General features: G+C 44.0%; 1 protein-coding gene across 1 annotated transcript; it reads right to left on the minus strand.

Moving 5' to 3' along the window:
- Window positions 1-42,940: 42,940 nt before the first annotated feature.
- On the minus strand, window positions 42,941-44,023 carry LOC127332481 (uncharacterized). The gene has a single exon (XM_051358785.2). The coding sequence runs from the start codon at window positions 43,662-43,664 to the stop codon at window positions 43,140-43,142; it is 525 nt and encodes a 174-aa protein (XP_051214745.1). The 5' UTR covers window positions 43,665-44,023; the 3' UTR covers window positions 42,941-43,139.
- Between the last annotated feature and the right edge of the window lie 28,066 nt (window positions 44,024-72,089).

A 72,089-nucleotide genomic window follows, 5' to 3' on the forward strand; every position in this document is an offset into this window, starting at 1 on the left:
CAAACTTCAGCGTTCAATCTATGGACTGAAGCAAGCATCAAGAAGTTGGAACCGACGCTTTGATAAGGTGATCAAAGACTTCGGGTTTATACAAAGGTCATGGAGAGGCCTGTATTTACAAGAAAGTGAGTGGGAGCTCTGTAGCATTCCTGATATTATATGTAGATGCCATATTATTTCTCGGGAATGTTATAGAACTAATAAGCACTGTTAAAGGTTATTTGAATAATAGTTTTTCAATGAAAGACCTTGGTGAAGCATCGTATATATTAGGCATCAAGATTTATAGAGATAGATCAAGACGCCTAATAGGGCTATCACAGAGTACATATCTGGACAAGATTCTAAAGAAGTTTAGAATGGACGAAAGTAAGAAAGGGTTCTTACCTATGTTACCAGGCAAGGTATTGAGTAAAACTCAAGGACCGGCTACGGCAGAAGAAAGAGAAAGGATGAGTAACATCCCCTATGCCTCGGCAGTAGGATCTATCATGTATGCCATGCTATGTACTAGACCGGATATAGCACATGCTGTTAGTTTGACTAGCAGATATCAAAGTGATCCAGGAATGGAACACTGGACAGCGGTCAAGAATATCCTGAAGTACTTAAAAAGAACTAAGGATATGTTTCTTTGTTATGGAGGTGACCAAGAGCTCGTTGTAAACGGTTACACCGATGCAAGTTGGAACACTGATCCTGATGACTCTAAGTCACAATCTGGGTACGTGTTTATATTGAATGGTGCTGCAGTAAGCTGGGCAAGCTCGAAGCAGTGCACGGTGGCGAAGTCTTCAACAGAATCTGAGTACATAGCGGCTTCGGAGGCTTCATCGAAGCGGTATGGATGAAGAGGTTCATTGTAGAGCTCGGTGTGGTTCCTAGTGCATTGGACCCATTAATCATTTCTTGTGATAACATGGGTGCCATCGCCAATGCACAAGAGCCAAGGTCACACAAGAGGCTGAAGCATATCAAGCTGCGTTACCACTCGATTCGCGAATACATCGAAGATGGAGAAGTAAAGATTTGCAAAGTACACACTGATCTGAATGTAGCAGATCCGTTGACTAAAGCTCTCCCTAGGGCAAAACATGACCAACACCAGAATGCCATGGGTGTTAGGTATATTACAATATAATCTAGATTATTGACTCTAGTGCAAGTGGGAGACTGAAGGAGATATGCCCTAGAGGCAATAATAAAGTTGTTATTATTTATATCTTTATGTTTATGATAAATGTTTATATATCATGCTAGAATTGTATTAACCGAAACATTAGTACATGTGTGATATGTAGACAAACAAGAAGTCCCTAGTATGCCTCTTAAACTAGCTTGTTGATTAATGGATGATTAGTTTCATAATCATGAACATTGGATGTTATTAATAACAAGGTTATGTCATTGTGTGAATGATATAATTGACACACCCAATTAAGCGTAGCATAAGATCTCGTCATTAAGTTATTTGCTATAAGCTTTCGATACATAGTTACCTAGTCCTTATGACCATGAGATCATGTAAATCACTTATACCGGAAAGGTACTTTGATTACACCAAACACCACTGCGTAAATGGGTGGCTATAAAGGTGGGATTAAGTATCCGGAAAGTATGAGTTGAGGCATATGGATCAACAAAGGATTTGTCCATCCCGATGACGGAGAGATAGACTCTGGGCCCTCTCGGTGGAATGTCGTCTAATGTCTTGCAAGCATATGAATGAGTTCATAAGAGACCACATACCACGGTACGAGTAAAGAGTACTTGTCAGGAGACGAGGTTGAACAAGGTATAGAGTGATACCGAAGATCAAACCTCGGACAAGTAAAATATCGTGAGACAAAGGGAATTGGTAATGTATGTGAATGGTTCATTCGATCACTAAAGTCATCGTTGAATATGTGGGAGCCATTATGGATCTCCAGATCCCGCTATTGGTTATTGGTCGGAGTGAGTACTCAACCATGTCCACATAGTTCTCGAACCGTAGGGTGACACACTTAAAGTTGGATGTTGAAATGGTAGTACTTGAATTATGGAATGGAGTTCGAATATTTGTTCGGAGTCCCGGATGAGATCCCGGACATCACGAGGAGTTCCGGAATGGTCCGGAGAATAAGATTCATATATAGGATGTCATTTTATGTGAAATAAAATGTCGCGGAAGGTTCTATGGAAGGTTCTAGAAGGTTCTAGAAAAGTCCGGAAGAAACCACCAAGGAAGGTGGAGTCCACAAGGGACTCCACCTCCATGGCCGGCCAGCCCTAGTGGGGGTGGAGTCCCAAGTGGACTCCACCATAGGGGGCCGGCCACCCCCACATGGGAGGTGGGAATCCCACCTTTGGGTGGGAGTCCTAGTTGGGCTAGGTTTGCCCCCTCCTATGGAAGGTTTTGGTTTCGGGTCTTATTCGAAGACTTGGACACCAACACTTGGGATCCACCTATATAATGAGGGGCCAAGGAGGGGGCCGGCCACCCTAAGACCATAGCTTGGCCGCCCCCCTTGAGTGGCCGGCCACCCCCTCCCAAACCCTAGCTTTGCTCCTCCACTTCATATTGCCCGCGTAGCTTAAGCGAAGCTCCGCCGGACTTCTACACCGCCACCGACACCACGCCGTCGTGCTGTCGGATTCAAGAGGAGCTACTACTTCCGCTGCCCGCTGGAACGGGGAGGTGGACGTCGTCTTCATCAACAACCGAACGTGTGACCGAGTACGGAGGTGCTGCCCGTTCGTGGCGCCGGAACCGATCGTGATCAAGATCTTCTACGCGCTTTTGCAAGCGGCAAGTGATCGTCTACCGCAGCAACAAGAGCCTCCTCTTGTAGGCTTTGGAATCTCTTCAAGGGTGAGACTCGATACCCCCTCGTTGCTACCGTCTTCTAGATTGCATCTTGGCTTGGATTGCGTGTTCGCGGTAGGAAAATTTTTGTTTTCTATGCAACGTTATCCTACACTTTGATCGCGGCTAATTCGATCGCAGCGGCTTCGGCGGGAACGATCTCTTTTGAATGTGACTATTTGAATTTATGTTTGGGGCCGCGTTTGCGGGATGCGGCTGGGGAGCGATGTCCCCGAAACGCGGCACGCAGAAAACGCGTCCCCAGAATACTCGATCCGGCGCCGTTTGGGGGACACGACTGGAGATGCTCTTAGGGCATCTCCAACGGGATTCAAGCGCCTAAATTGTCTACATGCAATCGTTTACGCCGTCTCGCAGACGCGAAAATGGTCATCCGTCTGTTTGCGTCGCGGGTGTCTCCAGTGGGCCGACAAATTTTAGTCGTGGGCCATTTTTTCTGAAATATCAGAAAACTACATCAACAAGCAAATTGCATGAACATATGGTCATCATATTGGTTTAAATTGAGGTCTGATATAAGTCCACCACATTGTGCACATGATATGGCACAAAATGTAGTCCAAAAGAGGCACAAACATGGCCAGAACATCAAATATGGTGCAAAAAGGCCATGGTGCTTGACAATGGCAACGCAGAGCAGGCGTCTCATGCGCAGATTTCGGCGCGCTTCTTCAAGAACTAGGCCCTGGTTTTGTCGTCCATGCTGGCCAAGTCGTCCAACATGATCCTTGTGTCCTATGTGAAAGGACATGGAGCCCCCATGTGTGGTTTTGGTAATTGATGACAATCCCTATGGACTAATAGTTGTATTGAGGTTGTCTCTTAGGTCGTGTCCATAGGCAATGCTTGATCCATATGTTGGTCTCAAGGTTGCAAGATGAAGATGATCGAGTGCAATGAAGAAGAGGGATGAGGACGGTGTCGAAGAGGGATGAAGACGGTGTAGGATATGAAGAGGGATGAAGACAGCGTAGAAGATGGATTAAGATGGTGGCATGTACATTGTTGAAAAGGGATGAAGACGGAACTTACCGGCTCGAGAGGAATGCGCAAGGACAAGGTTTGTGCTCGATAGGATAGTTGGTCACATTATCGGAGAGAGCTCAAACCTTGCATGCATTGCATCATGTTTCCTGGTTGTTGTTGGTTCTTATCCATGAGATATCTTAGAGCTTGTGTTCATTCTCATGACAAGCTCTAGCTCATCGGAAATGGATTCCGGATGCATATCTCATGTTGCGTGTTCGAGTTGGATGATTTTCCCAGTTTACCGTATTGAGAGGTTGCACCAATAAATTCATAAGAAAATTATCCTCCACTCTTTTACATGTTTTCACCTTGTGTCGAGGTACCTCCCGTGTTCCTATTTCTAGCCGGTACTACCACCTACAGCACTGGCCCACTACCGGCAGTTGTACTGTCAGACTGGGAGCAATCCCGGTACCAGGCCGGTAGTTGGGCCGGAACTACCGGTCGGCCCATCTTCCACCTCCCAACCAGTCCGCCTCCCCATTTCGAGCTGGGCCGTACCCATGCTCCCGCCGGCCCACGCTGCGCTGTTGCCCCTCGCCCGCACATGGTCCGCCTGCACATGGGCCACGCCCGCTCGCTGCGCGCTGATACGTCTCAAACGTATCTATAATTTCTTATGTTCCATGCTCCTTTTATGATGATACTCACATGTTTTATACACACTTTATGTCATTATTATGCATTTTCCGGCACTAAACTATTGACGAGATGCCGAAGAGCCAGTTGCTGTTTTCTGCTGTTTTTGGTTTCAGAAATCCTACAAGGGAAATATTCTCGGAATTGGACGAAATCAACGCCCAGGGTCTTATTTTTCCACGGAGCTTCCAGAATACCGAAGGGGATACGAAGTGGGGCGACGAGGCACCCAGACCACAGGGCCGCGTGGCCTGGGTGGGGCCCTGTAACATCCCAAATTTCAATAAAAAGAAAGTTAGAAGAATTCCAGAAAGCAAAATTTCAAACCAACAAAAACTTTTTAAATTGCATATAGTGCCCTGCATAGGACTTGTGCATTTGATTGATATGCCATGATGATTGTTACTATGTGTATGTGCTATACTCTCAAACCCTAATGTGATCATGAGAAGATCACCAACCAAATAAATCAAAAAGAGAAAGAAAATCAAATAAAAGAAAAACCCTAAAACCCTCACATATGGCTTATGCCATTTTTATAAATTTTGACCCTAGACCAATTTGGTCTTCACCCTTAGTTGAACAATGTTACTAAACACTTTTTACAACTTTTGGAATCAAAGAAACACAAATCAAATGGATTTCAAATTCAAATTTGGGTCACATATGATAATGGTCAAATCTGCCAATTATAGTTTGATCACTACTTTGAGCCCCTGCAATTCAAAATTTTCAAACTAAACCTTGATAAATCTTTGCAGCTCATCGAAGACAACATCAAGGTGAACACTTTTTGTAAAGATCACCATGCCAAATTCTTTCTAGATCAAATGCTATGCTCATCCAAAGTTGCAACATTTTATCAAGTGGAACATTCTCACACTTATCAATTTTTGCAATTCTTTGAATTTAACAATTCCACCACCACCTCTCATCATCTCTGGTCATTTAGAACTCAATCAAACCCACACAATTCAAAACTTGCCACCTTTTGAATTCACTCAAAAGTTGGATAAATTCACAATTTCCAAATATGGAACTATTACACACTATTTCAAATAGTGATCTACCTCAACCCTAATCTACCCCAACCTACTCTAAATGGTTCCCCTGCCCCCTCTCACCCTTAATGACAACTAGTAAACCTAAGGGGAGAGTATGGCAAGGTAGGTCATGGCCATGCCGGCCATGTCGCCACCCCGTCACACCTCCCCTCTCTCCCTTCTCCCTCAGCCCTGGCCACTGATACGCGTACAGCACGCGTCCGTTGGGAACCCCAAGAGGAAGGTGTGATGCGTACAGCAGCAAGTTTTCCCTCAGTATGAAACCAAGGTTTATCGAACCAGTAGGAGCCAAGAAGCACGTTGAAGGTTGATGGCGGCGAGATGTAGTGCGGCACAACACCAGGGATTCCGGCGCCAACGTGGAACCTGCACAACACAAACCAAGTACTTTGCCCCAACGAAACAGTGAGGTTGTTGATGACCCACAAGTATAGGGGGTGTATCGTAGTATTTTCGATAAGTAAGAATGTCGATCCCAACGAGGAGCAGAAGGTGTTGACAAGCAGTTTCGATGAAGGATTCACTGTAAATGCTCACAGACAAGTATTCAGGGGGTTTTGATGTAACAGTTGAATAAAGTACGAGTAAGTAAAGTGCGAGAGTAACAATTGCAGCGAGTGGCCCAATCCTTTTTAGCACAAAGGACAAGCCGGTTTGTTTACTTATAATGACCAAACGTTCTCGAGGACACACGGGATTTTAGTCTAGTGCTTTCGCTACATACGGCTAAATAATCTTCATTGTTATGATAAGTGTTGTGTGGGTGAACCTATGCTAATGTACCACCCTTCCTAGGACTAATACATACTTGTGATTATACCCCTTGCAAGCATCCGCAACTACAAGAAAGTAATTAAGAATAAATCTAACCACAGCCTTAAACTCTGAGATCCTGCTATCCCTCCTGCATCGATATACCAACGGGGGTTTAGGTTTCTGTCACTCCGGCAACCCCGCAATTGGCAAACGAATACAAGATGCATTCCCCTAGGCCCATAAATGGTGAAGTGTCATGTAGTCGACGTTCACATGACACCACTAGAAGAATAACACCACAACTTAAATATCATACCATTGAATATTACTCAACCATAGTTCACTACTAACATTTAGACTTCACCCATGTCCTCAAGAACTAAACGAACTACTCACGAGACATCATATGGAACATGATCAGAGGTGATATGATGATGAATAACAATCTGAACATAAACTTGGTTCAATGGTTTCACTCAATAGCATCAACAACAAGTAGAGATCGATACCGGGAGAGTTTCCCCTATCAAACAATCAAGATCAAACCCAAATTGCTACGGCGGTGACGGTGTCCAGCGGTGGAGACGGCGGTGATGATGGTGGAGATGATGATGATGGTGATGGAGATGATGTCCAGCTCGATGACGGTGACGATGGCGTCGATTTCCCCCTCCCGGAGGGAATTTCCCCGGCGGATTCCTGCCCGCCGGAGAGCTCTTTTCTCTCTGGTGTTCTCCGCCCCGCAGAGGCGGCTGTAACTCTTCGCGAGGTACCCTCTGTGGCTTAGGTTTTCGGGACGAAGGATTTCGCGAAGAAAAGGAGGCGAAAGGGGCTGTGGGGCCCCCACACCACATGGTGGCGCGGCCAGGCCATGGGCCGCGCCGCCCTATGGTGTGGGCCCACCCTGGGTCCACCTGGCTCCTCCTTCTGGCTTCCTTCGTCATCTTGAAAAATAGGATTTTTGGTATAATTTCCTTCCACAGTTGATCTTCCGAAATATTGCGTTCTGACGGTGCTTTTTCCAGCAGAATCCTGGCTCCGGTGCTTGATCCTCCAATAATAATGAAACATGCAAAATAGATGAAATAACATAAGTATTGTATCCAAATATGAAATATATCAATGAATAACAGCAAATTATGATACAAAATAGTGATGCAAATTGGGCGTATCAACTCCCCCCAAGCTTAGACTTCGCTTGTCCCCAAGCGAAACTGAACTCGGTAAACAGGACCACATGTTTATGGAGTGAAGAGTCGATAAATAAAATACGGACAAGAAGCATCATATTCATTCACACAAGACATTATAGTAAACAACTTCCTCATATAACTCAATCTTGAAACAAGTATAAGGTAATCACAAATAAAGGTGCATAAGAAATCATAGTTGGTGATGGCAAACTTCGTTCTTGGTCAGAGAACAATTAACAGATTATACTTATCTCATTGAGCAGCGCTCCCATGTTAAAATTTATAAGGCACAACTTGCATACTCAATCATAATGGTCTCTTCATGATCATTGATAACTTGCAAAGCTATATTCATTCAGATAAAACTTGTACTAAACTAGGAAGAATAAAAGACATGATGAAGCAAATCACAATATAATGGTTTGATCACAACTACTCAAATGCTTGCTTGAGATGGAGGGAAATAGGTTTACTGACTCAGCATAAAGTAAAAGACAGGCCCTTCGCAGAGGGAAGCAGGGATTAAATCATGTGCTAGAGCTTTTTCATTTTTGCAATCATATAAAGAGAATAAAAGTAACATTTTGAGAGGTGTTTGTTGTTGTCAACGACTGGTAGCGGGTACTCTAACCCCTTGCCGCACAAACCTTCAAAGAGCGGCTCCCATATTATTTTCATTTTGTGTGGCACTCCTTCCAACCTTTCTTTCACAAACCATGGCTAACCGAATCCTCGGGTGCCTGCCAACAATCTCATACCATGAAGGAGTGCCTTTTTATTTAGTTTTATTATGATGATGACACTCCCCCCAACCTTTGCTTACACAAGCCATGGCTAACCGAATCCTTCGGGTGCCGTCCATCAATCACATACCATGGAGGAGTGTCTATTCAATTTAATTCATTTGGGACTGGGAATCCCATTGCCAGCTTTTTTTGCAAAATTATTGGATAAGCGGATGAAGCCACTAGTCCATTGGTGAAAGTTGCCCAACAAGATTGAAAGATAAAACACCACATACTTCCTCATGAGCTATAAAACATTGACACAAATAAGAGATACTAAGTTTTGAATTGTTTAAAGGTAGCACATGAAGTATTTACTTGGAATGGCGGAAAATACCATGTAGTAGGTAGGTATGGTGGACACAAATGACATAGGTTTGGGCTAAGGTTTGGATGCACGAGAAGTATTCCCTCTCAGTACAGGTCTTTGGCTAGCAAGGTTAATTAGCAAGCATAAGAGTCGAGGGAAACAAACAAATATACATGTGATAGAAACAATCATGCATCTTCCTTGTAAGCACAAACAGTTTTAACTTCAGAATAAAAAGCTATGAGCTAACAAGAAAGAAAGACAATGAAACATCTACATGTATTTCTCTTTTCTACTTAAACCTCAAAGTGTTGTTGCTATTGACCAATGCTAAGTTTGCCAAAACCAAATAGATTTATTCAATGCTCCCAAAGTGATACCAATACTAACAACAAGGTAAATCATATGATAGAGATTGCAAACTAGAATAAGATGTGCAATATGTAAATGATAAGACTTCTCATTAATATTCCATAACGATAACTCACACCAAGGGATACATAGACAACCAACTAAAGGAGAGATACTTCCAAACTGCAACCCAATCTTATATGATAATTTCCCTACTCATGATATGACACTACTTGACAATAAAAAGTAAAAGGTAGTGATAATGTGATACCGCGGCACTCCCCCAAGCTTGGAACAAACCAAGGGGATGCCAATACCGATGATGAATTACTCCTGCGGAGATGGTGGTGATGAACTCCCGTCATCAAGCTTCCAAGGAAGAGGCTCTCCATCAAGAAACGACATCTTGGCCGGTCTCGGGAATCCTGAAACTAGCAGCACGGCTTATGTATTTAAACCTATTTTCATACTCACAGTTCTGATTCTGAACGTCATAGAGTTGTGCTTGGAGCTTGTTGGTGGTGTCGTGAAGTGAGAGGATGTCGCCCCAAAGCTTTGCAGTTTCCTTCTCATGTTCAGCAATGAGTTCAGACACAATCTTGTGGAAGATATCCACCTCACGCTCAGCCATCTTCTTGTATTTGAAAACCTCTTGTTCTAGCTTCTCCATCCTGTCTTCCAAGCTTCCTTCTCCTTTAGGACCCTGGACATTCTTGATCTGCAGTTCTCCTTCAACGAGCAGCAACTCCTTGGGGTGCATCCTCAGCTCCTCCATGTACAAGTTGCCAACATCCTTGCAGGAGCTGTCCTTCGGAGTTTCCGACGAAGACATGATGGCTCTAGATCCGAAGCAAATCCTGGCAGAAACGGCTCGAAACAAAATACGTCGAGAAAACGATATACGGACCTCTAGGGGTCCGGGGGATTATATAGCAAATATTTTCACGACAAACGGAAAGTACCAGATCGAACCAGAGTCGGAAAGGGGCGACGGGGCGGCCAGACCATAGGTCGGCGCGGGCCCAGGTCAGGCCGCGCCGCCCTATGGTGGCACCCCCTCGTGCGTCCTTTCCACTCCGTTTCGAACTCGTAATTTTTCATATTTTCCAAAAACAGCAAAAATATTGTTCGGAAAGTAAATTGCGTACTTTTCATTACCGCATCAATTACCTATTCAAAGTCGAGTTACGGCGGATCGTCAATTTGCCCTTTGATGAAAGCCTCCGGTGTTTCCACTTGAATAATATCAACATCAACATTATAAGAATCACCTGAGATATAATGCTTGAGTCTTTGTCCATTCACCACTTGCGTAGCATTGCCTTGGAGAGAGCTAATTTTGATTGCTCCTGAACGATACACCTCCTCGACAACATATGGTCCTTCCCATTTCGAGAGTAATTTCCCTGCAAAGAATCTGAGACGAGACCGATACAATAGGACTTTATCCCCAATATTAAATTCTCTTTTGATAATCCTTCTATCATGCCATTTTTTAACTTTCTCTTTAAAGAGTTTAGCATTTTCATAAGCTTCACTTCTCCATTCATCTAGAGAACTTAATTGCAACAACCTCTTATCACCGGCAAGTTTAGGATCTTTATTTAATTCTCTAACAGCCCAATAAGCTTTGTGCTCTAGTTCTAAAGGTAAATGACAAGCTTTCCCATAAACCATTTATAAGGTGACATTCCCATGGGATTTTTATAAGCAGTTCTATAAGCCCATAGTGCATCCTTCAATTTACTAGCCCAATTCTTTCTAGTTTTATTAACGGTCTTTCCCAGAATAGATTTAATCTCTCTATTTGATAATTCTACTTGACCACTAGTTTGAGGATGATAAGCGGAAGCAATTCTATGATTAATACCATACTTAGCAAGAGTTTTTCTAAAACCTCCATGAATAAAATGAGAACCTCCATCAGTCATAATATATCTAGGCACTCCAAATCTAGGAAAAATAATGTCTAAAAGCATTCTTAAAGAGGTCTCACCATCAGCACTTTTTGTAGGTATTGCTTCCACCCATTTAGTAACATAATCAACAGCAACAAGTATGTGAGTGTTACCTTCTGAAGACGGAAAAGGTCCCATGAAGTCAAATCCCCAACAATCAAACGGTTCAATAACAAGAGTATAATTCATAGGCATTTCATTACGTCTGGAGATATTACCAACCCTTTGGCATTCATCACAAGATAAAATAAACTTTCTCGCATCCTTGAAGAGAGTTGGCCAATAAAAACCTGATTGTAGAACCTTTTGCGCGGTTCTTTCTCCGGCGTGATGTCCTCCATAAGCACTACCATGACATTTACTCAATATCTCTTGTTGTTCATATTCGGGAACACACCTTCGCATAATACCATCCACTCCTTCTTTATATAAGTGTGGATCATCCCAGAAATAATGCCTCAAGTCATAAAAGAATTTCCTCCTTTGCTGAGCTGAAAAGGTTGGAGGCAAATACTTGGAAACAATAAAGTTAGCATAATCAGCATACCAAGGACTGTCTCGCGAGCTCACCTTTATTACAGCCAATTGTTCATTTGGAAAACTATCATTAACGAGGCAGGATCATAAGCAATATTTTCCAATCTAGACAAATTATCAAAGAACAGGATTATCAGCACCTTTCCTATCTACAATATGTAAATCAAATTCTTGCAAAAGAAGTACCCATCTAATAAGCCTCGGCTTAACATCTTTCTTTGTCATAAGGTATCTAATTGCAGCATGATCAGTATGAATAGTAACTTTTGAATCAACAATATAAGATCTAAATTTATCGCAATCAAAGACTACAGCTAATAATTCTTTTTCAGTTGTGGCATAATTTCTTTGAGCAGCATCAAGAGTTTTACTAGCATAATGAATAACATTCAGTTTTTTATCTACTCGCTGTCCAAGAACAGCGCCTACAAAGAAAATCACTAGCATCACACATAATCTCAAAGGGTAAATTCCAATCAGGAGGTTCAACTATAGGAGCAGTTGTTAAGGCTTTCTTTAGAGTTTCAAAAGCTTCCTTACAATCATCATCAAAAACAAATGGTACGTCTTTTTGAAGAAGATTAGTAAGAGGTTTTGAAATCTTGGAGAAATCTTTAATAAATCTCCTATAAAACCCAGCATGACCAAGAACACTACGAATACCTTTAACATCCCTTGGATAGGGCATCTTCTCAATTGCTTCAACTTTAGCTCTATCAACTTCAATGCCTCTCTCAGAAATTTTATGTCCCAATACAATTCCTTCATTAACCATAAAGTGGCATTTCTCCCAATTAAGAACAAGGTTAGTTTCTTCACATCTCTGCAAAACTTTATCAAGGTTTCGCAAGCAACTATCAAAAGAATTCCCATATACGGAAAAATCATCCATGAATACCTCTACAATACTCTCACAAAAACCATGAAAAATAGCAGACATGCATCTTTGAAAAGTAGCAGGAGCATTACATAAACCAAAAGGCATACGTCTATAAGCATAAGTTCCATAGGGACAAGTGAAAGTGGTTTTCTCTTGATCTTTAGCTTTAACAGCAATTTGTGAAAACCCAGAATAACCATCAAGAAAACAAAAATGAGTATTTTTAGACAATCTTTCTAGCATTTGATCAATAAATGGTAAAGGGTAATGATCTTTCTTAGTAACTTTATTAACTTTTTGAAAATCAATGCACATTCTATACCCTACAACTACTCTTTGAGGGATGAGCTCATCATTATCATTAGGCACAATAGTCATTCCTCCTTTCTTGGGAACGCAATGCACAGGACTAACCCATCTACTATCAGCAATAGGATATATAATACCAGCTTCAAGAAGTCTTAATACCTCATTCCTTACCACTTCCTTCATTTTCGGAATTAGACGACGCTGATGTTCAACAACAGGCTTTGCATCATCTTCCATATTAATAGCATGTTGGCAAATAGAAGGAGAAATCCCTTTCAAATCGTCAAGAGTATAGCCAATAACTCCTCGGTGTTTCTTCAATATTTCCAATAACCTTTCTTCCTCAATCTCTGAAAGCTTAGAACTAATAATAACAGGATATATTTTCTTATCATCAATATGAGCATATTTAAGATTATCAGGCAAAGGCTTTAATTCAAAAACAGGATCTTCCTTTGGTGGCGGTGTTGTACCCAAATCTTCCACCGGTAAATCATGCTTGAGAATAGGTTGGCGAAGAAAAATTTCCTCAAGCTCATCTCTTTCTTTCCTAAAAACTTCACTCTCGCTATCCTCCAAATGTTGCTGCAAAGGATTGTTAGGAACAAGAACAATAGATGCACATTGCTCCATTTTAAAATCATCACTAGGCAAATCAGCTTTATAAGGAGTTTTGGTAAATTTAGAGAAGTTAAACTCATAAGATTCACCAGCAAATTTAGTCAAAATTTTCTCTTTCTTGCAATCTATAATAGCTCCACAAGTATTTAGAAAAGGTCTACCAAAAATGATAGGACAATAATCACTAGCAATGAGAACCAAGTACCAAAAAGTCAGCAGGATATTTAATCTTACCGCATAAAACTTCCACATCTCGAACAATACCAATTGGAGAAATAGTTTCTCTATTAGCCAGCTGAATAACCACATCAATATCTTCAAGTTCACAAGAATCAATTTCGTGCATAATCTCCGTGTAAAGCTCATAAGGAATAGCACTAACACTTGCACCAATATCACATAATCCATAATAGCAATGATCACCAATTCTAACAGATAGCATAGGAACACTAGCTTGTTTGGGTTTATTAGGATGTGAAACAATATTAGAAGCATCTTCACAGAAAATAATATGACCATCCTCCACATTTTCAGTCACAAGATCTTTAACTATTGCAACAGCAGGTTCAACTTTTATTTATTCTTCAGGTTCTACAGGTTTCTTTTCACTTTTATGAACCGCACTATTTATAACAGAGTACTCCTTCATTTTAGCAGGGAAAGGAGTTTTTTCAATATAAGCTTCAGGAATAACATGATCAGCAGTTTCAACTACAACACATTTATTAATAGATGAATCAATTTTATCTTTATACGGTTCATGATACTTATCAAAATTCTTCTTTGGCAATTCATAATGAGAGGCAAAAGCTTTATAAAGATTTGCAGCAACTTGAGAATCAAGACCACATGTAGCACTCATATTACGAAATTTATCAGTATCCATAAAAGCTTCAATGCATTTATAATCATAAATTATACCTGATTCTCTATCCTTGTCGTTCTCCCAACCTTCAGTATTTTCTTGGATCCGATCAAGAAGGTCCCTTTTAAACTCTTCTTTGTTGCGTGTAAATGATCCGAACCAGAAGTATCCAGCAAGGTCTTGTCTTGAAAAGAAAGTCTTGCATAGAAATTATCAATAATAACATTACCAGGAAGCTCATGAATGGGGCATTTGAGCATTAAAGACTTCAATCTCCCCCAAGCTTGGGCAATACTCTCTCCATCATGAGGCCAAAAGTTATATATGCGATTCCGATCCGTGTGAATTTCACTTGGAGGATAGAACTTAGAATAAAACCGGGGCACAATATCATTCCATTCAAGAGAATCCCCATTATCCAGTAATTTATACCAATGCGCCGCCTTACCGGACAGCGATAAAGAGAATAGTTTCTTCCTCACTTCATCCATAGCAATACCTGCACACTTGAATAAACCGCATAATTCATGTAAGAACAATAAATGATCTCCAGGGTGGACAGTTCCATCCCCTTCATAGCGGTTATCCATAACACGTTCAATAATTTTCATAGGTATTTTATATGGTATCACTTCCTCACCTGGCGCCTCATCCACTACCGTTGCAGTAGTAGTAGATTTCCCAAATAAAAATTGAAGAGAAGATCTCTCCATAATGACTTATAGCAGCGAGCAGAAATAAAATCAGCACAAACAAGTAAGGTTTTCCTTACCAATTCCACTTACCAATAGCGCTTCACTCCCCGGCAACGGCGCCGAGAAAATAGTCTTGATGACCCACAAGTATAGGGGGTGTATCGTAGTATTTTCGATAAGTAAGAATGTCGATCCCAACGAGGAGCAGAAGGTGTTGACAAGCGGTTTCGATGAAGGATTCACTGTAAATGCTCACAGACAAGTATTCAGGGGGTTTTGATGTAACAGTTGAATAAAGTACGAGTAAGTAAAGTGCGAGAGTAACAATTGCAGCGAGTGGCCCAATCCTTTTAGCACAAAGGACAAGCCGGTTTGTTTACTTATAATGACCAAACGTTCTCGAGGACACACGGGATTTTAGTCTAGTGCTTTCGCTACATACGGCTAAATAATCTTCATTGTTATGATAAGTGTTGTGTGGGTGAACCTATGCTAATGTACCGCCCTTCCTAGGACTAATACATACTTGTGATTATACCCCTTGCAAGCATCCGCAACTACAAGAAAGTAATTAAGAATAAATCTAACCACAGCCTTAAACTCTGAGATCCTGCGATCCCTCCTGCATCGATATACCAACGGGGGTTTAGGTTTCTGTCACTCCGGCAACCCCGCAATTGGCAAACGAATACAAGATGCATTCCCCTAGGCCCATAAATGGTGAAGTGTCATGTAGTCGACGTTCACATGACACCACTAGAAGAATAACACCACAACTTAAATATCATACCATTGAATATTACTCAACCATAGTTCACTACTAACATTTAGACTTCACCCATGTCCTCAAGAACTAAACGAACTACTCACAAGACATCATATGGAACATGATCAGAGGTGATATGATGATGAATAACAATCTGAACATAAACTTGGTTCAATGGTTTCACTCAATAGCATCAACAACAAGTAGAGATCGATACCGGGAGAGTTTCCCCTATCAAACAATCAAGATCAAACCCAAATTGCTACGGCGGTGACGGTGTCCAGCGGTGGAGACGGCGGTGATGATGGTGGAGATGATGATGATGGTGATGGAGATGATGTCCAGCTCGATGACGGTGACGATGGCGTCGATTTCCCCCTCCCGGATGGAATTTCCCCGGCGGATTCCTGCCCGCCGGAGAGCTCTTTTCTCTCTGGTGTTCTCCGCCCCGCGGAGGCGGCTGTAACTCTTCGCGAGGTACCCTCTGTGGCTTAGGTTTTCGGGACGAAGGATTTCGCGAAGAAAAGGAGGCGAAAGGGGTCGTGGGCCCCCCAAACCACATGGCGGCGCGGCCAGGGCATGGGCCGCGCTGCCCTAGGGTGTGGGCCCACCCTGGGTCCTCCTGGCCCCTCCTTCTGGCTTCCTTCGTCATCTTGAAAAATAGGATTTTTGGTATAATTTCCTTCCACAGTTGATCTTCCGAAATATTGCGTTCTGACGGTGCTTTTTCCAGCAGAATCCTGGCTCCGGTGCTTGATCCTCCAATAATGATGAAACATGCAAAATAGATGAAATAACATAAGTATTGTGTCCCAATATGAAATATATCAATGAATAATAGCAAATTATGATATAAAATAGTGATGCAAATTGGACGTATCAGCGACCGTCGCCGGAATCCGCGCGCCCAGATCCTCCCAGGATGCCGTTGGCGTCGCACGTGCGCACGCCGCGGGCATCACTGGACACGAGCCGCCTAGCCACCTCGAGCATCCCCTGGCCCCTCCCTCGACAGATTGAGCATCGCCGCGTCGCCACGAAGCCACCAGACAAGCTTTCGACCGCGACTCGTGACCGCCGCCGCCGAAGACGGAGAAGAAAAGCCGCCGCGGACGCCGCCAGACACTGAAGCAATGTGGCCGCGTTAGGCACCGCCTACCCTACCTGTCGCCACCCAGAGGACCACCGTGACGTCATGAACACCGCCGCGCCCTCGCCTAGCTCGCTAGACCGCCGGAGACGCCGCGCCCTTGTCGACCTCGCCGCAGTGCCACGGCCATTCTCGCGCCTATAAAAGGAGGCCTCGCCTCGACGATTTCTTCACACCGCCGAACTCCCCTCTCCTCCCTCGACCTCCTAGCCACCTCGCCGCTTGACATTGCCCAGTAGCGCCGCCCAATTGCAACACCACCGCCCGTGATCGTCTTCGAAGCTCGCCGTCGATTGGAGCCGCCCCCGGAGCTGCCGCCGGTACCAGGAGCTTCACCGTCGTCGACATTGTCATCGAGCATACTGCCCACCCTTGCTAGAGCCTCGGTGAGTGCTCTGACCCCTAGTGCCGCCGCGCCAGTGAGCTTCTCTCGCCGGTGACGACGACGAACGAGCACCGTCCGATCCTGTTCTAATCCAACGCACCGCTTTGATCCATACCGTTTCGGGTTTTAAGAGCCACTGACATGCGGGACCCACGCTGTCAGGCGGCCCACTCGCACTGGATGCGCTGTTGGGCTGAGCAGGCCGTTAATTTGAAAACCTGGCCCGTTAGAGTTTCCCGCCGGCCCTTTTATTTAAATCTCGTTTAAATAATTTCAAACCAATTTCAATACTGCATCCAACTTTGAAAATCCATAGAATCTGTTTGGCTTGGCCAAATTTAACAAACTTTATATTGTTAGAAAGCTACGAAAAAGATCTACAATATGCCACTGGTCCCATGTCCAGATTAGTTGTAGAATTAATCTGATAAAAAGAAGAAGGAAGGGACTTTTCCCTATTCAAATAATTATTAAAAATCAACCAAAATAGATATTAAGTTAATTCCAACTCCAATAGCTCACATTTGACTTACACTAATTGTTTCTGCAAGAAAATGGTGTGGTCACTTTGCATGATCATTCCCTAGTTTAATTAATGGACAATAGGGCTAGTTTATGTAATTGATATTGTCCAAAACTATTATGCAAATCATATGAAGTGTTTTACTTCATTTAAATCTTGTCTCAAATGAATTCATGTGATGTTTGGACCCCTGGCCAAATTCTCTTATATGAATTACTTGGAGATTTAAATCATTTGTAGCATTATTAAATGGTATGAGGTGGTCTACCTCATTTAAATCATTTTCTCAAATGATGATAATGAATGTTTGACTAAGGTCAATATAAGTTCATGTATGATGGTTTGAGAAATTAAATCTTAAGAAGATTTCAATGAGAGGAATTATTTCTCAAGAACCCTATGGAAACTATCATTTACATATTAAATAAAAGGAAATTATTTCTCCTCAAGCAACACAACCAATGCACCATAATTAGATTAATTGTGTGCTTAGAATAGTTTGTGTGAATATATGTGATGTATGGAATAGCCATTGAATTAGTTGAGTGATTATACTCGTATTTAAATTTAGACGCTAGCACCGGAGAATACCCGGAGAAGGTTGCTACCAAGAGGAGGAGGAGGAGAACTTTGAGAACTACCAAGGCAAGCTAATATTCTTGCAAAGTGCAAAGCCCCTTGGGGCAAGGCACCATAGTCTTACCTTTCTTACCATAAGCCTATCCCAAGTTTCTACCTTACAAGTTTTCCTTGTTTATTCAAAGAGTTACTTTTATAGTTAACTTTGGTCAAAGTGAAAGAAGTTTACTAGAGTAGTAAAGTTAGTCTCAATCAAGCAAACCAAGATAGCACCCCTCATGATTTAGAGCTAGTGCTAATGATTTAAAACTTGACTACTCTAGATGGGAACAATGTAACTTGAACTGAATTTTGAAACCTTGGAATGATGAAGCATTCCATTGAATGAGTTTTGAAGGTGAATCTGAACAAGAGAAGATGGAGATTTTTGATAAAAATGTATTGGTTTGAGTGTGATACCTTTCCAATATTGAGTACCCCCACAATACCTGATTATGGGTAGGGCTTAACTGGAAGTTTATGCATCTTAGTATGGGTTCCCTCTGAACACACATCATAGGGGTTACGCTTGAGGCTGCCTCCGTTGTTGAGAAATGATGTGAATTGAGGTGAATTGTACGGCCAAGCCCTGTGCAGTTCCCAGGTTGACAGTTGGTCTTCACTGGGAGGCCAAGCTCATGGGGAGAGGTGCTCATACTAGGATTTGTAAGTGAAAGGTTATGGTTGATGATCCGCGTACTGTGTTACGATGATTCGGGGTAATCCCGACGGATGAAATCAAATGTTGTGGCACAAGTGTGCAACCTCTGCAGAGTGTCAATCTATTCGAATAGCCGCGTCCACGGTTACGGACGGTTGGAAAGGCCATATAGTTTCCGATGTCAAATTCTTGAAAATGATGTTGAATTGAAATGGGTGAAATGAATGGTGAATTGGTGAATTGAATTGAAATCACCACTTGAATGGTGGGAATGACACTAATGTTCCCACTTGAGTTAGTTAGCACATGAATAAGCTTTTACTCAAATACTTGTGAACTAAAATTGGCTTTATGCAAATAAACTAGAGCTTAGCAAACCTTACTAGAATTGTCTAGCACTTCCACTAGTATTAGTTTGCGAGTACTTGAAGTACTCATGGCTTTGTCCCTGGCTATTCAAATGGCCAGAGTATGAAGATGAACAAGGAGATGACCAGCAGGACGCCTACGACAACTAGGAGTCTTCCGACGTCAAGCGTTGGCATGTGGACTAGAGAGTCCTTGTATCTTACGCTTCCTCTATGAACTTGTGTTTGTTCGTTGATCAATAGATCAACTATTCGTGTAATATGGATCATGTGATTCCAATTTGTAAGACAATATGGTTTGTAATGAATGATGACTGTGATACTTAACTATTATGCCTCGCAACAACAATATTCCTGGGATTGCGATGTATGACATAATAGGCATTCTGACTTAAAAATCCGGGTGTTGACAAGTTGGTATCAGAGCCATTGTTTGACCTTAGAAGACCTTAGTTAGAATGGGCGTTCTGAAAAACTTAACTTTGAAATCAAATGCAGAAAATATTTGTGAAAAATTTACTGACACTCTTGCCTTTGAGACTTTTCCAAAATTGGATGAATCATGTTCTATCTTATTTGAATCTACTTAAAATTTTGCCACACTTTGCACTCTCTAACTTACTCATCCAATTCTCTTTCATATGGAGCCGAATGAACCCATCAACACCAAGTTTTACCAGCTTGGAAACGGAGGGAGCTTGATCTTCGAGCACGACCTCAACGCACTTTCAGACTTCCTCGAGCGCCCGCACCCTGAGTTCCATGGGATTCAGGTGGACGACACTCCTGGAGGAGAGTTGCAATGGATCATCACTGCCGACTTGAGGGGCAAGATGGAGCCTCCCACCTCGGAGAGGATCCTCTTCTCCTTCCGCGAGAGCAACTGGCTCGACGGACTCGCACGTGGCCTTCAGGAGGCACTTGCGCGCCTCTGTGGACAGAACGTGGTGCGCATCCTCGCTTCGCGCTTTGCGCATCTCGTGAGGCGTGATGCCATGGGAGTGCCCATGGAGCTGCAGCCGCACCCGCAGTTGAGGCACCATGCTGAGCACTTGGACTTCATGCTCTACCAGACTCAGAAGGACCTCGACGCCACTCGCGCTTACGCGAACCAGACCCATGCTCACATCATCGAGCAGGGTGAGGCGATCGAGCTACTCAACAACGACCGCAAGAGCCTTCGCCAGCAGCGCGCCAAGAAGGACTCGACGATTTCGCGCCTTCACGCCAAGATCGCGTCACTTGAGGCCACTGTCAAGGCCCAGGAGGATCAGATTAGAGAGCTGGAGGACAACGACGGAGGTATCGACATTTAGGGAGGAGGAGCCTTCCTGAGCGACGACGACGACTTTGAGGAGGACGAATTCACTGAGGAGGAGGACTACGAGTTCCTGGAGGCAGGACCTGACGACTACATCCCTATCAACGTCGAGGATGAGGAGTAGTTGCACTAGTTTCACTTATGTAGGTGTGAGTTGTATCCCGTCCTTTGTATCGTAGCATGAGAATGGTTCTTAAAACCATGGTAGTATGAGTGTGTTAGTTTGTACTATGTGATGAATGAATGAATGTTATGTTTATCATGAAAAGATTACAAGTTTCAAATGTTTTCAAACTTACTCAAAATAAACCATAGAAATTTCCCTTTTATCTCATGATCTTCTCTATCTTCAGATGGCCCCTCCCAATCGCACTAACAACGATGCGAGGATGCAACTGCTGCAAACCCTGCTTGCCAATAGGGAGACAGAAAGAGCTGAACGCCAAGCCAACATCGCAGCCTTGCAGAACATTGCCAATCAAGGCCCTGGAAATCATGACCACCCAGGGTCCAAGCTCAAGAACTTTCAGAACACCAACCCTCCGGTGTTTAGCAAGACTGAAGAACCCCTCGACGCCGACGACTGGCTCCAGACTATGGAGAACAACTTGGAAGTAGCTGGAGTGGAAGCAAATGAGAAGGTTTTGTTTGCAACCCATTATCTTGCCGGACCAGCCCGCGCTTGGTGGACAAGCACTCGTGCCATGAACGGAGGTCAGTTCATGACTTGGGAGGATTTCAAACTCAAGTTCAGCAAGTACCATGTACCCCCGGGTCTTATCAAAAAGATGAGGGATGAGTTCCATGAACTGAAGCAAGGTCGCTTGACGGTGGTAGAATACCGCGACAGGTTCCTTACACTGTCAAGGTACGCCCCCGACGAGACCGACACCACTGAGAAGAGGCAGGAGAGATTCCTGAATGGACTGCATGATGAGATGCAGACGGTCCTTGTCAACATCCCCTTCGCCGACCTTGAAGCCCTTGTTGACTCCGCCATCTAGATGGAGGGCAAGCTGAACCAAGCCAATGAGAACCGCAAGCGCCGCATGATGAATCAAAGTGGGTCTAGCAATGCCCAGAAGTATCGCCCCAGCTCAAGCGAAGGTTTCACTCCGAGAAACAACAACAAGCCCCCGATGCAGAACTCGCGCCCCGGTTATCAGAACTGGAGTGGAGGAAACTCCAAGCCAGGAGGCTACAACAACAACAACTACAACCGCGCTCCGCCCAGAGCCCCCAACAACAACAACAACAACAACACCAACACCGCTCCCAGAACCGGAAGCAACGCCATCCCCGTTGCGACCAAGGACAAGGCCACCATCACTTGTTATGAGTGTGGTGTAGTGGGGCACTACTCCAACGAGTGTCCCAAGAGGCTCGCCAAGCTCGCCGGCAACACCGCTGCACCTGCTCAACAGCAACGCCGTGTCTCCACCGGCAAGAAGTTCGCCCCCAACAACCCCAATAACCGCAACGGCCGTCTCTACCACATGAACGCCGAAGAAGCCCAGGAAGCACCAGATGTTGTACTGGGTATGTTTTCTGTCAACCACATCCCTGCCAGAGTGTTGTTTGATTCCGGAGCATCTCATTCTTTTGTCACTGAAGACTTTGCATCAACAAGTAAAATTCAACCCCTCAGTTTGAAGCATGTTATGATAGTTCAAATTCCCGGATCAACCACCAAAGCCAGAAAATTTTGCAAAAATGTACCCATCAAAATCCATGATGTAGATTTCTATGCCAATCTAATCATTCTGGAACCAAAGGTTTGGAAGTCGTACTAGGAATGGACTGGATGTCAAAACACAATGGATTGATAGACTGTGCCAAGAAAGCCATCACCATGACTAGCAGCACCGGTATCATAGTAGAACATGTCTCTGAAAGACTACCCAAAAAATTCACCTGCAACCAAAGTGTATCCAAGCCAACTCTGGATCAAATCAGGGTCGTTTGTCGCTACCCTGATGTGTTTCCGGATGATCTACCTGGTATGCCCCCGGACCGGGATATCGAGTTCATCATCGAGTTAATCCCCGGAACTGGACCTATAGCCCAGAGAGCCTACAGCATGAATGCAACAGAGCTTGTGGAGCTGAAGAAACAGATAGATGATATGTTAGCCAAGGGTCTGATTAGACCTAGTGCATCCCCCTGGAGATCCCCAGTTTTGTTTGTGGACAAGAAGGATGGTGCAAATCGTTTATGTATGGACTATCGTAAGCTTAACGATGTCACCATCAAAAACAAATACCCCCTACCCAAGATAGAAGACTTGTTTGATCAACTAACCGGAGCCAAAGTTTTCTCCAAGATAGATCTTAGAACTGGATATCATCAGCTGAAGATCCGAGCCACCGACATTCCAAAAACTGCCTTTACCACCAGATATGGGTTGTATGAGTACAACATCATGTCGTTTGGACTAACCAATGCCCCCGCTTATTTCATGAACCTCATGAATAAGATCTTCATGAACTTTTTGGACAAGTTTGTCGTTGTCTTCATCGATGACATTCTGGTATACTCCAAGTCCGAAGAGGAACATGAACAACATTTGGAGACTGTCCTAGAAACCCTTAGACACCACCAGTTGTATGCCAAGTTCAGCAAGTGTGAGTTTTGGTTGGAGGAAGTAGGATTCCTGGGACATATCTTGTCTGCAGGAGGAATTGCCGTAGATCCCGCCAAGATCAAAACCGTTATGGAATGGCAAGCCCCAACCACCCAAACCGAGGTCCGCGCTTTTCTTGGATTAGCCGGATATTACCGCAGATTTTTTAGAAGGCTTTTCGAGCATCGCTCGACCAATGACCCAACTGCTAAAGAAGGACAAGAAGTTTGAGTGGACTGACAAATGTGAAGAGAGCTTTCAACAGCTCAAGAGTAGACTGACAACAGCCCCAATCCTGATCATGCCAGACATCGCCAAGCCCTTTGACGTATATTGCGACGCCTCCAAGGTTGGCCTTGGATGTGTACTTATGCAAGAAGGCAAAGTTGTATCCTACCTTTCAAGACAGCTAAAGCAACATGAACAGAACTACCCAACCCATGACCTCGAGCTTGCAGCCGTGGTCCTAGCCTTGAAAGTTTGGCGTCATTACCTCATGGGTAATCGATGCGAGATCTACTCCGACCACAAGAGCATGAAATATATCTTCACCCGGAAGGAACTGAACATGAGACAACGCCGATGGATCGAATTGATCAAGGATTACGACATGGAGATTCACTACCACCCCGGCAAGGCCAATGTGGTAGCGGATGCCTTGAGTCGACTGCCGTGTCAGTTGAACTCCATGATCGCAACCGAACAGCCCAGCCTGTATCAAGAGTTTGAACAGTTCAGACTTGAACTTGTTAGTGAAGGATTCCTAGCCAGCATAGAACTGCAACCCACCTTGGTTAGCCAGATCAAGGAAGCCCAGAAGGACAACGCTAGCATCGACGGAATCAAGAAACAGATAGCCGCAGGAAAAGCCCCCGGATTCACCATAGATGAAGTCGGAGTTCTTTGGTACAAAGAACGCCTCTGCGTACCATCGGACTCAGACTTGAAGCAAGTCATCCTGCAAGAAGCCCATGACACCCTTTACTCAATCCACCCCGGAGGTACCAAAATGTATCAAGACCTAAAGGAGCTATTCTGGCGGCATGGAATGAAGAGAGAAATCGGCAGCAACATCGCCAAGTGTGACATCTGTCATAGAGTCAAGGCAGAACATCAACGACCCGCAGGACTGCTACAACCACTGCAGATTCCAGAATGGAAGTGGGACTCCGTAGGAATGGACTTTATCACCGGACTGCCCAAATCCAGTAAAGGCAATGATTCAATATGGGTAGTTGTCGATAGATTGACCAAAGTCGCCCATTTCATCGCCGTCAAGACCACATATCAAGGCCCAAAGTTAGCTGAACTATACATCTCCAGAATAGTCGCCCTGCACGGAACCCCGAAGTCGATATTGTCAGATAGAGGATCACAGTTCACCTCAAGATTCTGGCAGAAGGTGCATGAAGGACTAGGAACCCGTCTGAATTTTAGCACCGCCTATCACCCTCAGACCAACGGACAGACTGAGAGAGTCAACCAGATATTGGAGGACATGTTGAGAGCATGTGTACTGGAATATGGATCCAAGTGGGAAGACTGCTTACCTTACGCAGAATTCTCTTACAACAACAGCTATCAAGCTAGCCTGCAGATGGCCCCCTTTAAAGCCTTGTACGGAAGGAAATTCCGTACCCCCCTGAACTGGTCGGAAGTCGGAGAAAGCCAAGTTTTTGGCCCAGATGTTCTTCGTGAAGCCGAAGAGAAAGTGCACAAGATTCGCGAATACCTCAAGACAGCGCAATCAAGACAGAAGAGCTACGCCGACAAGAGACGTCGGGAGATGACCTTCGAGATCGGAGACTTCGTCTATCTCAAGGTATCCCCCTTGAAAGGAATGCAGTGGTTTCAGCTGAAAGGAAAGCTCGCACCCCGATATGTCGGACCCTTCAAAGTCCTCAGCCGCCGAGGTGAAGTATCTTATCAACTGGAGTTGCCCGAAGAAATGTCGGCTGTGCACGACGTGTTTCACATCTCACTCCTCCGGAAGTGCCTTGAAGTCCCTGAGAAGACCGAAGTGTTCAAGAACATCGATCACAGATCGGTGGATATCAACAAGGACCTGACTTACCGTGAAGTGCCGATTCGCATCCTGGAGGAAGCTTACCGAACCACCCGCACCCGAAGCATCAAGTTTCTGAAGATACAATGGAGCAATCATACTGAAGATGAAGCCACCTGGGAACGCGAAGACTTCATGAAGAAGGAGTACCCAGATCTCTTTAGTACCTAACTTTATTTTCGATCTCGGGACGAGATCTTTTGTAAGGGGGAAGGGTTTGTAACATCCCAAATTCCAATAAAAAGAAAGTTAGAAGAATTCCAGAAAGCAAAATTTCAAACCAACAAAAACTTTTTAAATTGCATATAGTGCCCTGCATAGGACTTGTGCATTTGATTTATATGCCATGATGATTGTTATTATGTGTATGTGCTATACTCTAAAACCCTAATGTGATCATGAGAAGATCACCAACCAAATAAATCAAAAAGAGAAAGAAAATCAAATAAAAGAAAAACCCTAAAACCCTCACATATGGCTTATGCCATTTTTATAAATTTTGACCCTAGACCAATTTGGTCTTCACCCTTAGTTGAACAATGTTACTAAACACTTTTTACAACTTTTGGAATCAAATAAACACAAATCAAATGGATTTCAAATTCAAATTTGGCGCACATATGATAATGGTCAAATCTGCCAATTATAGTCTGATCACTACTTTGAGCCCCTGCAATTCAAAATTTTCAAACTAAACCTTGCTAAATCTTTGCACCTCATCCAAGACAACATCAAGTTGAACACTTTTTGTAAAGATCACCATGCCAAATTCTTTCTAGATCAAATGCTATGCTCATCCAAAGTTTCAACATTGTATCAAGTGGAACATTCTCACACTTATCAATTTTTGCAATTCTTTGAATTTAACAATTCCACCACCACCTCTCATCATCTCTGGTCATTTAGAACTCAATCAAACCCACACAATTCAAAACTTGCCACCTTTTGAATTCACTCAAAAATTGGATAAATTCACAATTTCCAAATATGGAACTATTACACACTATTTCAAATAGTGATCTACCTCAACCCTAATCTACCCCAACCTACGCTAAATGGTTCCCCTGCCCCCTCTCACCCTTAATGACACCTAGTAAACCTATGGGGAGAGCATGGCAAGGTAGGGCATGGCCATGCCGGCCATGTCGCTGTTGGAGATATGCCCAAGAGGCAATAATAAAATGGTTATTATAATATATCTTTGTGTTTATGATAATGTTTACATACCATGCTAAAATTGTATTAACCGAAACATTGATACATGTGTGTTATGTGAACAACAAGGAGTCCCTAGTAAGCCTCTTGTATAACTAGCTTGTTGATTAATAGATGATCATGGTTTCATGATCATGAACATTGGATGTTATTAATAACAAGGTTATGTCATTATATGAATGATGTAATGGACACACCCAATTAAGCGTAGCATAAGATCACGTCATTAAGTTATTTGCTATAAGCTTTCGATACATAGTTACCTAGTCCTTATGACCATGAGATCATGTAAATCACTTATACCGGAAAGGTACTTTGATTACATCAAACGCCACTGCGTAAATGGGTGGTTATGAAGGTGGGATTAAGTATCCAGAAAGTATGAGTTGAGGCATATGGATCAACAGTGGGATTTGTCCATCCCGATGACGGATAGATATACTCTGGGCCCTCTCGGTGGAATGTCGTCTAATGTCTTGCAAGCATATGAATAAGTTCATAAGAGACCACATACCACGGTACGAGTAAAGAGTACTTGTCAGGAGACGAGGTTGAACAAGGTATAGAGTGATACCGATGATCAAACCTCGGACAAGTAAAATATCGCGTGACAAAGGGAATTGGTATCGTATGTGTATGGTTCATTCGATCACTGAAGTCATCGTTGAATATGTGGGAGCCATTATGGATCTCCAGATCCCGCTATTGGTTATTGGTCGGAGAGAGTACTCAACCATGTCCGCATAGTTCGCGGACCGTAGGGTGACACACTTAAGGTTTGATGTTGAAATGTAGATCTTGAATATGGAATGGAGTTCGAAGATTTGTTCGAAGTCCCGGATGGGATCCCGGACATCACGAGGAGTTCCGGAATGGTCCGGAGAATAACATTCATATATAGGAAGTCATTTTATAAGATTTAAAATGATCCGGAAGTTTCTACGGAAGGTTCTAGAAGGTTCTAGAAAAGTCCAGAAGAAATCACCAAAGAAGGAGGAGTCCCGGAGGGACTCCACCTCCCATGGCCGGCCAACCCTAAGAGGGGGGAGTCCACCTTGGTCTCCACCAAGGGGGCCGGCCACCCCCCCACATGGAAGGGGGGAATCCCACCCCAAGTGGGATTCCCACCTTGGGTAGGTTTCCCTATCACATGGAAGGTTTTGGGTTCGGGTCTTATTCGAAGACTTGTAGTCCAACACTTGGGGCTTCCACCTATATAATGAGGGGCCAAGGGGAGGGGGCCGGCCACCCTAAGACCACAGCCTGGCCACACCCCTTAGTGGCCGGCCACCCCCTCCCAAACCCTAGCCGCCCCCTCTCTCCTCCAACGCTCCCGCACGCTTAGCGAAGCTCCGCCGGAGTTCTCCACCACCACCGCCACCACGCCGTCGTGTTGCCGGATTCAAGGAGAAGCTAATACTTCCGCTGCCCGCTGGAACGGGGAGGTGGACGTCGACTTCATCAACACCGAACGTGTGACCGAGTACGGAGGTGCTGCCCGTTCGTGGCGCCGTGATCAAGATCTTCTACGCGCTTTTGCAAGCGGCAAGTGAACGTCTACCGCAGCAACAAGAGCCTCATCTTGTAGGCTTTGGAACTCTTCAAGGGTGAGTCTCGATCATCCCCTCGTTGCTACCGTCTTCTAGATTGCATCTTGGCTTGGATTGCGTGTTCGCGGTAGGAAATTTTTTGTTTTCTATGCAACGAATCCTTACAGTGGTATCGGAGCCGTGTCTATGCATAGATGGTTGCACGAGTAGAACACAATGGTTTTGTGGGTGTTGATGCTCTTGTTGTCTTTAGTTTGAGTACTTTGCATCTTTGTGGCATAGTGGGATGAAGCGGCTCGGAATAACTTTACATGAGCGCGTTCATGAGACTTGTTCCTTGTTCGACATGCAACTTGTATTGCATAAGAGGCTTTGCGGGTATCTGTCTCTCCTACTATAGTGAAGATTCAATTTACTCTTCTATTGACAACACTAGTATCACCGTTGTGGTTCATGTTCGTAGGTAGATTAGATCTCTCTCGAAAACCCTAAACCACGTAAAATATGCAAACCAAATTAGAGACGTCTAACTTGTTTTTGCAGGGTTTGGTGATGTGATATGGCCATAATGTGATGATGAATATGTATGAGATGATCATTATTGTATTGTGGCAACCGGCAGGAGCCTTATGGTTGTCTTTAAATTTCATGTTGAGTAGTATTTCAAAGTAGTTGTAATAGTTGCTACATGAGGTGAACAACCATGAAGACGGCACCTTGAACCTTGACGCTACGCCGACGATGATGGAGATCATGCCCGTTGATGATGGAGATCATGTCCGTTCTTTGGGGATGAAGATCGAAGGCTCAAAGACTAAGGGCCATATCATATCACATATGAATTGCATGTGATGTTAATCCTTTATGCATCTTATTTTGCTTAGATCGTGACGGTAGCATTATAAGATGATCCCTCACATTAATATCAAGATAATAAAGTGTTCTCCCCTCGTATGCACCATTGCCAAAGTTCGTCGTTTCAAAGCATCTTGTGATGATCGGATGTGATAGATTCAACGTTCATATACAACGGGTGTAAGCCATGTTGCACACGCGGAATACTTGGGTTTGCTTGACGAGCCTAGCATGTACAGACATGGCCTCGGGACAAAGGAAACCGAAAGGTTGAACACGAGTCATATGGATGATATGATCAACATGTTGATGTTCACCATTGAAGCTACATCATCTCACGTGATGATCGGTTTTGGTGTAGTGGATTTGGATCGTGTACCACTTAACAACTATGAGGGATGTTGTATTAAGTGGGAGTTCATTAGTAATTAGATTAAAACATGAACTAATTATCATGAACATAGTCTGAGTAGTATTTTGAATTAATTTTGTAGTATTGGCATCCATTTTTCTACCATGCGCTAGTCTTGTTATTGAGATAGAAAAACTGTTAAAATCTGACTAGAAACTTTACGGACTGGTACCGTATTGTTAAAGAATCAAGAAGTGATTAAGTCCGGCCTATAGCAAACTTTTAGTAAACCTCACATTGTTGATTCAAAGAGCTATGGTTTCAATTAGTACATAAAGTTATCTTGTCTCCGTGAAACTTGAAGTTCAAATCTGTTTGAAAAGTAAGGAGCTGAAAATTTAGTTTTCAGAAATAATCAAGGTATGAGATATATGTGATATCTAAGACCTTATTGCAAGATGATAGAATATAATTTGGTGAGACTACATAAATTCATAAGTTTTATGGGAATGTACGAAGGTTGAAGACGCAACGCGTCTCAATCCTCCAACTATTGGGGCACTAACAATATTCACATATCCATGAAGTTATCATCCTTAGTATGCACCGTTGCTAAGACTCGTCGTATCGAAGCATCACGTGATGATCGGGTGTTATAGATTCTCCATGTGCATACAACGGGTGCAAGCCAGATTTGCACATGCGAATACCAAGGTTAAAACTTTATGAGCCTAGCATGTACAGACATGATCTCAGAAAGTCATCATGATACAATGGATAAAATTATGAGTGAAATTGTTCATCATATTACAAGATTACTAATAGTGAAATCCGGAACACTTGTCATATGATGATCAATTTCAAAGTAAGAACCTCAAGGTTATTGGTATTTGACCAACAAACCAAGAAGTTATTGAAGTTGATGTGTTTTTCTGAATAATGAGGAAAGCTGAAAGAGAAACTACAAAAGATTATTGGCAGAAAGAAAGAAAAGACTAGAATGTCTAGCTCAGGTGTATATAAATGATATACATGTTATGGTTGTATTCCTAGTTAGGTCACACAATATTTTTTTTGGATATTAGTACTATATTGGTTGGTATGAAGTGTCATACAAAACAACGCAATACAAGAATACAATGGCCTAAGTGACTGACAAGGAATATGATAGGAATGCACGTCTGGAACAAAATAAAGTGTTATTATGTTCATCGTTAGCATTCTATCTAGCCCTTAGAATTTATAATAAAGAACTTAATATTGTTATTTTGCTCTGGTCAAATGAAAACAATGAGTTGTTCAAATTATGACATTACTCCATGTACGATGGATAAGTTATTATAAATCTTAATGGTGAAACACACATACATAACACTGACGCTAAAATGCCATAAGGCAAATGATTTGAATTCCACGTATTTGTGGAACCGCCATTTAGGTCATGTTAGAAAGGAACGCATGAAGGAACTCCATGCAAATGGATTTTTGGAGTCATTTGATTTTTGAATCGTTTGGCGCTTGCAAATATTTTCTAAAGAGAATGATTAAAATACCGTTCATAGGCCAAGAGTTGAACGGGCAACAAACTTAGTGAAAAATACATGATGATGTATGTGGTTCACTGGACATAGTTGTGTGCGGGAGATTCTCCTACTTCATGAAAACTTCAAACAATGTATTGAGTATATATATGTGGATATATTCGATAAGGAAGAAGTTTGAAACATTTGAATGGATTCAAATAAATTTCAGCATGAAGTGGAAATTATCGTAATAGAAAAGTCAAATATCTATGATTGGATCATAGTGGAAATATTTGAATTACGAGTTTTAGCGAACATCTAAGAGAGTTATGAAATTGTTCTACAACTCACATTTCTTGAAGTATCATAGTGATGATGAAGTATCCAAGAGATGTATCCAAACCTTGTTGGGTCAATGATGAGATAAAATATTAATGCCATTAATAATTTTTGTGGATTATGCTTTAGAGACTACCGCTTTTACACTAAATAGAGCATCATCATGATCCGTTGAAATGACACCATACAAGTTATGGCATGGGTATAAACCCTAATAGTCCTTTCTTTAAATTTTGGTCTAAGAGTTTACAACCAAAAACGGATAAATGTCTTTGTTTGTTATCCCAAAGAATTGATTGGGAATTCTTTCCACTATGAAATAAAAGACAAAAGTGTTTGTCAATGTTTCTTATTTCCAAGAAATTGTTTTCTAGCGAAGTATTTGAGTGGGAGGACAATAGAACTTGATATGGTTTATGAACCTGAGCATAATGATCAGAGTAGCGCAGCATCGGAAATGGTTCCGGAAGTGGCCACAACGATCATGGCTTCCATGACTACAAAGTGTTTTAGCCATGGAGATCAAAGTACTTATTGAACCTTGTAGGTGTGGTTTACTTTGTGATCAAATAAATGATTTGTGGACAAAGGATTGATTTTGAACAATGATGAACCAACTACAAACAAAGAAGTTATGATGGGCCCTGACTCCGTTAAAATGGCTATACGCCATGAAATCCAAGATAGATGAATACTTTTTGAAAGTAAATGGATCTATAAAATTGATGGACTTGGATGCAATATCCTTGAATAAGCTCGACTTGTCGAAAAATTGTTTACGACAAAGTTCAAAGAGTTGATTACGATAAGATTAAATCTTCCGTAGCAATGCTTATAGTCTATGTGGATTATTCTAGTAATCACTACATATTTCTTTTATGAGATATGCTAGCAGGATGGCAAAATACATTACTTAACAGAAGTATGTATTAAAGGTGTATACAAGATACAACCAAGAGTTTTGCTGGTCCATAGAATACTAGATAGGTATACAAACTTCAATTGGATGAAGTGAGTATCGCAGAGTTGGAATCTTCACCAGATGAAATAATCGAAGAGTTTTTGATTTCATCAGAGACGATGAAGAGGCTTGCATTTGCAAGAAATTAAGTGGGAGCGCTGAGAAATATTTATAATACTTTATGTAGATGACATATAGTTGGTTATAAATGATGTAATTATATACTTGATTAAAATGTTTCATTGAAAATTAACTTTAATGAAAGGATATGAACTGAAACATATTTAGTGTCAAGATCTATGAAGATAGATTAAAACACATAAATAGGTTTAAGTCAAAGTACATAAAATAGATATTGAAGTAGTTCAATATAGAAATATTAATAAGGTGTTCTTTTCATGCGAAGGTTTAACAAGACTTGAGTGTAATTAACACTCAATGAGTAAAAACACATGAGTGATTTTAGATCACGAATAATATGTACAAAATCAGATGTCCTATGCTCTAAAAGGTTAGGAGCATATACCAGAATGATTCATGTGATGATCATTGGACAAACAGTAAGAATATCCATGTGTGCTTTAGAAGAACCAAGGATACATATATAGTTTTATATGGGGTAATGACAAACAAATCGATGTAAGGTGTTTCACCGATATTTGTTTGGTCACATATAAAAATAAAATTTCAATCTCAAATTAGACTAAGTGTTGTTTAAAAGGTAGCACAATGAGCTAGAAGTTGTCTATGCTAGATTTAGAAGAGTTCTAAATATTGTGACGGATTCTACAAACGATGGCAGAGTATGTCATTGTTTTGACAATAACTGAGGATGTTAAAGTCAAGAGGTTCTTTGAGAACTTGGTGTAGTTCCGACAGAGTCAGAACTTTGAAGCTATATTATGTGTGACAATATTAGTGACATATTTCAGACCGCGGAATTAAGTTTCCACCAGAAGACCAAACATATTTTATGCCGACTCATTTGGAAATGAGTGATGCGTTGAGACGCAAATGAATTACAAAACACATACGTTTCTGAGCGTGTCAGATCCGTTGACTAAAACCTCTCCCGTGAGCAATACATGATAAAGCACCGGAAGGCCAAGGTGTTATATCTTTACAAATGTAAACTAGATTATTGACTCTAGTGCAAGTGGGAGACTGTTGGAGATATGCCCAAGAGGCAATAATAAAATGGTTATTATAATATATCTTTGTGTTTATGATAATGTTTACATACCATGCTAAAATTGTATTAACCGAAACATTGATACATGTGTGTTATGTGAACAACAAGGAGTCCCTAGTAAGCCTCTTGTATAACTAGCTTGTTGATTAATAGATGATCATGGTTTCATGATCATGAACATTGGATGTTATTAATAACAAGGTTATGTCATTGTATGAATGATGTAATGGACACACCCAATTAAGCGTAGCATAAGATCACGTCATTAAGTTATTTGCTATAAGATTTCGATACATAGTTACCTAGTCCTTATGACCATGAGATCATGTAAATCACTTATACCGGAAAGGTACTTTGATTACATCAAACGCCACTGCGTAAATGGGTGGTTATAAAGGTGGGATTAAGTATCCAGAAAGTATGAGTTGAGGCATATGGATCAACAGTGGGATTTGTCCATCCCGATGACGGATAGATATACTCTGGGCCCTCTCGGTGGAATGTCGTCTAATGTCTTGCAAGCATATGAATAAGTTCATAAGAGACCACAAACCACGGTACGAGTAAAGAGTACTTGTCAGGAGACGAGGTTGAACAAGGTATAGAGTGATACCGATGATCAAACCTCGGACAAGTAAAATATCGCGTGACAAAGGGAATTGGTATCGTATGTGTATGGTTCATTCGATCACTGAAGTCATCGTTGAATATGTGGGAGCCATTATGGATCTCCAAATCCCGCTATTGGTTATTGGTCGGAGAGAGTACTCAACCATGTCCGCATAGTTCGCGAACCGTAGGGTGACACACTTAAGGTTTGATGTTGAAATGTAGATCTTGAATATGGAATGGAGTTCGAAGATTTGTTCGAAGTCCCGGATGGGATCCCGGACATCACGAGGAGTTCCGGAATGGTCCGGAGAATAAGATTCATATATAGGAAGTCATTTTATAAGATTTAAAATGATCCGGAAGTTTCTACGGAAGGTTCTAGAAGGTTCTAGAAAAGTCCGGAAGAAATCACTAAGGAAGGAGGAGTCCCGGAGGGACTCCACCTCCCATGGCCGGCCAACCCTAAGAGGGGGGAGTCCACCTTGGTCTCCACCAAGGGGGCCGGCCACCCCCCCACATGGAAGGGGGGGAATCCCACCCCAAGTGGGATTCCCACCTTGGGTAGGTTTCCCTATCACATGGAAGGTTTTGGGTTCGGGTCTTATTCGAAGACTTGTAGTCCAACACTTGGGGCTCCCACCCATATAATGAGGGGCCAAGGGGAGGGGGCCGGCCACCCTAAGACCACAGCCTGGCCGCACCCCTTAGTGGTCGGCCACCCCCTCCCAAACCCTAGTCGCCCCTCTCTCCTCCAACGCTCCCGCACGCTTAGCGAAGCTCCGCTGGAGTTCTCCACCACCACCGCCACCACGCCGTCGTGCTGCCGGATTCAAGGAGAAGCTACTACTTCCGCTGCCCGCTGGAACGGGGAGGTGGACGTCGACTTCATCAACACCGAACGTGTGACCGAGTACGGAGGTGCTGCCCGTTCGTGGCGCCGTGATCAAGATCTTCTACGCGCTTTTGCAAGCGGCAAGTGAACGTCTACCACAGCAACAAGAGCCTCATCTTCTAGGCTTTGGAACTCTTCAAGGGTGAGTCTCGATCATCCCCTCGTTGCTACCGTCTTCTAGATTGCATCTTGGCTTGGATTGCGTGTTCGCGGTAGGAAAAATTTTGTTTTCTATGCAACGAATCCTTACAGTCGCCACCCCGACACACCTCCCCTCTCTCCCTTCTCCCTCATCCCTGGCCACCTTGCCAAAGCTCGCCACCACACCACCCTAGCACCGCCTACACCATCCCTTGTCGAGGAGGACGGCGACCGTCGCCGGAATCCGCGCGCCCAGATCCTCCCAGGATGCCGTTGGCGTCGCACGTGCGCACGCTGCGGGCATCACTGGACACGAGCCGCCTGGCCACCTCGAGCATCCCCTGGCCCCTCCCTCGACAGGTTGAGCATCACCGCGTCGCCACGAAGCCACCAGACAAGCTTTCGACCGCGACCCGTGACCGCCGCCGCCGGAGACGGAGAAGAAAAGCCGCCGTGGACGCCGCCAGACACTGAAGCAATGCGGCCGCGTTAGGCACCGCCTACCCTACCTGTCGCCACCCAGAGGACCACCGTGACGTCGTGAACACCGCCGCACCCTCGCCTAGCTCGCTAGACCGCCGGAGACGCCGCGCCCTTGTCGACCTCACCGCAGCGCCACGGCCATTCTCGCGCCTATAAAACGAGGCCTCGCCTTGACGATTTCTTCACACCGCCGCACTCCCCTCTCCTCCCTCGACCTCCTATCCACCTCCCCGCTTGACATTGCCCAGTAGGGCCGCCCAATTGCAACACCACCGCCCGTGATCGCCGCCGAAGCTCGCCGTCGATTGGAGCCGCCCCCGGAGCTGCCGCCGGTACCAGGAGCTTCGCCGTCGTCGACATCGTCATCGAGCATACTGCCCACCCTTGCTGGAGCCTCGGTGAGTGCTCTGACCACCTAGTGCCGCCGCGCCAGTGAGCTTCTCTCGCCGGCGACGACGACGAACGAGCACCGTCCGATCCTGTTCTAATCCAACGCACCGCTTTGATCCATACCGTTTCGGGTTTTAAGAGCCACTGAGATGCGGGACCCACGCTGTTAGGTGGCCCACTCGCACTGGATGCGCTGTTGGGCTGAGCAGGCCGTTAATTTGAAAACCTGGCCCGTTAGAGTTTCCCGCCGGCCCTTTTATTTAAATCTCGTTTAAATAATTTCAAACCAATTTCAATACTGCATCCAACTTTGAAAATCCATAGAATCTGTTTGGCTTGGCCAAATTTAACAAACTTTATATTTTTAGAAAGCTATGAAAAAGATCTACAATATGCCACTGGTCCCATGTCCAGATTAGTTGTAGAATTAATCTGATAAAAAGAAGAAGGCAGGGACTTTTCCCTATTCAAATAATTATTAAAAATCAACCAAAATAGATATTAAGTTAATTCCAACTCCAATAGCTCACATTTGACTTACATAATTGTTTCTGCAAGAAAATGGTGTGGTCACTTTGCATGATCATGCCCTAGTTTAATTAATGGACAATAGGGCTAGTTTATGTAATTGATATTGTCCAAAACTATTATGCAAATCATATGAAGTGTTTTACTTCATTTAAATCTTGTCTCAAATGAATTCATGTGATGTTTGGACCCCTGGCCAAACTCTCTTATATGAATTACTTGGAGATTTAAATCATTTGTAGCATTATTAAATGGTATGAGGTGGTCTACCTCATTTAAATCATTTTCTCAAATGATGATAATGAATGTTTGACTAAGGTCAATATAAGTTCATGTATGATGGTTTGAGAAATTAAATCTTAAGAAGATTTCAATGAGAGGAATTATTTCTCAAGAACCCTATGGAAACTATCATTTACATATTAAATAAAAGGAAATTATTTCTCCTCAAGCAACACAACCAATGCACCATAATTAGATTAATTGTGTGCTTATAATAGTTTGTGTGAATATACGTGATGTATGGAATAGCCATTGAATTAGTTGAGTGATTATACTCGTATTTAAATTTAGACGCTAGCACCGGAGAATACCCGGAGGAAGAAGGTTGCTACCAAGAGGAGGAGGAGGAGAACTTTGAGAACTACCAAGGCAAGCTAATATTCTTGCAAAGTGCAAAGCCCCTTGGGGCAAGGCACCATAGTCTTACCTTTCTTACCATAAGCCTATCCCAAGTTTCTACCTTACAAGTTTTACTTGTTTATTCAAAGAGTTACTTTTATAGTTAACTTTGGTCAAAGTGAAAGAAGTTTACTAGAGTAGTAAAGTTAGTCTCAATCAAGCAAAGCAAGATAGCACCCCTCATGATTTAGAGCTAGTGCTAATGATTTAAAACTTGACTACTCTAGATGGGAACAATGTAACTTGAACTGAATTTTGAAACCTTGGAATGATGAAGCATTCCATTGAATGGGTTTTGAAGGTGAATCTGAACAAGAGAAGATGGTGATTTTTGATAAAAATGATATTGGTTTGAGTGCGATACCTTTCCAATATTGAGTACCCCCACAATACCTGATTATGGGTAGGGCTTAACTGGAAGTTTATGCATCTTAGTATGGGTTCCCTCTGAACACACATCATAGGGGTTATGCTTGAGGCTGCCTCCGTTGTTGAGAAATGATGTGAATTGAGGTGAATTGTACGGCCAAGCCCTGTGCAGTTCCCAGGTTGACAGTTGGTCTTCACTGGGAGGCCAAGCTCATGGGGAGAGGTGCTCATACTAGGATTTGTAAGTGAAAGGTTATGGTTGATGATCCGCGTACTGTGTTACGATGATTCGGGGTAATCCCGACGGATGAAATCAAATGTTGTGGCACAAGTGTGCAACCTCTGCAGAGTGTCAATCTATTCGAATAGCCGCGTCCACGGTTACGGACGGTTGGAAAGACCATACAGTTTCCGATGTCAAATTCTTGAAAATGATGTTGAATTGAAATGGGTGAAATGAATGGTGAATTGGTGAATTGAATTGAAATCACCACTTGAATGGTGGGAATGACACTAATGTTCCCACTTGAGTTAGTTAGCACATGAATAAGCTTTTACTCAAATACTTGTGAACTAAAATTGGCTTTATGCAAATAAACTAGAGCTTAGCAAACCTTACTAGAATTGTCTAGCACTTCCACTAGTATTAGTTTGCGAGTACTTGAAGTACTCACGGCTTTGTCCCTGGCTATTCAAATGGCCAGAGTATGAAGATGAACAAGGAGATGACCAGCAGGACGCCTACGACAACTAGGAGTCTTCCGACGTCAAGCGTTGGCCTGTGGACTAGAGAGTCCTTGTATCTTACGCTTCCGCTATGAACTTGTGTTTGTTCGTTGATCAATAGATCAACTATTCGTGTAATATGGATCATGTGATTCCAATTTGTAAGACAATATGGTTTGTAATGAATGATGACTGTGATACTTAACTATTATGCCTCGCAACAACAATATTCCTGGGATTGCGATGTATGACATAATAGGCATTCGGACTTAAAAATCCGGGTGTTGACAGGCCCGCGCCGCCCTATGGTGTGGGGCCCTCGTGCCTCCACCGACGCTGCCCTTCCGCCTATTTATTCCCTCCGTCGCGAAAACCCTATGACCGAGAGCCACGATACGGAAATACTTCCAGAGACGCAGCCGCCGCCAATCCCATCTCGGGGGATTCAGGAGATCGCCTCCGGCACCCTTCCGGATAGGGGAATCATCTCCCAGAGGACTCTTCATCAGCATGATCGCCTTCGGACTGATGTGTAAGTAGTTCATCCTTGGACTATGGGTCCATAGCAGTAACTAGATGGTTGTCTTCTCCTAATTGTGCTATCATGTTAGATCTTGTGAGCTGCCTATCATGATCAAGATCATCTATTTGTAATGCTACATGTTGTGTTTGTTGGGATCCGATGAATATGGAATACTATGTCAAGTTGATTATCAATCTATCATATATGTGTTGTTTATGTTCTTGCAGGCTCTCCGTTGCTAGTAGAGGCTCTGGCCAAGTTGATACTTGTAACTCCAAGAGGGAGTATTTATGCTCGATAGTGGGTTCATGCCTCCATTGAATCTGGGATAGTGACAGAAAGTTCTAAGGTTGTGGATGTGCTGTTGCCACTAGGGATAAAACATCAATGCTTTTTCTAAGGATATTTGTGTTGATTACATTACGCACCATACTTAATGAAATTGTCTGTTGTTTGCAACTTAATACTGGAAGGGGTGCGGATGCTAACCCGAAGGTGGACTTTTTAGGCATAGATGCATGCTGGATAGCGGTCTATGTACTTTATCGTAATGCCCTGATTGAATCTCATAGTAGTCATCGTGATATGTATGTGCATTGTTATGCCCTCTCTATTTGTCAATTGCCCAACTGTAATTTGTTCACCCAACATGCTATTTCTTATTGGAGAGACACCACTAGTGAACTGTGGACCCCAGTCCATTCTTTTACATCTGAATACAATCTACTGCAATCATTGTTCTTTACTGTTCTTTGCAAACAAACATCATCTTCCACACTATACATTTAATCCTTTGTTTACAGCAAGCCGGTGAGATTGACAACCTCACTGTTACGTTGGGGCAAAGTATTTTGATTGTGTTGTGCAGGTTCCACGTTGGCGCCGGAATCCCTGGTGTTGCGCCGCACTACACTCCGTCACCAACGACCTTCACGTGGCCCTTGACTCCTACTGGTTCGATAAACCTTGGTTTCTTACTGAAGGAAACTTGCTGCTGTACGCATCACACCTTCCACTTGGGGTTCCCAACGGGCGTGTGCTCTACGCGTCATCAAGCTAAATTTCTGGCGCCGTTGCTCCTGGGAAGGGAACGAGAAAGGGCTCGAGGTCCCCTTGAGGTTAGACCCATATTGGTCCAGCGCCAGACCCCCAGGCGCCGGCCCCTTCCCAAGCGGGGGAGCGGACTGAGACCCCAGTCCCTCAACTATTGTCTCCATGATGCTCTTGCCAGTGGTCGCCGTCGTAGTCGACTTGCCCTTCTCCGGCACCACATCCTTCTCCTTCTCGTTGTCCTTGTTCTTCCTACGCCGGTGCCTGTTCCACTCACTGTCCATGGAGAAGCCGTCAGACTCCTCGTCCTCGTCATCCTGTCGTGCCGGAGGTTTGGGAGGCCCCCCTGATCCCCCAGCACCTCCACGCGGCGGCGCTTCAGCTTGCACCCCCACCGTGAACCCTTCCCCGTTCACGAACACTTGAACCGACCCCTTGATCCTTTCCGGGAACCGACAGTGGAACCGCATGCGAATCGGCTCCGTGTCCCGCTTCTTCAAAGACAACTCATCCACCTCAAACGGCCTCCCCACCATCACGAACGCAGCCATGAGCCTCTCCTTAGTCGCTAGATCCTCCGGGACCCCGGTCAGGCGAACCCATGTTGACGGCAGCACCACACTAGGCCTTGGAGCCAGAAACGCCTCACGGATAGCAGTGTCAGTCCTGCTCAGCGGGAGGAAAAGCTTTCCGCTGCCCGTGCTCAGCCTGAGCGTCTCGCGGGACAGGAAGACAACGAAAAACTCCACCTCCGAGAGCTTGCACACTTGCCAATCCCAAAGCTCATCCACCAGATGTTTGAGCTCATCGGACAGCTGTTCCTCCGACAGCGGCTTCCCCTTGAAGCTAATGACCGCCGCAAACACCTCCCCCGGTGCCTGGCAACCTCTCAGCGGCTCAACATCAATGTTATAGAACCCGCCCCCGGTGATCACATGGCCCATGGATTGCAGCCTCAGTGTCTTCCCCCTCGACGGACAGTTCGCCGAGGTATGTCCCTCGGCACTGCAGATCACACAGAGGGGCTCAAAGGTGCATTCCGATTGGAAATGTCCCTCGCGTCCACATTTGAAGCACTCATCTCCGACCGGTGTTCCACCCTTGGAAGCACCGGCTTTGTTCTTCCCCTTCGCCAAGGGCTGTTGCCCCCCTCCGGCCGCGCCCTGCACCTTCTTGAAAGGTTTAGCCTTGTTGTTGTGCTGGCGGTGGCCGCCCGCGCCACCACGGTCTCCCTGACCCGCGGCAGCCGCACGGTCCCCCTGACCCCTGGGACGCATCGCCTCTTGCTGCCGCTGCCACTGCTCCTCATCACGCCGTAGCGCAGCCTCACGCCGTTGTTGCTCTTCCCACCACGGCGGCGGTGGGCCCCAATCCTCCCGGCCGCGCCCCTGGTAGCGGTGGTCAGCGCTCTGGTAGTGGTACTCGCCGCCATGGTAGCCACCTTCGAGCCTGCCGCCGCCGTCCTGCTGTCCGCCAACGCCACGGCCTGCACCGGCGCCGCGACCCTCACTGTAGTCGAAATCCCCGCCGTCCGCCCGCCACTGGCTCGCCTCCCCCTCCAACCTCCTCTTCCGCCCTTCCTCGAACCCCCTGTCCATCACCGTCGCAGCAAAGGAGCGAGAAAGAGGGGGTGGTGGCGCGATCTTACGGAGAAGCCGATGCGGCGGTGCAAACGGGTCGTTGAGTCTCTGCCTCACTTCGCTCGCACGGGCTGGAAACCCTAGGGATGGAAGCGTGCAACCCTAGGCAGCCAAAGCGACCTAAAGAGGCTCCCCTCCCGTTGGATGGGCCTCACCAGGTTAGGCGGGCCAGGCACCTCCTCCACCTGGGCCAAGGACGGCCCAGCGTCCTGAGAAACCACCAGCCAGGAGCCTCCCTCGGCGTCTTCCCCAAAACCCTCTGGGGTGCTGCACAGATCTGACCCAACTGGGCCAGGCGGCCCAACATCCGGCCCAAGCGGGGGGCAGGCCGCGGCCCCCAAGCCACGCGAGACACCCCCGACCACCTCGGTCACCCGCAGCCCTGGCGGCGCCGACACCGGAGGAGCCGGCGTCCCCGGCGACATCGCCACCGTCCGCAGAGCCGCCGACGTGACCCCAGCCGGCGCCGACGCGGGGGAGCGGGAGGTTCCCCTCGTGCCCCTGCACCTCGAGGGCTCCGCCCACCCAAAGCCCTCAGACGGCGGCAGCGGGGTGCCTCCCGCGGCCGAAACCGGGACCCCCTACCGCTGGGCGCGAACGCCGACCGCCTCCCGAGCCTGAGCTCCCCGCCCAGCTCCGCCGCGCGCTGGACGAAGCCGTCCAACCGCAGCTCCGACGGTGTGTTACGAGGTGAACTCTGCTCGCCCGCATCAGAGATCTCACTTTCTTCTGCCTCGGACGCCGGTGAGGCCTCCCCGTCCACCTCCTCCAGCACCCAGAATCGGCCCCGGCAGCTCCCCGCTCCCGTGGTCGAGGGGGAATACGGAGCCCCCATCCCGGCGCACCGACCCTCCCCGCTGCCGCCGTCCACACGGCTGGAAATTCAAAATCGCCTCTAAATCGCCAGATTCGCCAGAGCCTAGTGTAGCTAACCCCAATGTGCAGCCTTCCGTCTCTCTCTCTCCGTCCGTACGCCTGTGTATCATTTCTGAAAGTGTGTATCCCTTCCTTATTGCCGATGTTGGAACAATGGGTCATTTTTTGAGATGTTTAGGAGATGCCGATTGCCAATTCAGCTGTGCAGAGTTTACTGGTGTTACATTCTTTTCAGGATATTGTATTCTACACTGGTGAAGAATGTCCTCCTTTTCTCTTTGTATAAACAGTTCTGTATTCTTCACAGTATGAAAAACTGGAGATTAATCGGAGGTATAGGAAATCATTGTCATTTTGATGTTCTGAAATTGAGTTTCTGATGTTCCATATCACTGAAACAAGTAGATTTTGCATCCCTTTGTCTCTGATTGATTAGCTTTAAAATTTCGAAACTCAGAATACTTCAACTTGTTTTCTGAATGTGTGTTCCTCTCCAAAACGAGGGAAGTTTCTGTGCACCAATTCTGGAAGGTTTCCTACCCCTGTGTATCATTTCTGAAAGTGTGTGTATCCTTTCATTATTGCCAGCAGCCTGAATGTGCAATATGCTAGGGATTATATTAGGCCTTCAATTTTACAGTTCGAATCAGGCTCTCTCTGTCGTTATCTAATGGACATTTTGATAAATTCAGTACCCAGTATTCGTTTAAAATGAAAAGATTGCCACTATAATAGCACCAAAGTTACAAGGTGAAATACTGGACAACTCTATGCCTATGTATGCAGCGAAATCCAGAGCTTAACTGAAACTGAATGCTACTGGATTTCGCCTGATGAACTGCTAAATCGAAGGTTTCGGCTGATAACTTCGATTAACTTGGGCTGACGAACTCATAATGTTCAGTGCGCCTTCATGAAAAGGAACGGGATCGGCAGCAGGGATGGGTCCGGCGATATGGCGAAGGTCGGCCCTGCGTACTGATGCGTCTCCAGCTCCAAGACATCGTCAGCTTCATCAGTCGGCGCCTTCGCCTTCTTCTCGAACCGGTCGGCCGACGGCGCACGGCTCGCCGCTCTTTTGCTCCAGCCGTCCCTCCACGTCGGGCGGCTCGCGCGCTCGACGCCCGAGGCCGACGTGCCGGCGCGGCGGAGCAGCTTGTCCTCCACCCAGCTTGACCCCAGGGAGGCTCGGACGGGCACTTTGCTAGGGTTCCGATCAGCCGATTCGCCGCCGCCGCCGACTTTGCTTCGATCCGATGAAACGCCGCCGCCGGCAAGCTTATCCTTGACCCAACTCTCACTCAAGGTTGCGCGGCCCGGACGCTTCTTGGATACATACGAGGCCGGAGGAGGCGTCAGGCCGATGCAGCTCCTTGGGGTAGGCAGCAGCGGCGGAAGACCGCCGGAGACCACGGGCCCAGCCATTGCTACAAAATCAGGCAGAATCAAGAAATTAAATCGAATCTAAACTATAACCTTAATAACCCTAAACAAGAACGAGATCGAAATTGAGAGATCTAGAACGCGAACTGGAACTGGAAATCGAAAGAGAGATCGAAAATGCTTATCTCAAGAAATTAAATCGAATCTAAACCCTAACCCTAAACAAGAATATAGATCGAAATTGCGAGATCTAGAATGAGAATTGAAACTGAAAATGGAAAGAGAGATCGAAAAAAGGTTATCTTGATCGCGGGACCGGGAACGAATGAACCGCGCGCAGACGAGAGCCGAAAGGGGGAAGACAGGTTTTTTTTTTTTTGTTTCGCGGAGGGAGGGAGAAAGGTTACGGTACAGGTATTCTGCGTATTTATGGTACTGGCCTAGCGACTCGTATACAACTCGTACCGACACAAGTGCTGGGCTTGTCTGTGTGAGCCGCCAGGGGGTGCTGGGCTTTACAGTTTGTGCTGTGGGCTGAGCCGTGATTAATGGTGGGTGCACCGGGCCTCTCTGCAACCCATCTCTGTTTCTTTTATCCAAGATCTATGCGTAGCATCTGATTGCAACGATCTTCTGATATACAGTTTTCCCACATGAGAATAGGACGATCTAATGACGAACCCCATCAATTTGCTCGTAATAGTGTTAGTCCAGATTTTGGATGCCGCTTGCGGCTCTTAAACCCCCCTAAAAAGGGGCTTTGTATTCAATTTTTTTGATTGATGAATAAAGAGCGGTCGAATCCTCAAAAAAAAAAAAAAAAGGGAAGCACCTAGTACTACAATTTGCATGCAAACCACAATTAATTTCGGTGTTATGGATAAAAAAATATTGATTTAGCTAAACCTTTGAACAATATCAGTCATAGAACAAATGAACACTATGTTGAAGTATGGCTTCTGTTGTTGTACATTAGTTTAACACGTTTGTATGTAATGCTCTGTAACCCTGGAACCACCTGACCGAGTCCTTAGCACTAGCGCCATTGTAGCATCATGGCCACATCACAACGGCACGATCTGTGTGCGCGTGTGTATATATCTGTAACTGTTGAGCTGAGTAAAGTGTGTCGAGGAATAGAATTCAATTTGGTATCAGAGCCACCTCTATCCCCTCTCTCTCCTCCTCTCTTCCTCCATGGCCGACGACGACTCTTCTCTGGCGCGCCACCTCGCCAACACCTCTGTGCAGCTGCTTCCTTCTCAACCCACCACGGATAGCGTCGACATCACCCGCTTCATCAAGTTCAAGCTCGACGCCGAAGTCGGGAACTACAACAAGTGGCGCAACTTCTTCCTCTTCGTCCTCACCAAGTTCAGCGCTTGCGATCACGTCGAGGAGGAGACGGATCCTCACCTCGTTGATGCGGAGTGGCGCTCCGCCGACGTCGACATCGTGCTCAATATCTACACCACCATTTCCGACGAGCTCCAAGACGTGATCCTCCAGGCTGACAGCACTGCCTACACGTACTGGCAGGCTCTGGCGCACTTCTTCACCGAGAACGCCGAAGGACGCGAGATCTACCTCGACAAAGAATTCAACAACATTGTGCAGGGTGATATGGGCGTCATCGCCTATTGCCGCAAGCTGAAGGGGGTGGCCGATGCGCTTGGCGACGTCGGTGCTCCATTCACCGACAAGAAACTCACCATGCGCCTCATCGACGGCCTTGACGAGCGATTCAAGGTGCATCAAGAGATGCTGGAGCTGGCGCAGCCCTTCCCCACCTTCATGCAAGCCCAGTCCCGTCTCCAGCTCGTGGAGGAGAAATTGAAGTCCAAGGCCAAGGAGAGCCCTCAGGTTCTGCACGCCAACGCCAACGGCAACAACGGATCCACTGGGTTCCGTTTCAACGGGACCTGCTACGCGTGCGGCGAGCCAGGCCACATGGCCCGCAACTGCCCTCGCGGTGGTGACCGCGGCAACTCTGGCTACGGGCAGCCGGGTCGCGACGGTGGCCAGCAGCATCATGGGCGCGGTGGTGGTTACCAGCAATACGGGCAGAACTCCTACGGCAACCAGGGCTACGGAAACCAGGGCTACCGCAACCAGGGCTTCCAAGGTCGTTTGCATGGACGTTGGCGTGGGCGCGGTGATCACGGCGGCCGCGGCGTCTACAACCCCGGCTACGGCAACCCGGGCTACGGAAATCCTCAGCAGCAGGGCTACAGCGCCGCTCCTTCTGGCTACCAGCAGCCACGCCAGATCACCTGGACGCCGCCCAATGCCGCTGGCGTCCTCGGTCCTCGCCCTGGTGCGCACCACCAGGTGTACCACGCGACGTACACACCATCGCCGCCACCGCCGATGCAAGCCCTGTACACTCCTCCGTCGGTGCATTCCTACGACTACTACGCCATGTTCAACACTGCTCCAAGCAACACCACCAGCTTCCACCCCGGCGGCGATTGGGTCCTCGACTCCGGCGCCACCACGCACGTCACCAACAATCAGGGTAACCTCACCTCATCTCATTCTCTTGCAAACGTTAATTCTCGAAGTATTGTAGTTGGCAATGGGTCTACTATGCCTATATATTCTGTTGGCTCTACCACTCTCACTTCCCGTCCCTTTCATCTCAACCACGTTCTTGTTTCACCCTCTGTCATCAAATCTCTTATTTCCGTTCGTAAGTTCACCCGTGACAACCTCTATTGAATTTGACCCTTATGGCTTCTCTGTGAAGGACCTAGCAACGCGGATCATCCTCCTGCGCTCCAGTAGCCGTGGCGATCTCTACCGTTTCTTCGGCAACCTCCACCAGCAAACCAACACGGCCCTGACGATCTCTACAACCCGCGATCTTTGGCATCGGCGGCTTGGACACCCAGCAATGATAGTCTCTCCAAAATTTCTTCTGTTTTTCCTCAACCATCTAATAAGAGTAGCACTAGCTCTCCAGTGTGTGAAGCCTGCCAATTAGGGCGGCAGCCTAGACTATCTTTTCCTACATCTTCTAGCTTTACTACATCACCATTTCAACTTATACATTGTGATCTATGGACCTCCCATGTTACAAGTTTTTCTGGCTATGACTATTATCTCATTGTACTCGATGACTTCTCACACTACTCATGGGCCTTCCCTCTCCGCCACAAATCCAACACTGCCTCCATCCTCCAACGATTTTTCGTCTACATCAAAACACAATCTAACAAAATCATCCAATGTGTTCAATGTGACAACGGCGGCGAATTCCTAAACAATGAACTCCGTTCCTTCTTCTCCACCAACGGCGTTTCCTTCCGTTTTCTTGCCCACACACTTCACCACAAAATGGCAAAGCCGAATGCATGCTCCGCACAACTAATGACATAATTAGAACCTTGCTCGCTCAAGCTAACCTTCCACCCCAATTTTGGGTAGAGGCCCTTCACACTGCCAATCACCTCATCAATATTCGCCCCTCTAAGTCCATCAATCATGCCACTCCGCACTTCCTCCTATTTCATCAACATCCCACCTACACTCATCTTAGAACCTTTGGTTGTCTTTGCTACCCCAACCTATATGCCACCACAAACAACAAACTCCACGCCCGATCCACCCGTTGTGTTTTCCTCGGGTATCCACACGAACACGAGGGGTTCCGTTGCTTTGATCTAGCCACCAGACGTGTCATCGTATCACGTCATGTTATATTTGATGAGGCCATTTTTCCATATACACAACCTACCCAAGCCACACCACCGTGCTCAACCACACCAGCCACAGAAAATCCTCGCCAAATCCACCCCGGGATCCGCCTCCACCTACCAGCTACACCTGCATCTCCCTCAGGATCCGCGTCGATCGGATCCACCTCACCTGCCGCACCAAGCCCTGCGGGAGACAGCGACCCCACGTCCCAATCATTGGACACGTCCGCATCCACCTCAAATGACACGCCAGGCGGCCCACCGAGCCCACCTCCAGCCACTCTGCCTCCGCCACCTCACTCCGCTCTGCCACCACAGGCAATTCCGGTACAGCCACCCCATAATGCACACCGCATGCAAACTCGAGCCAAAAACGGATTTTTGATGCCCGACAACTTTTTGACCTTTCCATTACCACCACAGCTCCACCCATTTCACCACTGCCTTCTTCCTATAAACAGGCTCTTAAGGACCCAAATTGGCACGCTGCAATGCTCGATGATTTTAACGCTTTGTTACAGAATGACACTTGGTCTTTGGTTCCCTGTCCTGCAGGTGCAAACGTGGTCACCGGCAAATGGATTTTTCGCCACAAGCTGAACTCCAATGGCTCTCTTTCGCGCTACAAAGAAAGATGGGTGGTGCGCGGATTCACTCAACAAGCCGGCGTGGACTATGGTGAGACCTTTAGCCCGGTTGTCAAACCAGCAACAATTCGAGTGGTGCTCGCCCTTGCAACCTCTCAAGCATGGCCAATCAACCAACTCGACGTCAAGAATGCATTTCTTCACGGTAATCTCCAAGAAACCGTCTACTCCCAACAACCTTCTGGTTTTGTTGATTCCCATCTACCACACCATGTTTGTCACCTCAACAAATCCTTGTATGGCCTCAAACAAGCACCACGAACTTGGTTCACTCGCTTCACCTCGTATCTATTCACATTTGGTTTTGTAGGCTCCAAATGTGACACATCCCTCTTTATTCTCCGGCGAGGCACTCATGTCGCATATCTCCTTTTATATGTCGACGATATTATTCTCACCGCCAATACTACACCTCTTCTTCGGTCTATAGTTGCCTCTCTGTCCTCAGAATTTTCCACGACCGACCTAGGTGATCTTCATCACTTTCTTGGGATCAATGTTCACAAAAACTCCACCGGCCTCTTCTTGTCTCAACAGCAATATACACTTGAGATTCTTGAGCGAGCACACATGACACATTGCAATTCTATTTCCACCCCCGTTGACACTCGCTCTAAAGTCTCAGCTCACGACGGCTCGCCCTTCCCTGATGCACCATTGTACCGCAGCCTAGCCGGTGCCCTACAATACCTTACCCTCACCCGGTCGGACATAGCATATGCTGTCCATCAAGTGTGTCTCTACATGCATGCCCCTACTACAACCCATTTCCAACTGATCAAAAGGATCTTGCGGTACCTCAAGGGCACATCTCACTTCAGGCTGCAGTTGTTCCGCACCTCAGCGCATGAACTTCTTGCTTATAGCGACGCGGACTGGGCCGGGTGTCCAGACACCCGCAAATTGACCTCCGGGTTCTGTGTGTTCCTAGGCGACTATCTAGTCTCCTGGTCTTCAAAGAGGCAGCCTACTGTCTCGCAATCAAGTGCCGAAGCGGAGTATAGAGTTGTTGCAAATTGTGTGGCCGAGTCCTGCTGGTTACGGCAGCTGTTGCAAGAACTTCATCGCCCGCCATCCAAAGCAACACTCATCTAGTGCGACAATGTTAGCGCCATGTATCTCTCCACCAATCCCGTTCTGCATCAGCGTACAAAACACGTGGAGATAGATCTGCATTTTGTCAGGGATCGGGTTGCCCTTGGTGAGGCCAAAGTTCTACATGTGCCCACCTCCTCTCAGTTTGCCGATGTGTTTACCAAGGGGCTCCCTTCGTCAGCGTTTCAGGATTTCAAGTTCAGTTTGAACATCTTGCCATCCGACGTTCAGCCTGAGGGGGGCTGTTGAAGTATGGCTTCTGTTGTTGACTTGTACATTAGTCTGACACGTTTGTATGTAATGCTCTATAACCCTGTAACCACATGACCGAGTCCTTAGCACTAGCGCCATTGTAGCATCATGGCCACCATCACAATGACATGATCTGTGTGCGTGTGTGTATATATCTGTAACTGTTGAGCTGAGTAAAGTGTGTCGAGGAATTAGAATTCAGTTCACTACAAGAGCTTGAACCCTTTGCCGAGCTACCCCAGATCGGAACTAAAAAGGATTAGAGCATACTACCAATGCTCACGTGATTTTGTCAGTGGGCCGGCCCAACAGGTTTTGGACGATGCTTTTTGCCGCCTCTTTCCGCTCACAAGAACGAGAAGGAATCTAGAAAGCAAAAACAGTGATGCAAATGCTTATCTGGCTCAATCACGGCGGGAAAATCTGCATCGCGCGGTGTACGGATGAGATACGGGCGTATAGTATACCTGACACACCGATCGGAATTAAAGCGCAAAACCGTTACAACAAGTAGGTCTAGAACTGACCTTTTCTTTTTCTCGCGGGCGGCTCCCGCTCGAGTAGTTCTGAAGGACCCCCTCCAATCCTAAAAACCTGGCTGCTGCAGCAGGTGGTGGCGTCTGACCCGTTGAAGCCGGAGAGCACAGAGGGTGCTCTAGAGCGGTGCTTCGGGGTGGTGGCTAGGGTGCGAGCGACAGAGCCACCCACGGTGGCGGAGCCCCGAGGAGCAAGGAGGGTCGGGTGGAAAAGGAGAAGGAGGTGCGGCAGAGCGGCACTGCAGGACGTGCAAGGTGAGGTGGTGGCAGCTAGCGGCACCCTGGTGCTCGGGGAGGCTTGGTGGCGGCACACAGAGCCTGATTCGGGCTCGACCTCGGCCGCGAAGGCCACTGTTGCCGCTAGCTTGACATGACGACACATCGGTGGCATCTAGATGTGGTGTGTGCATCGGTTCTGGTTGCCCACTATGGCTTGATCTTGGCTAGGAGATTGCGCATGGATGTTGTATGTGATTGTCGTTGCTACATCATCTAGGCTGGAGGCAGAAACAGTCTCGCGATTTGTGCTTTTGGCCGTGTGTTGAGGAGGCGATGTGTAAGGGTATATTGCCCCTATGTGTGGTTTTGGTAATTAATGGCAACCCCTATGGACTAATGTTTTCATTGAGTTTATATGAAGGAATATTCCATAGGTACTACTTGTATTCCATGTGTTGGATTCAAGTATGGATGCCATGAAGATAAAGATACACCTTGTGTATTGGCATCAAGATCATCGATTTAAAGATATATATGTGATATGATCAATAAGAAGAAATGAAGATGGAGATCTTATGTGGAACTCAATATTAGTCATACTCTATCTTATGTGATAAGCAATGGATGATCAAGATCTTTAGAGCTTGATTCCAAGTGAAGAATTATTTATACATCTCAAGATAGTATGATAGAGTATGAGAAGATACAAGGTCGAGTCGTGCAAATTCAAGATGAGCATCTCAAGTAGATCACATACTTGAAGATTGCCGTCCATTTGGTGATAATGGACATGTGAAGATGTGCATCAATGGAGCTTTCCCATCATGGTGTATGGGGGAGCATTTGTTAGTCTTCACGAAGCAACGATGATCAAGTTGAGGCATTCCGGCTTGAGTAGAGCTTGAAGAGCTATCATCAAGATCAAGCGGGATGCGCAAGGCAAAGGTATGGCCTTGATAGGTTTTCCTTTTACCGGTCTCAAGGTGGTTGATGGGAGACCGGATTATAGGATAGATAGTGATGTCTACGCACGCTTCTATTCCTGTAGACAGTGTTGGGCCTCCAAGAGCAGAGGTTTGTAGAACAGCATCAAGTTTCCCTTAAGTGAATCACCCAAGGTTTATCGAACTCAGGGAGGTAGAGGTCAAAGATATCCCTCTCAAGCAACCCTGCAATTACGATACAAGAAGTCTCTTGTGTCCCCAACACACCTAATGCACTTGTCAGATGTATAGGTGCACTAGTTCGGCGAAGAGATAGTGAAATACAAGTAATATGGATGATTGTAAGTAGTAATTGCAATCTGAAATAAAAATGGCAGCAAGCGAACATGTAACAGAACTTGTTGGAAACGGTGTTTCAATGCTTAGAAACAAGGCCTAGGGATCATACTTTCACTAGTGGACTCTCTCAACATTGATCACATAACTGAATAAATATATGCTACTTTCTACACTCTCTTGTTGGATAACAAACACCATTCATTGTGTAGGGCTATAAAAGCACACCTCAAGCCGGAGTAAACAAGCTCGACAACATCCGGAGTGCATATTAAAGTAACCTCTAGAGTGCATAATGGACCATTGCAATTTAGACCGAGTACTAACATAGCATACGCACTGTCAACAATAGCTATGAAAGGGGGAATAGATCGCATCAATACTATCATAGTAATAGTTAACTTCATAATCTACAAGAGATTACAATCATAACCTACGCCAAGTACTACATGATGCACACACTGTCAACATTACATCATGGAGGAGGAATAGACTACTTTAATAACATCACTAGAGTAGCACATAGATTAATAGTGATACAAAGCTCATGATCATATAAAGATCACATGGGAGAGAGAGATGAACCACATAGCTACCGGTAGAGCCCTCAGCCTCGGGGGAGAAATACTCCCTCCTCATCATGGGAGTCAGCAAAGGCGATGAAGATGGTGGTGGTGTCGATGGAGATGACTCCGGGGGCAATTCCCCGTCCCGGCGGCGTGCCGGAACAGAGACTTCTGTCCCCCGAAACGGAGTTTCGCGATGGCGGCGGCGCCCCTGGAGTCTTTCTGGAGTTTCGTCAATTGGTGTTGAGTTTTTAGGTCTCGAGGGATTTTATAGGCGAAGAGGCGGCGTCGGAGGGGCACCAGGGCGCCCTCCCCATAGGCCGGCGAGGCCAGGGGACCACCCGCGCGGCCCTGTGGTCTGGGGGCCCTGGGCCTCCTCTCCTTCTCCCCTTCGGTGTTCTGGTCCGTCTCGGTGAAATAAGATGTTTGGCTTTCGTTTCGTCGAATTCCGAGAATATTGCCCGAACAGCCTTTCTGGAACCAAAAACAACAGAAAACAGGAACTGGCACTGTGGCATCTTGTTAATAGGTTAGTTCCGGAAAATGCATGAAATCATTATAAAGTGTGAGCAAAACATGTAGGTATTGTCATAAAACTAGCATGGAACATCATAAATTATAGATACGTTGGAGACGTATCAAGCATCCCCGAGCTTAGTTCCTACTCGCCCTCGAGTAGGTAAACAATAAAAAGAATAATTTCTGAAGTGACATGCTATCATAATCTTAATCAATACTATTGTAAAGCATATGAGATGAATAAAGTGATTCGAAGCAATGGTAAAGACAATGATTAAACAACTGAATCATATAGCAAATTCTTTTCATGAATAGTACTTTCAAGACAAGCATCAATAAGACTTGCATAGGAGTTAACTCATAAAGCAATAAATTCTTAGTAGAAAGGTTTGAAGCAACACAGAGAAAGATAAAAGTTTCAGCAGTTGCTTTCAACTTCAACATGTATATCTCATGGATAATTGTCAACACAAAGTAATATGATGAGTGCAAATAAGCAAGTATGTAGGAATCAATGCACACAATTGACACAAGTGTTTGCTTCTAGCATAGAAAGAAGTAGGTAAACTGACTCAACATAAAGTAGAAGAATGACCATTCGCAGAGGGAAGCATGGATTACTATTTTTGTGCTAGAGCTTTTATTTTGAAAACATAGAAACAATTTTGTCAACGGTAGTAATAAATCATATGTGTTATGCATAAGACATCCTATAAGTTGCGAGCCTCATGCATAGAATACCAATAGTGCTCGCACCTTGTCCTAATTAGCTCGGATTTTCATGGATTATCATTGCATTACATATGTTTCAACCAAGTGTCACAAAGGGGTACCTCTATGCCGCCTGTACAAAGGTCTAAGGAGAAAGGTCGCATTGGATTTCTCGCTTTTGATTATTCTCAACTTAGACATCCATACCGGGACAACATAGAAAACAGATAATAGACTCCTCTTTAATGCATAAGCATTCAACAACAGATAATATTATCATAAGAGATTGAGGATTAATTGTCCAAACTTAAACTTCCACCATGATTCATGGCTTTAGTTAGCGGCCCAATGTTCTTCTCTAACAATATGCATACTCAAACCATTTGATCATGATAAATCGCCCTTACTTCAGACCAGACGAACATGCATAGCAACTCACATGATATTCAACAAAGGTGTAATAGTTGATGGCGTCCCCAGAAACATGGTTACCGCTCAACAAGCAACTTATAAGAAATAAGATACATAAGCTACATATTCTTTACCAAAATAGTTTTTAAGCTATTTTCCCATGAGCTATATATTGCAAAGACAAGGAATGGAATTTTAAAGGTAGCACTCAAGTAATTTACTTTGGAATGGCAGAGAAATACCATGTAGTAGGTAGGTATGGTGGACACAAATGGCATAGTTTTTGGCTCAAGGATTTGGATGCACGAGAAGTAATCCCTCTCAATACAAGGCTTTGGCTAGCAAGGTTGTTTGAAGCAAACATAAGTATGAACCGGTACAACAAAACTTACATAAGAACATATTGCAAGCATTGTAAGACTCTACACTGTCTTCCTTCTTGTTCAAACACCTCACCAGAAAATATCTAGACTTTAGAGAGACCAATCATGCAAACCAAATTTCAACAAGCTCTATGGTAGTTCTTCATTAATAGGTGCAAAGTACATGATGCAAGAGCTTAAACATGATCTATTTGAGCACAACAATTGCCAAGTATCAAATTATTCAAGATAATATACCAATTACCACATGAAGCATTTTCTGTTTCCAACCAAATAACAATGAACGAAGAAGTTTTCAACCTTCGCCATGAACATTAAAAGTAAAACCAAGAACACAAGTGTTCAAATGAAAAAGAGGAGCGTGTCTCTCTCCCACATAAGCATGAATTTATTCAGAGAATGAAACTAACAAAACGAAAATAAAAGCACACAGACGCTCCAAGTAAAGTACATAAGATGTGACCGAACAAAAATATAGTTTCACTAGAGGTGACCTGATAAGTTTTTGATGAAGACGGGGATGCCTTGGGCATCCCCAAGCTTAGATGCTTGAGTATTCTTGAAATATGCAGGGATTGTCAACACCCGGGTTTTTAAGTCCAGATGCCTATTATGCCATTCATCGCAATCCCAGGAATATTGTTTTTGCGAGACATAATAGATTGATATCACAACACATCATTCATTACATACCATAATCGTCTTACAAATAAAGGATCACATGATCCATTCTCATTACAATAATAGAAGTTCTATTTATTCATTACATAACACATAGCGGAAGCGAAAGTAGCGTAGTAGTAGTCCATCTATTCCACAGCAACATGACGTCAGGAGTGATCCTAGTTGTCGTAGACGTCCTGGTGTCCTTCTTCCGGGTTCTGGTACTCCTCTTCATAGTCTGGCCATTTGAATAGCCAGGGACACAGCCATGAGTACTTTAAAGTACTCGCAAACTAATACTAAGGTAAACACTATCAACTATAGTAAGGGGGTTCTAAGCTCTAGTTTCATTTGCATAAAGCCAGTTTTATTTCGTAAACACTTTACTAATCAAAAACCTTCATTTGCTCAACTAACTCAAGTGGGAACATTAGTGTCATTCCCACAACTCAGTTGTGTTTCAACGTCAAAGTCACCTTTCAATTCAAATCACAAGTCACCATTCATATTTTTAGAAAAATTCTGATGACGGAACAGTATGGCCTTTCCAACTGTCCATAACCGCGGACGCGGCTATTCGAATAGGTTTTACTCTGCAGAGGTTGTACACTTGTGCCACAACAATTGCAATAGTTCGTCAGTAATCGGCCCTGATTTATCGTACGCCGATCGCGAACTACCAATCCTAACTTTTCATTTACATATCCTAGTATAGGCACCTCTCCCCATGAGCTTGGCCTCCCGGTGAAGACAGACAGTCACTGAACTGCACAGGCTTGGGCCGGACATTCACCTCATTTCACGTCATTTCACATCACTTCACCAGTACGGAGGCAGCCTCAAGCATAACCCCTATGACGCTTGTTCAGAGGGAACCCATACTAAAATACATAAGTTTCCAGCTAAGCCTTACCCAGATTCAGGTATTGTGGGGGTACTTGTAAAATTGGAATGGTATCACATCCGAACCCAACCATCAGTGTTTTAGTAAAATTCACCAAGTCATTCACCAGTCATATTCACCTTCAAAATCTTTCAATAGAATGACTCCTCATTCCAAGGTTTTCAAAGTCATTTCCATTCACAAGTTCCCAACTAGAATAGTCACTTTTAATATTGAGCACTAGCAACTAGTTAGGAGGGGTGCTAAGTAATTTGCTTTGCTTCTAGGCTAACTTTGATACTCTTGTACTAATCCAAGACTAATCAAGTGAATCATAAATCAAAAAGTACTTTGATAAAACAAAAGTAAATAAAGCTTGTAAAGTAAAACTGGGAAATAGGATCATAAGCATAAAGTAAATGGGGTAATGCCTTGCTCATGGTGAGCTTTGCACTTTGCAAGAGTATTATCTTGCAAGAATATTAGCTTGCCACAATATAACTTGCGTTAGTCTAGCTTGCATTGGTAATAGCTTGCCTTGGTGGTTGAGGTGATCAAAGTGGTCTTCTTCTCCTTGAAAGTAGACTTCCTCCTCCTCTTGATACTCCTCGGTACTAGCGTCTAAAATACGAATACGAGGATACAATCACCAAAAAATTCATTGGCTATTCCAAACATCACATATATTCACACAAACTATTCTATTCACACAATTAATACCATTTGGTGCATTGGTGGTCTTGCTTTGAGGAAGAATAATTTCCTCTCATTTTATATGTAAATGATAGTTTCCATATAGTTCTTGAGGAATAATTTCCTCTCATTGAATCTTCTTTAAGATTTAATTTCTCCAACCATCACACATGGATTTATGTTGACCTAAGTCAACCATTCATCATCATCATTTGAGAAAATGATTTACATGAGGTAGGGATACCTCATACCATTTAATAATGCCTATTATGATTTAAAATCTCCAAGTATTTCATGTGAGAGTATTTAACCAGGGGTTTACACTTCATATGAAAGTACTTGGGACAAGATTTAAATGAAGTGAAACACCTCATATAATTTACACAAGTAAACTAGCATCACTCATTACTATTAAGTGGGTAAATGGGTTGTTTTCTTATTTAGGAAAAATAATTTCCTCTCATACTAATTAAGGTGTTACTTTTAATTACTTAGAGAAATAATTTCCTCTTATTATCTTATTAAGATTTAATTTCTCTCATGAACAATATATGACCTAGGTTGACCAAAGTCAACCTCTTCATACTTATCATTTGAGAAAATGATTTAAATGAGGTTCCATACCTCATGCTATTTAAATCCTATTTGATTTAATATCCTCCAGTGAGCATATATGAGACCCAACAATAAGGGTCATCACATTACTTTAGGCCACTTGGGAAGTTGATTTAAATGAGGTGCTACACCTCATAGATTTGAACCCTAATTTTGAACATAATTTAAATGAGGTGGTGCACCTCAGGCATTTTAATAACACATAGTAATGATTTAATATCATCAACTAATTCAATATGAGATTTAGCTAACCATGGTATCTACCTCATGTTGAATTAGTTGAGACAAGATTTAAATGAGAGGGAAGCTCTCATACATTTTAATAAATTATCTTGCCTAAATTAAATGATCTAGAACTAGCCATAGGGCCAATCTTTAAACTAGGCCATGATCATACACAGAACCTATATCATATTTTTATATAAACAATTAGAGTTTGTGAAAAGTGAACTACGAGAGGTGGAATCACCTCAAAATTCAAAAGGGTTGATTTTTAATAATTATTCTAAGGCAGAAAAGTCCCTGTCTTGTTTATTTTGCTACTTTAATTCTACAAAAGATCTAGGTTTGAATCCAGTGGCATTTGATAGAGAAAACTCTAAGCTTTCTAAAAATATAAAGTTTGTCGAATTTGGCTCAATAAATTTGGATTTATGCATTTTTGAACACAGCACCAGAATTCAAATTTGAGTTAAATTAAATTTAAAAAAAATTCAAACTAAACAGACGCGCGGGAAACTAATTGGGCCGGCCCAGCTATGCTGGCGATGCGGGCGGGCCGCCTGACAGTGGGGTCCACTGTCAGTCTGTTTTAAAAACACCGAACCGGTACGTGAATGGGGGCCGTGGGATTTAAGGAGATCGGACGGCCATGGTTTGTCCTCATCGTCGACGAGCTCCGGCGAGGTCCAAACCCTACCGGCGGCAGAGGGGTCGCGGTGAGGGGCTTACCGGCGTCTAGGGAGTTCGGTGAGGCGGGCAAACGAACTGGTCGACGACGGCGAGGCCGATGATGGTCGGGAGAGGTGCTGAGGGGGTCGGAGTTGTCGCCTTCGTCTGGCTGCTGTAGCGGCGGACTCCGGTGAAATTCCGGTGGCCTCGGGCTTAATTGGAGAGGGGAAGGAGTCAGGGAGGTTCAGGGATGAGAGGAGAAGCAGGTGGAGTGAAGAAATCGTCCGGGGGGTGCCTTCTTTTATAGCGGGCGAGGGAGGGCAGCGCGGCATGGGTTGGTCGATCATGGCGACGACGGCACAGTGGCGGAGAGGAGTGGGCGGTGATGCTGCTCTCTTCCCTACGTCACAGGGATCACGACGCGCTTGAAGGCACTGAAAACGGTGGTCTGTAGCGAGCAGGAGCGTGACGCGCGCGTGCTGTACCGTGGCGGACAGTCGTCGTCCGTGACGACGGCGACAGGGCGTGCGAAGTCAGGGGAGCGTGTCCACTGGGTTCCTGACGTCGAGGTGAGCGTGCAGGTGCAAGGAGAGGTCAAGGCGAGCGCTGAGTCGACGGGGCGAGGTGATGTCCTGGCGCGCTCCGGGGCGTCCTGGCGCGCGTCCATGCCGATCCTGGCAGGTGCTGGGCGCGTCTGGGCGCGCGTGGCCTGGGCGATGTCGACGTCAACTTGGTCAAGGGCAGGCAGGGTCAGCATCAGCAAGGTCCAGCAAGCTCAGAGACATGGTGGAGTGGCTTGGATGGGAGAGGAGAGTGGAAGGGCATGGGGAGTGACGTGAGGGCCGGCATGGTGTTGTTCTGGTCAAGCTGGTCCAAGGCAAGGGCTGGCAAGTGGTGGCACTGGTGTTGAAAGGTGAGAGGAGGTGCCAGAGCATCTGAGGAGGGCCAGGGTTGGACCAAGTCCAAGCCAAAAATCAGTATGGGCTCAACTATATACACTGCCTGCAAGGTGTTTGGTGAATTGCCCGAAAGAGAAAAGTTTTCAAATTTTGAAAATTCCTTTGGTGGATCTCATTCATATATTCATAGAGATGGAATGGTGGTGGTGGTGGTCAATTTGGTGTGGTTTTGCAAGTTTTCAAAAAGTGGATCATCTTCTCTTTGTTTCAAAGTCCCCTCTTGTCAAAACTATACTGGTCAACCTAGTCAACATTAAGTATGGTGGTCAACATGAAAGTTGTTCACCTTGACATAGTCTTGGATGACATGGCAATGGTTGACCAAGTTTGGTTGAAGAAAAGTCAAAGCCAGAGGGGTAAAGTGAGGAACATTTTATAAAATGGCCAAATGACCATTATCACATGTAATGTTGATTTTGAGATTTGCTTTGATTTGATTTTGGTTTATTTGATGCAAATGTGTTTTTTTATCAAATATAAGAGTTTTACAAACAATAGATCAAGCAATGGTGGCCTTGGTTGAAGATTTGCAATTTTGGCTAAGTGTATGTGAGTGAATTTTGGGGATTTTCTCCCTATTTGATTTCTCCCCATTTGATTTGACTTTTGTTGACTCTAATGTGGTTCTTATTAGTTCAGAAACATTTTCCAGCCATTGAAACCAATTCAAAAGGGTCTTGTTCAAAGATTTGCAAAAATGGCCATAACACATAAGAGGTGAGGTTCAAATTTTATTATTTTTGTAAATTGTTGATCTTGCTTTACTTGGACATGGGTTAGGGTCAATTTTGTGTTATATTAGGTTTGGAGATGGTTTCCCATCATTTGGTCAAGGTTTAGAGTCATAGGTCAAAGTTTGGTGAAATGGCTATGTGTCACATATGCCTCTATGCATATGTGGCATTTGATTTTTGATTTGATTGTTCTTGGCCCATTTGATGTTGTTGAGTGTTGGAATGGTATATGGAAGTGATCCAACCATTCACAACAAGTCCTAGGGTCAATCTTCTCAAATTCACAAATTTGCACTTTTCTCTCATATGCCTCTATGGCATTTTTAGTTTCTTTTTATTTTCTTTGGAAACCACTTGGATTTGGTTTGATAAGTACTAGGTAAGGTGTATGAAGGTTTTCCAAACCTCTAAGCAAAGTAGAAAAGATTAGGGTAAGGTTTTATGAATATAGCCATAGGCACATATGCCTTTTTCTTATTTAATTTCCTTTTATTCCATTTTAACTAGTATGGTGTAAAGAGGGGGGAGGTTTAGGGTTTAAGATCATTTCAAAACTACTATTACAAGCAAACATGGCAATAGCACAAGAATTAAGCAAGATCACTATGTATCATATTTAATTTAATAAAAGTTTTTGTTGGTTCCAAAATTTGGAACTAGGGAAATTCATTTGTTTTGTTTTGAAAATTTGGGATGTTACAAACCCTTCCCCCTTAAACAAATCTCGTCCCGAGATTTTAAGAAAAGTTAGGTTCCTAAGAGAGATTGAGCATTTTATTAACAGGGAGACATACTTGGCATGGTCTGGGGTGCTTCCTGAGCTTCAGTGGCAGTCATGTGGTAGAGACGGCCGTTGTTGTTGTTCTGGTTCCTTCTACCTGCGAAGCGACGCTGTTGCTGAGCAGGGGCAGCGGTATTGGCGGCACTCTTGGCAAGCTTCTTAGGGCACTCATTGGAGTAGTGACCCACAACTCCACATTCATAGCAGTTCACAGTTGACTTGTCTTTGGGAGTGACGAGAACAGCATTGCTTCCAGTCCTCGGGGTAGTATTGGGGTTGTTGTTGTTACTGTTGTTGTTGTTGCTGTTGGGGTGGGTGTTGTTGTTGTGATTGTTGTTGTTGTTGCCTCCGGGCTTCGGGGGTCCTCCGTTGTTGTTGGTGTAGTTGGGGCGATAATTTTGAGCAGGGGGCTTGTTGTATCTTGGGGTGAATCCTCCAGAGGAGTTATTGCGATACTTCTGGTTATGGTGGGGTCCACTCTGGTTCATCATTCTGCGCTTGCGGTTCTCATTGGCTTGATGTAGCTTCCCTTCCATCTGTATGGCTAAGTCCACGAGGGCTTCTAAGTCAGCGAACGGAATGTTTACTAACACAGTCTGCATCTCGTCGTGCAATCCGTTCAGAAATCTTTCCTTTCTCTTCTCATTGCTGTCGGTCTCATCCGGGGCGTACCTTGACAGAGTGAGAAACCTGTCGCGGTATTCCACCACGGACATCCTTCCTTGCTTGAGTTCGCGGAACTCGTCTCTCATTTTCTTGATTAGTCCTTGGGGCACATGGTATTTGCTAAACTTCAGCTTGAAGTCTTCCCAAGTCATCATCTGTCCTGCATTCATTGCACGGGCACTTGTCCACCAGGCTCTTGCTGGTCCTGCTAAGTAGTGCGTGGCGAACAGCACTTTCTCTGCGGCTTCAACTTGCGCAACTTCGAGGTTGTTCTCCATTGTCTGGAGCCAGTCATCAGCATCAAGGGGTTCTTCAGTCTTGTTGAATATTGGAGGGTTGGTGTTCTGGAAGTTCTTTAGCTTCGATCCTGGGTGCTCGTGGTTTCCATGGCCTTGATTGTTCTGGGCTATCTGTTGCAGTGCAGCGATGTTGGCTTGGCGCTCAGCTCTTTCGACTTCTCGGTCTGCCATCATCGTCTGCAGCAGTTGCATCATGGCATCCTGGGTGGCGTTGCGGGTTGGTGGGGCCATCTGAACATTGAGGTAGATGATAAGATAAGAGGGAAATTTATATGGTTTGTTTTGTTAAATTTTTAAAAGTTCACAAATTGAAATTTTGAGTAGTGTTGCGGGGGTAAAAACCAACAACACTTTTTCATTCATACCAAGCATCACATATTACAAATCTAACACACCGTTGGTTTGAAGAACCATTCATCGCTCTACGATACAAGGGGGATCCTGATACAACTCACACCTACTTAAGTGCTGGGGTGATACTACTCTTCAGGGTGGATTCTTCGTCTTCACGGGTGATGTGCTTGGCAAGAGGCGAGGGCGTTGTCCAAATCCCTGCGGGTTTTGTACAGCCTGAAGTCCTGATGTGCTACATAGTGGTTCATCTCCGGGGGTGGGGGCATGGTCATCGGTCTTCCCATGGAGTCATGTCTTGGGTAGTAGATGAAACGAGTGTTCTTGATCTTGTCCTCATTTTGTCCACACAGACGGGAAATTGCTTCTTGCATAGCTTTGACTAGTCCTTCCTTCCAAGTGTTTCCCGTTACAGAAAACCATATGGTTTCCCATACCGGGGCATCAAGCTTTCTTCGTAGATCAGTAGAAACGTCCCACCGAGGTGGTTCTCCGGAGTGGTTGTTGAGGGGTATTCCGAAGAACTCGGGATACGGGTGTCCTAGATATTCCACTAGTTGCTTCAAATCCTTTTCGAACCTTAGGTCACCTCCGGGACCAAGCTGATAGACCTCCCATTGGTACTTCATCTGTGAACAAAGAGGATGAGTAAGTTAAAGAAGTAGTCCAGTGTGCAAAATTTTATGTAGGCTTGCAACGAAAAGTAGAGCATAGATTTCTCATTTTTGAAAAAGATCTCAAGGATAAGAGTGAGAATAAGTTTTCACAATTATTCATTTCATTGGTTTTTGAAACTAAGTTTTTCAGACGTCCATTCTAACTAGGGTCTCCTAAGGTCAAACAATGGCTCTGATACCAACTTGTCAACACCCGGGTTTTTAAGTCCAGATGCCTATTATGCCATTCATCGCAATCCCAGGAATATTGTTTTTGCGAGACATAATAGATTGATATCACAACACATCATTCATTACATACCATAATCGTCTTACAAATAAAGGATCACATGATCCATTCTCATTACAATAATAGAAGTTCTATTTATTCATTACATAACACATAGCGGAAGCGAAAGTAGCGTAGTAGTAGTCCATCTATTCCACAGGCAACTGTTGACGTCAGGAGTGATCCTAGTTGTCGTAGACGTCCTGGTGTCCTTCTTCCGGGTTCTGGTACTCCTCTTCATAGTCTGGCCATTTGAATAGCCAGGGACACAGCCATGAGTACTTTAAAGTACTCGCAAACTAATACTAAGGTAAACACTATCAACTATAGTAAGGGGGTTCTAAGCTCTAGTTTCATTTGCATAAAGCCAGTTTTATTTCGTAAACACTTTACTAATCAAAAACCTTCATTTGCTCAACTAACTCAAGTGGGAACATTAGTGTCATTCCCACAACTCAGTTGTGTTTCAACGTCAAAGTCACCTTTCAATTCAAATCACAAGTCACCATTCATATTTTTAGAAAAATTCTGATGACGGAACAGTATGGCCTTTCCAACTGTCCATAACCGCGGACGCGGCTATTCGAATAGGTTTTACTCTGTAGAGGTTGTACACTTGTGCCACAACAATTGCAATAGTTTGTCAGGGGTAACTGGCCCTGATTTATCGTACGCAGTACGCGAACTACCAATCCTAACTTTTCATTTACATATCCTAGTATAGGCACCTCTCCCCATGAGCTTGGCCTCCCAGTGAAGACAGACAGTCAGCCTGGGAACTGCACAGGGCTTGGGCCGGACATTCACCTCATTTCACGTCATTTCACATCACTTCACCAGTACGGAGGCAGCCTCAAGCATAACCCCTATGACGCTTGTTCAGAGGGAACCCATACTAAAATACATAAGTTTCCAGCTAAGCCTTACCCAGATTCAGGTATTGTGGGGGTACTTGTAAAATTGGAATGGTATCGCATCCGAACCCAACCATCAGTGTTTTAGTAAAATTCACCAAGTCATTCACCAGTCATATTCACCTTCAAAATCTTTCAATAGAATGACTCCTCATTCCAAGGTTTTCAAAGTCATTTCCATTCACAAGTTCCCAACTAGAATAGTCACTTTTAATATTGAGCACTAGCAACTAGTTAGGAGGGGTGCTAAGTAATTTGCTTTGCTTCTAGGCTAACTTTGATACTCTTGTACTAATCCAAGACTAATCAAGTGAATCATAAATCAAAAAGTACTTTGATAAAACAAAAGTAAATAAAGCTTGTAAAGTAAAACTGGGAAATAGGATCATAAGCATAAAGTAAATGGGGTAATGCCTTGCTCATGGTGAGCTTTGCACTTTGCAAGAGTATTATCTTGCAAGAATATTAGCTTGCCACAATATAACTTGCATTAGTCTAGCTTGCATTGGTAATAGCTTGCCTTGGTGGTTGAGGTGATCAAAGTGGTCTTCTTCTCCTTGAAAGTAGACTTCCTCCTCCTCTTGATACTCCTCGGTACTAGCGTCTAAAATACGAATACGAGGATACAATCACCAAACAATTCATTGGCTATTCCAAACATCACATATATTCACATAAACTATTCTATTCACACAATTAATACCATTTGGTGCATTGGTGGTCTTGCTTTGAGGAAGAATAATTTCCTCTCATTTTATATGTAAATGATAGTTTCCATATAGTTCTTGAGGAATAATTTCCTCTCATTGAATCTTCTTTAAGATTTAATTTCTCCAACCATCACACATGGATTTATGTTGACCTAAGTCAACCATTCATCATCATCATTTGAGAAAATGATTTACATGAGGTAGGGATACCTCATACCATTTAATAATGCCTATTATGATTTAAAATCTCCAAGTATTTCATGTGAGAGTATTTGACCAGGGGTTTACACTTCATATGAAAGTACTTGGGACAAGATTTAAATGAAGTGAAACACCTCATATAATTTACACAAGTAAACTAGCATCACTCATTACTATTAAGTGGGTAAATGGGTTGTTTTCTTATTTAGGAAAAATAATTTCCTCTCATACTAATTAAGGTGTTACTTTTAATTACTTAGAGAAATAATTTCCTCTTATTATCTTATTAAGATTTAATTTCTCTCATGAACAATATATGACCTAGGTTGACCAAAGTCAACCTCTTCATACTTATCATTTGAGAAAATGATTTAAATGAGGTTCCATACCTCATGCTATTTAAATCCTATTTGATTTAATATCCTCCAGTGAGCATATATGAGACCCAACAATAAGGGTCATCACATTACTTTAGGCCACTTGGGAAGTTGATTTAAATGAGGTGCTACACCTCATAGATTTGAACCCTAATTTTGAACATAATTTAAATGAGGTGGTGCACCTCAGGCATTTTAATAACACATAGTAATGATTTAATATCATCAACTAATTCAATATGAGATTTAGCTAACCATGGTATCTACCTCATGTTGAATTAGTTGAGACAAGATTTAAATGAGAGGGAAGCTCTCATACATTTTAATAAATTATCTTGCCTAAATTAAATGATCTAGAACTAGCCATAGGGCCAATCTTTAAACTAGGCCATGATCATACACAGAACCTATATCATATTTTTACATAAACAATTAGAGTTTGTGAAAAGTGAATTATGAGAGGTGGAATCACCTCAAAATTCAAAAGGGTTGATTTTTAATAATTATTCTAAGGCAGAAAAGTCCCTGTCTTGTTTATTTTGCTACTTTAATTCTACAAAAGATCTAGGTTTGAATCCAGTGGCATTTGATAGAGAAAACTCTAAGCTTTCTAAAAATATAAAGTTTGTCGAATTTGGCTCAGTAAATTTGGATTTATGCATTTTTGAACACAGCACCAGAATTCAAATTTGAGTTAAATTAAATTTAAAAAAAATTCAAACTAAACAGACGCGCGGGAAACTAATTGGGCCGGCCCAGCTATGCTGGCGATGCGGGCGGGCCGCCTGACAGTGGGGTCCACTGTCAGTCTGTTTTAAAAACACCGAACCGGTACGTGAATGGGGGCCGTGGGATTTAAGGAGATCGGACGGCCATGGTTTGTCCTCATCGTCGACGAGCTCCGGCGAGGTCCAAACCCTACCGACGGCAGAGGGGTCGCGGTGAGGGGCTTACCGGCGTCTAGGGAGTCCGGCGAGGCGGGCAAACGAACTGGTCGACGACGGCGAGGCCGATGATGGTCGGGAGAGGTGCTGAGGGGGTCGGAGTTGTCGCCTTCGTCTGGCTGCTGTAGCGGCGGACTCCGGTGAAATTCTGGTGGCCTCGGGCTTAATTGGAGAGGGGAAGGAGTCAGGGAGGTTCAGGGATGAGAGGAGAAGCAGGTGGAGTGAAGAAATCGTCCGGGGGGTGCCTTCTTTTATAGCGGGCGAGGGAGGGCAGCGCGGCATGGGTTGGTCGATCATGGCGACGACGGCACAGTGGCGGAGAGGAGTGGGCGGTGATGCTGCTCTCTTCCCTACGTCACGGGGATCACGACGCGCTTGAAGGCACTGAAAACGGTGGTCTGTAGCGAGCAGGAGCGTGACGCGCGCGTGCTGTACCGTGGCGGACAGTCGTCGTCCGTGACGACAGCGACAGGGCGTGCGAAGTCAGGGGAGCGTGTCCACTGGGTTCCTGACGTCGAGGTGAGCGTGCAGGTGCAAGGAGAGGTCAAGGCGAGCGCTGAGTCGACGGGGCGAGGTGATGTCCTGGCGCGCTCCGGGGCGTCCTGGCGCGCGTCCATGCCGATCCTGGCAGGTGCTGGGCGCGTCTGGGCGCGCGTGGCCTGGGCGATGTCGACGTCAACTTGGTCAAGGGCAGGCAGGGTCAGCATCAGCAAGGTCCAGGCAAGCTCAGAGACATGGTGGAGTGGCTTGGATGGGAGAGGAGAGTGGAAGGGCATGGGGAGTGACGTGAGGGCCGGCATGGTGTTGTTCTGGTCAAGCTGGTCCAAGGCAAGGGCTGGCAAGTGGTGGCACTGGTGTTGAAAGGTGAGAGGAGGTGCCAGAGCATCTGAGGAGGGCCAGGGTTGGACCAAGTCCAAGCCAAAAATCAGTATGGGCTCAACTATATACACTGCCTGCAAGGTGTTTGGTGAATTGCCCGAAAGAGAAAAGTTTTCAAATTTTGAAAATTCCTTTGGTGGATCTCATTCATATATTCATAGAGATGGAATGGTGGTGGTGGTGGTCAATTTGGTGTGGTTTTGCAAGTTTTCAAAAAGTGGATCATCTTCTCTTTGTTTCAAAGTCCCCTCTTGTCAAAACTATACTGGTCAACCTAGTCAACATTAAGTATGGTGGTCAACATGAAAGTTGTTCACCTTGACATAGTCTTGGATGACATGGCAATGGTTGACCAAGTTTGGTTGAAGAAAAGTCAAAGCCAGAGGGGTAAAGTGAGGAACATTTTATAAAATGGCCAAATGACCATTATCACATGTAATGTTGATTTTGAGATTTGCTTTGATTTGAATTTGGTTTCTTTGATGCAAATGTGTTTGTTTATCAAATATAAGAGTTTTACAAACAATAGATCAAGCAATGGTGGCCTTGGTTGAAGATTTGCAATTTTGGCTAAGTGTATGTGAGTGAATTTTGGGGATTTTCTCCCTATTTGATTTCTCCCCATTTGATTTGACTTTTGTTGACTCTAATGTGGTTCTTATTAGTTCAGAAACATTTTCCAGCCATTGAAACCAATTCAAAAGGGTCTTGTTCAAAGATTTGCAAAAATGGCCATAACACATAAGAGGTGAGGTTCAAATTTTATTATTTTTGTAAATTGTTGATCTTGCTTTACTTGGACATGGGTTAGGGTCAATTTTGTGTTATATTAGGTTTGGAGATGGTTTCCCATCATTTGGTCAAGGTTTAGAGTCATAGGTCAAAGTTTGGTGAAATGGCTATGTGTCACATATGCCTCTATGCATATGTGGCATTTGATTTTTGATTTGATTGTTCTTGGCCCATTTGATATTGTTGAGTGTTGGAATGGTATATGGAAGTGATCCAACCATTCACAACAAGTCCTAGGGTCAATCTTCTCAAATTCACAAATTTGCACTTTTCTCTCATATGCCTCTATGGCATTTTTAGTTTCTTTTTATTTTCTTTGGAAACCACTTGGATTTGGTTTGATAAGTACTAGGTAAGGTGTATGAAGGTTTTCCAAACCTCTAAGCAAAGTAGAAAAGATTAGGGTAAGGTTTTATGAATATAGCCATAGGCACATATGCCTTTTTCTTATTTAATTTCCTTTTGTTCCATTTTAACTAGTATGGTGTAAAGAGGGGGGAGGTTTAGGGTTTAAGATCATTTCAAAACTACTATTACAAGCAAACATGGCAATAGCACAAGAATTAAGCAAGATCACTATGTATCATATTTAATTTAATAAAAGTTTTTGTTGGTTCCAAAATTTGGAACTAGGGAAATTCATTTGTTTTGTTTTGAAAATTTGGGATGTTACAGGGATGAACCATGGGGGCATCCCCAAGCTTAGACTTTTCATTCTTCTTGATCATATTATATCATCCTCCTCTCTTGACCCTTGAAAACTTTCTCCACACCAAACTCAAAACAAACTCATTAGAGGGTTAGTGCATAATCAAAAATTCACATATTCAGAGGTGACACAATCATTCTTAACACTTCTGGATATTTCTCAAAGCTACTGAAAGTTAATGGAACAAAGAAATCCATTCACCATAGCAAAAGAGGCAATGTGAAATAAAAGGCAGAATCTGTCAAAACAGAACAGTCCGTAAAGACAAATTTTTCAAGGGCACTAAACTTGCTCAGATGAAAAATCTCAAATTGAATGAAAGTTGCGTAAATATCTGAGGATCACACACGAAAATTGGCAAATTTTTCTGAGTTATCTACAGAGAGGCCTACTGAAATTCGTGACAGCAAGAAATCTGTTTCTGCGCAGTAATCCAAATCTAGTATCAACCTTACTATCAAAGACTTTACTTGGCACAACAATGCAATAAAATAAAGATAAGGAGAGGTTGCTACAGTAGTAACAACTTCCAAGACTCAAATATAAAAAATTGCTGTAGTAAAATAAACACATGGGTTATCTCCCAAGAAGTGCTTTCTTTATAGCCATTAAGATGGGCTCAGCAATTTTAATGATGCTCACATAAGGATGAGAGTTGAAGCAAAGAGAGCATCAAAAATCAAGTATGAAACAAATTTAAGCCTAACCCACTTCCTATGAGAAGGAATCTTGTACACAAATAAATTCATGAGGAGCAAAGTGACAAGCATAGGAAGATAAAACACGAGTAATTTTAAGATTCTCAACATAAAGAGGGGAAACTTAATATTATTAAGATGCATATAACCATGTTTCCCTCTCTCATAATAACTTTCAGTAGCATCATTGATGAAATCCACAATATAACCATCACTTAAAACATTCTTATCATGGTTCATATGCATAAAAGTATCATTAATTTTGGCATAAGAAGAATTCTTCTCATTAATAGTAATTGGAGCAGGATCATTATCAAAAATTTGAACATGGTAAACAAGTTGCATACTAAGGGAATTGTTTTTGGCAATCCAATCATAACTATGACAAGTTTCATAAGGATAATTATAACCTATGTCATAGCATTCTTTATAATAATTATCAAAGATTGGAGGCATAGTGTCATCATAAGAAATAGAATAGTTATCTTTCACAGTATTTTCATCTGTAACCATACCATCATTGTTACTAGAAGGAGATGTATCAAACATATAATAATCAGTAGCAAAAGGATTTTCAAACACCTCATCCCCAAGATTAGAGCTTTCTATATCATTATGGGAAGAAGCATGGATAATACTAATACTATGGCAATTATTAACATCATCATATTCAGAATTAGTTTCCCAGAGATTTTCAATATCAAAAGTAGTGTGCTCTTCTAAATCATGATAACTAATGTAGGTAAAGGGCATAGGAAGATCATTGTACTCAGATTCATTATCATAATAATCATTAGGAGCAACATACTTACGGTTATCTATTGTTATCTCATACACGCGGGGATATGCCGTTACCTCTTTCTTTTTATTCCCCCTCTTCTTCTTCTTCTTCGTTCCCTTCTTCTTGTTCTTTTCCTTCTCCTCGTTCCCTTCTTTAGGAGGAAGAGGCTTGAAGGGAGGTTTCTCCACAGAACCTGATTTATTTCCAGAAACAATAGAAGAAACTTGGGAGGATCCCTCCTTTTCATTAATAAGTTTAAAACACACAGCAGTCCTATCATATTTTGGCAAAGTGTCATCTTCTAAAATATTCTGTATGTAAGTATTTGTATGGCAATTATTAATGCAATAAGAAAGACACCCATGCAGGACATCATCAATATCAAGATCACTCATATGTAACAAAGAGTTTTTTCTTGATAACTCTTCACACCCCAAAAATAAAGTAAGTTCATCATGCTGATTAGGAAGGATTTCATCATCACAATACAAATTTGCAGCACTCATGGGGTTCGAATTATCATTGGAGGAGCATTGAAAATTAAAATGACCCACTCTATGGCAAAGTTCACAAATAAAAGGATAGAGGGCACAAACTTTTTTACCAAGATCATTTAGAGCCCTAGACCACTTTCTAGTTTTTTCATTCCTATGATGGATACAATATTCATCTTCGATTTGATTAATTCCACAAGGTCTATGCATTCCACAAAAATTAACATGCTTATAAGAAATAGAATTTTCAGAAGTTTGGGCATGTTTATTGCAATCATTAATAACAGTTTCATCCTTCATGCAAGCGTCTTTAAAAGGTTCATGATACTTATCAAAATTCTTCCTAGGCAATTCAAAATGAGAGGCAAAAGCTTTATAAAGATTTGCAACAACTTGAGAGTCAAGACCATAAGTAGCACTCATATTTCGAATTTTATTAGTATCCATAAAAGTATCAATGCATTCATAATCATAATTTATACCTGACTCTTTACCTTTGTTGTTCTCCCATCCTTCAGTATTCTCCTGAATCCGATCAAGAAGGTCCCTTTTAAACTCTTCTTCATTGCGTGTAAATGATCCAGAACAAGTAGTATCCAACAAGGTTTTATCTTGAAAAGAAAGTCTTGCATAGAAATTATCAATGATGATATTACGAGGAAGCTCATGAATGGGGCATTTGAGCATTAAATACTTCAATCTCCCCCATGCTTGGGCAATACTCTCTCCATCATGAGGCCAGAAATTATATATGCGGTTCCGGTCTTTGTGAATTTCACTTGGAGGATATAATTTAGAGTAAAATAGAGGCAAAATATCCTTCCAATCAAGAGAATCCCCATTCTTGAGCAATTTATACCAATGCGCAGCTTTACCAGACAGCGATATAGAGAATAGTTTCTTCCTAACTTCATCCATAGAGATACATGCACACTTGAATAACCCGCATAATTCATGCAAAAACAGTAAATGATCTCCAGGATGGACAGTTCCATCCCCTTCATAGCGGTTATCCATAACACGTTCAATAATTTTCATAGGTATTTTATATGGAATACTTTCAACAAGTGGATTTAAAATATCACAAGCATCATTCGAATCACCACATATTGGAGACAAAGCATTATCAGGGCAAAATATTTCTTCCAAAGCTGAGGAGCAAAAAAGATTATTTTTATATAAACTAGCTTCCCCAAGCTTAGACTCTTCTATAGCATTAGCATTAATTGCGTTCATACTAATAACATTGCTACTGGCATGCAAATAAGGTTCCATAGGTTTTTTAATTTTCGCATCACACAATTCATGTCTTAACTCAGGAAATAGATTGAAAAGCTCACTGTTGTTTTCCATTATGCCTAACTAGTGAAAAATAAAAACAAGAAACAAAAAGATGCAATTGCAGGATCTAAAGGAAATAGCTTCGAGCACTCACACACCGGCAACAGTACTAGGAAATAGCTTAGTAGTCGGAGGATGTAAATACCTTTTACCTTACCTCCCCGGCAACGGCGCCAGAAAATAGCTTGATGTCTACGCACGCTTCTATTCCTATAGACAGTGTTGGGCCTCCAAGAACAGAGGTTTGTAGAACAGCAGCAAGTTTCCCTTAAGTGAATCACCCAAGGTTTATCGAACTCAGGGAGGTAGAGGTCAAAGATATCCCTCTCAAGCAACCCTGCAATTATGATACAAGAAGTCTCTTGTGTCCCCAACACACCTAATACACTTGTCAGATGTATAGGTGCACTAGTTCGGCGAAGAGATAGTGAAATACAAGTAATATGGATGATTGTAAGTAGTAATTGCAATCTGAAATAAAAATGGCAGCAAGCGAACATGTAACAAAACTTGTTGGAAACGGTGTTTCAATGCTTCGAAATAAGGCCTAGGGATCATACTTTCACTAGTGAACTCTCTCAACATTGATCACATAACTGAATAAATAAATGCTACTTTCTACACTCTCTTGTTGGATAACAAACACCATTCATTGTGTAGGGCTATAAAAGCACACCTCAAGCCGGAGTAAACAAGCTCCACAACATCTGGAGTTCATATTAAAGTAACCTCTAGAGTGCATAATGGACCGTTGCAATTTAGACCGAGTACTAACATAGCATACACACTGTCAACAATAGCTATGAAAGGGGGAATAGATCGCATCA

This window comes from Lolium perenne, chromosome 4 (assembly GCF_019359855.2).
Source record: "Lolium perenne isolate Kyuss_39 chromosome 4, Kyuss_2.0, whole genome shotgun sequence".
NCBI classification, from domain to species: Eukaryota; Viridiplantae; Streptophyta; class Magnoliopsida; order Poales; family Poaceae; genus Lolium; species Lolium perenne.

Excerpts from the sequence above, each read along its gene's own strand:
- LOC127332481 (XM_051358785.2), bottom strand. The coding sequence starts at position 43,664 with ATGGCTGGGCCCGTGGTCTCCGGCGGTCTTCCGCCGCTGCTGCCTACC.